Source organism: Rattus norvegicus, chromosome 2 (genome assembly GCF_021556685.1).
Source record: "Rattus norvegicus strain SHRSP/BbbUtx chromosome 2, alternate assembly SHRSP_T2T, whole genome shotgun sequence".
Classification (NCBI taxonomy): Eukaryota; Metazoa; Chordata; class Mammalia; order Rodentia; family Muridae; genus Rattus; species Rattus norvegicus.
In genome coordinates this window covers 233,678,456-233,750,544 of record NC_141535.1, presented here as the reverse complement: position 1 = coordinate 233,750,544, position 72,089 = coordinate 233,678,456, and the positions used below count along the sequence as shown (strand labels likewise).

Genomic DNA, 72,089 nt, shown 5'->3' with positions numbered 1-72,089 from the left:
TCTTGCAGGGGAAAAGTTGGTCCTACCTGTGGTTCCAAGGCTCAAGTTTGCTCGTGGGGTACTGCCCAAGTCCTCTCCGCTGTGGGAGCAACCGGGAAAATCTGCGCCGCTCCTTCCGGGAGCCTCCGTGCACCAGGGTTTCAGATGACGTTTGGTGTTTTCCTCTGGCGCCTGGATGTGCACAGAGTGCAGTCTCTTCTGGTTTCCCAGGCGTGTCCGCCTGTCTGAAGGTTCAGCTCTCCCTCCCACGGGATTTGTGTGCAGAGAACTGTTTATCCGGTCTGTTTCCTTCAGGTTCCGGCAGTGTCTCAGGCGCAGGGGTCCTGCCGCTCCCGGGCCCTCCCCTACGGGAACCCAGAGGCCTTATACAGTTGCCTCTTGGGCCAGGGATGTGGGCAGGGGTGGGCAGTGTTGGTGGTCTCCTCCGCTCTGCAGCCTCAGGAGTGCCCACCTGATCAGGCGGTGAGGTCTCTCTCCCACGGGGTTTGGGAGCAGGGAGCTGCTGCGGTCCGGGATCCGCCGGTGTGGGACTTCCGGTAAACACAGGAAGTGCCCGGCCTTAGAGGAATTTTGCCTCTGTGTGTCCTGAGTTCACCAGGCAGGTTTCTTGCAGGGGAAAAGTTGGTCCTACCTGCAGTTCCAAGGCTCAAGTTTGCTCGTGGGGTACTGCCTAAGTCCTCTCCGCTGTGGCAGCAACCAGGAAGATCTGCGCCGCTCTTTCCAGGAGCCTCCGTGCACCAGGGTTCCAGATGGCGTTTGGTGTTTTCCTCTGGCGCCTGGATGTGCACAGAGTGCAGTCTCTTCTGGTTTCCCAGGCGTGTCCGCCTCTCTGAAGGTTCAGCTCTCCCTCCCACGGGATTTGGGTGCAGAGAACTGTTTATCTGGTCTGTTTCCTTCAGGTTCCGGCAGTGTCTCAGGCGCAGGGGTCCTGCCGCTCCCGGGCCCTCCCCTACGGGAACCCAGAGGCCTTATACAGTTGCCTCTTGGGCCAGGGATGTGGGCAGGGGTGGGCAGTGTTGGTGGTCTCCTCCGCTCTGCAGCCTCAGGAGTGCCCACCTGATCAGGCGGTGAGGTCTCTCTCCCACAGGGTTTGGGAGCAGAGAGCTGCTGCGGTCCGGGATCCGCCGGTGTGAACTGCAGTTTTAAATTAGAGAATTGTCAAAGAATGTCAGACACCAACAACTCTTGCACAAAAAAAATTGAAAAGCAACTAAGGTTTAATTAAATAAGTAGAAATTACTCATGAAAATTATTTAACTGAGGCACAGATGCAAATGGTCCACCCATAAATTTCCACCATCATTATTGCCTATATATGAGCTGAACCAATACAACAAGAAACAAGACAAAGTAGACAGGAAAAAATCCCACGAGACCTCTACCTTACGAAAAGAACTACAGGTGGCTATGGAGCACTGAGATCAAGAGAAATAGTATTCTCCAAGGAATGACACACCAGTTGGTTATCTAGTACCAAATGGTCAGTGTTGTGAGCTATGCCCTTTAAACCCTCCATTATTGATATAATATTATAGTTAGAGTTAAGTATGACTGAGTTCATTAAGAGGTCAGGATGATGAAAAATCCTCAGGCAGCTGCAGAAGGCTAATACAAATCTGGTGGTCAGATGCCTAATGATATGACAAACTTGTGACCTTTCTGAAAAATACATCTGGTGGTAGGTTGCCTAATGATATGACAAACTTGTGACTTTTCTGAGATCCTGTTGACATCAGCTGATTGCCTAACCACAAGAACAATGTGTCCGTGGCCTGTGTAAATGTTTCCCACTTCACCCCTCCCTCTGTTACCCCTGTTATGGTATAAATTCAGCTTTGGGAAAAAATAAAATTTGTTGCCTTGATCAGACTCTTTTCTTGGCATCCTTTTTTGTCTCTTGTCCTCCATTCTTTCCTAGGTGGTCCCCAACCTCCTCTGACTGCTCTGCAGGCCAGAGCAATCTGGCACCCAGACATGTGGCTTTAGGGGTTGCAAAGGAAAGAACACTGCTCACTAGGGAAGGATAGGTCTATACATTTATCACAGAAGCACCAGAGAGTGACTTTGGCACAATAGGACACCATGGTACCAGCTGTGAGACACTCCGGGAGATTATACAGCAGGCGCAGATCTTAAGGTAAATTTAAGTGATGGAACAAGCATTCTTTAACCAGGCACCTTTTGCGACAGGACACTCACTATTTTCTGACTAAGACACATTGCCTTAGTAACAGATCCAACCTATCACCACTTAATAACCAGCCTATATCTATAAAGACCTGTGTAAGCTACTGCCTTACACACAACTTGAGAAATAGCAGAAAAGAGAAGTGGTTACAGGTCTCAAGGAGAGTACTCCCTGCAACTTGCAGATATCCTGTTTTAAAATATATTGCATATAAAGGTTCTTCAGCCAATAAAAAGGAAAAAAAATTTTGGTTTCCAAATTTTACTTTTCTGAGCCAACATGAATGAAATAGAAGTACCTCAGAGGACCATATTAAATAAACATACATCAAAGCAAGCCAAGGAGAGAAAGGAGTTTGTGTATATATTTTTATATTTGCCACTACAAATAAGAAAAAAAAATTCCTTAACTACTGAGGGCTTGAAATGCCTTCAAAGAAGTATGAACTGAGGAATATCAACTGGCTGAGAAGTACCTACAGAAATGCTCAACATCTTTAGTCATCAGGGAAATGCAAATCAAAACAACCCTGAGATTCCACCTCATACCAGTCAGAATGACTAAGATAAAAAACCCAGGTGACAGCAGATGTTGGTGAGAATGTGGAGGAAGAGGAACTTTCTCCATTGTTGATGGGATTGCAAGTTGGTACAACCACTCCGGAAATCAGTCTGGAAGTTCCTCAGAAAATTGGACGTTGGACTATCTGAGGACCCAGCTATACCTCTCCTGGGCTTATATCCAAATGATGTTCCAACATACAACAAAGACACATGCTCTACTATGTTCATAGCAGCCTTATTTATAATACCTAGAAGCTGGAAAGAATGCAGATGCCCTTCAGCAGAGGAATGGATACAGAATATGTAGTACAACTACACAATGCAGGACTACTCTGCTATCAAATAAATGACTTCATGAAATTCATAGGTAAATGGATTGAACTAGAAAATATCATCTCAACTGAGGTAACCCAATCACAGAAAAACACACATGGTATACACTCACTGATAAGTGGATATTTGCTCAAAAGTTTGTATTACCCAAAATACAATCCACAGACCACATAAAGCTCAAAAAGAAGAATGACCAAAATGCAGATGCATCACTCCTTCTTAAAGGTGAGAACAAAAACATTCATAGGAGGGGATATGGAGGCAAAGTTTGGAGCAGAGACTGAAGGAACTGACATTCAGGGTATGGCCCTGATGAAGCTGAGAAGTGCATGCTGATAGGAACCACATATAGATGTCTCCTGAAAGACACAGCCAGAGCGTGTCAAATACAGAGGCAAATGCTAGCAGCAAACCACTGAATTGAGAACGGGACCCACATTGGGGGAATTAGAGAAAGGATTGAAAGAGGTGAATGGGTTTGCAACCACATAAGAAGAACAATGCCAACCAACCAGAGCTTCCAGGGACTAAACCACTACCCAAAAACTATACATGGACTGACCCATGGCTCCAACTGCATATGTAGCAGAGGATGGTGTTGTTGGGCACCAATGGAAGGGGAAGCCCATTGTCTTGCCCAGGTTGGACCCCCAGTGTAAGGGAATGTCACAGGGCTGTGGGAAAAGAGGTGGATGGGGAGGGGAACATCCTTATAGAAGAAGGGGTGGGGTAAGAGATAGGTGGCTTATGGACAGGAAACTGAGAAAGGGAATAACATTTGAAACGTCAATAATGAAATATCAACAAGAGAGAGATGTCTTAACTCCTGAAACAGAGAGCAGATATTCATTTTTAGCTGAACTGTGTACACTGTCCATTCTATTCATGTGTTCATGCAGAAATGGATATTTTTTGAAAATTTACATGTTTACAGAGAAAAAATATCAGACACTAGTGAAATTCAAGCAACCCTGTCAAGATTCCCCCTTGACGATGCTAAGAAGACTTTAAGTCATATTAATTCCAGTGTCCCGATTGACTCTACCTCAGATGGTTCCATCAGGTCTTCAATAAAGCTCTGCACTTTCCCATCACACAGAGACTGAACAATAAACATTATAGCTAGCTTTCTTAAGACTTGAGACTGGCCAATATCCCAATTTTCTTAGGACCCCCAAAAGTGATACCATCCCCAAACATCAGGAACAATTTTCAGAGAACAGTGTCACAATCCTACAAAACTGTGTGGCTAGTTTTTAATCATTTTGACAAGTGATGGATGTATAATGTCATTTAGAGGTGTTGGTTACAAATTACTGATGGTCTTAGTCAGGTTGAAAACAAAATATAAAACATCACATTCAGGGATCTTCCTTTTCTCTTTTTCTTTTCTCTATCCTTCTTTTGTCTTCTATCTAGTTTTGGAAAGGAGGAGGGGATGAAAAGGAAAAGGGTGATACAGGAATGATAAAAGCATAGATTATTTATTCTACTTTTAGAGTAAAGAGCACTGACAAGCCAAATATTTTATATTTGTTATGGACTTTGTATATTGATATAGATTTATGATAACAACATACTATTTATATCTGTTTCAACTTTTATTTAAGGTAGTTTGGCCATACAAGTCATTTTACATTGCAATGTGAAGTTCTAGTCCTTGTGAAAGCGTCTATTACAAAGTGTTTTGAATAATTACAAAATGCAGGTTAGTAGGTATTCGATCAGACTTGTGTTCATGTTGGGCAATCGGTTAGTTAATTACAAAATTGAGCATTATTTTTCTTCCTATACATTGCTTCAAAGTTAAACAGATAGTAAATGGCTAGAAACAAACAAATACTGTTTGCTTCTTGTTATACTCTCTAGATAGATATTTAGATAGATAGATGGTTTTCAAAAGCCTCAGAAATGTACAGAATATGGAATTTAAAGATTTTATTAATTGATTTTGATAATTAATAAATTGTATTAATTATTGTTCATTAATAAAGGCTTTTCATAAAAAATCCTGGCAGCATCCCTTATTCTACTTCAAAGAAGATGACGAGCACCGAGGAACCTCCTTATGGAGTTTGCTTCAAACGTGGCAAGGTCCCTTTGGGGAAAAAACTGCCCTTATCTCAGCTGTGGAATAAACTGTCCAAGGTGTAGACAAAAGTGGACACAGAGGAGTTGGCTCCCAAGCTTTCCCTAGACAAGGCAGGCAGCCCTTCAATATTCTCACTTCATGGAAAAGTCTGTCAAATATTCTGGGGCAGAAGGCCAAACATGATGCCCCAATGCGGCAGAGGAAACTTCGGTGACTGTGCAGGTAGCCAGAAACCTCTGTTGTTTCTGTAGTTTTGTAGGCTGCTTGCTCTGAACTTCCTATATGCTCATGTAATAGTTATACTTCTCAGGTCTCTGATGGGATTAGAGATTAGATTGCTATAAGCTCACAAATTAAGTTGCTTTTTATTTTAAGAAGGTATTTTAAGATATAAGAAGATATTTACAGGTTGACAAATGCAAGTTATGATAGAAAGTTAATTAGGTACAGAAGTCTATATTCACCAAGATCAGACAGATAGTAGAGTAATTTATCCAAGCCTGCCAAATGTATATAGACTGGACACTGTGAATATGTGTCTTACCTATTGTGATAAATATTAAAAATATCCTCAAACTATCGTCGAGCCATATGGAATTAGCGGGGTATCTTCATCTCAGTGCTGGCTGGTTCTAGGGCACCACACCACACCACCTCTTGTTATTCTCTGGTCTCAGCAGTGGCTGCCCTCTTCCTCTCTGCAGCAGAACTCTGCTCACATTCCAGCATCTGCCCCCATAGATTATAATATCAACTCCCAGCAACCCATCAAAGTCAAGACTCAAGAAGTTTGTAATTGATCAATCAGGTTTATTGCAGTAATTTTTCTCAGTAAACTTACACTCCATAGAATGTGCACACAATAAACTCACAACCAATTGATAGTTGTATAAACTGCCCACCTAGATAAGATAAACTGACCTATAATAATCCATCACTTAAGAAATATTCATAACTACTTGTGGCCATTTAAGGCCACACAGATCCAAGTAGTCCTCTGCCTCCATCTCGATTCTTCTCCTCTTTCTCCTCTCTCTTCCCTTACCAAAACTCTGTCCTCACCCCACTTTCTCACTGCCCATTCACAGGTCCTGCCACATCCTGTGCCAGCCCTCATCTGCATAAAGACAACAATCTACATTACCTGATAGTTTTCATAATTGTTCTTATTGTATATAGTTTATTGATGTTAGAGTCCTTTATTGGACTAAAATGGGGAGATATATGAATAATCTCCTGTATACTGTGTGGAAGCAATACCTGTCAAAAAATATCTGATAGTCAATAAGCTGAGACATAAATAGTTAGATGGTGGGACATTCAGCAGAGGTGGGGATGATGGTTTGGGGAAGCTTTTTGGCCAGGCTTTTGGCGAGAGAAGTACATACACCAAGTAAGGCCTGGTGGCAATTAGATCAGGTGGAGGCCTCAGCCAGTGAATGAATTCTTATAGAGAATAGCTAATGAGTTTAGAGCAATAGATTCTTCACCCAGCAGTTGTGCTATCTGGCAGGTTTTAAAACATTAAGGTGTTTTCCATCCATATTTACTCAGCTAGGGTGCGCATTAGCTGAGCTAGTCTCCAGGTGGTTGGCCAGCAGAGAGCTTTCTCAGCTCTCGGCATTCCTGGGAAAAGCATCAGCTGGTAATTGGCAGAGGTAGCCCTGAGAGGTTGAGGAAACACAGTTCCCAGTTAAGGAACCAGCTGGTCATTGGTGGAACTATGTTGGGAGTGGGACCAGGTGGAGCATGTTCTCCCAGCCGAATTGAGAGTGCAGCCCAAGAAGGAGCAAGCGTGGTTTTTAAAACTGCATGCAACAGAGGAACTCTGGTAAAGAGTAAGGCACAGGAAGCTTTGCCATGGCTTTCCCATGGACTTGGATTCAGAGAAGTCAGACATATGGAACTGAGGAGAGATAACTAGTCATGTAGCCACCATGAGTTAAATGTGTTATGAGAACAAGCCTACCTTATGACCTAGGCAGTTTTTAATATGTAATAAACCTATGATTCATTGTTTGCAAACTGGGACATGGGTGCAAAAGCCTGAAGTTACAGAGTTCTTTCCTCCTACTGTGTTGCCTTGTCTAGTCTTTGTCGGAGAGAGTGTGTCTAGTCTTACTGTAACTCGATATGCCATGGATAGTTGACATCCATGGAGAACATTCCGTTTTCTGAAGAGAAGGCAATGCAGGAGAAGCAGGGAGGAGGTACTGAGAGGAGAGGAGGGAGGAGGAACTGCTGTTGGGATATTAAACTAATTACTTAATTATAAAAATGAAAAGTGAAATTCCACTGATTATTTCATAAGGAGTATGTGAGGGGGAACTAACATAAACTACTGAATATTGAGGAAAATCTTTCCATAGATACACTACCCTAACTCTATATGAAATGCTAAACCATACCCTATGATTAAGTGTGAACACTGATCACTTGATTTAATAACGAATATGAGGTTTGAAAGGTGCTGAGTCCTAGGACACTTGATACAGCAGTTATGAAGGAAGTGTATTTACTAGTAAGAGAAAAGTAAGGGTAGACTGAGAATGAAGAGAACGCAGGGTATAAGGTCAGGAGTCAAGTGAGAGCACACTACTAACACATCCTATGAATAGCAAGGGTCTCAACATGAACCTGGGAGACATGGAGAAGACTTGCCATTTTAAATCCAGGAAACCTATGTGTTTGGTATGGATGCATCTCCTGTCAATTAAAAAAGCTTATGGCCTATGGCTTAGGGAGGAAATGGAGGTGGACTTCGCAGAGGGAAGGACTGTGGAGAAAGGCCAGGCTGGAGATCAGCCTTGGAAAATGTCACAAGTCGAACTCATGATACTGAGCACAGGTAACCAGGCATGTGGCAGAATGTAGGCTAGAACAAATTGGATATTTTAATTGATATCTAGTCACAGAAGAATCTAGGTATGTACCAAGGTATCTCTAAATATATTTTGAGTCTGGGTCTTATTTCTGGGAGCATTCTGCTGGGGTAGGACCAGGACCTAATATCACAGAAACCAACCAACCAACCAACCAAACACACAAACGGAAAAAAAAAAAAACAACAGTGGAGTGATTCAAACATGTACAAAGAACGAGACTGTAAATTCTTGGGTAAAATCTACTCCCAAAAGATGTATGTCTGAAGCAATATGGAAGACACAGGGCAGAGAAAAATCAATGACTGAATCAGAGTTTCTATTGCTGCAAAAAAAAAAAAAAAAAAAACACCAGGATAGAAAGCAAGTGAGGAGTAAATTATTTTTACATGTTTCAACTCTCAGGCCATACTCCATTAATGAGGAAGTCAGGGCAGGAACCTGAAGGCAGAAACTGATGCAGAAGCCATGGAGGAGTGCTGCTTACTGGCTTACACCACATTTTCCTCAGTGTCCTTTTTGTCGGTGAGCTGAGTACGTTCAGTTCATGGAAAAAACTAGAACTCCATCAAGGAACCCAGAAGCAGAGTTATCTTTCATGGCTTGAATCTCTTTATTTCATTTCCTTTTTCAAGTCATCACACTGCTCCTCATGTCCTTCGTGAACTAGATTTTCTAGTGCCTACCAAAAGGAGAGAGTCCATTTCTCAGAATATCCATTCCTGCCATTTCATAATAAGAGCTTCTGCAGCTAAACATATGAAAAATAGAATTTGACAAGTTTGTCCAAACCTCAAACTTTTCACCTGAAGAGTGACAGTAGCTATGGCTGATATTTGTTTATAATTTTTTCCCTGGGAGACTTTGGGCTATGAGAGCCCTGGGAACTATGAGCAAAAGTACAACATATTAGAAATGGTGACCCTTACTTTATTAATTACTATCTTGTGAGATTTCCTTGTTCACTACTTTGTTTTATTACTTTGGCTCTGATCTAAGAACTGATCATGGTTTTGCTTTGCTTTGTTTTTTGTTCTTTTAAGAACCAAGAATTATATAAAAACAGACTGGAGAAAAATAAACCTGCTTCAGCCTCAGGACTGGCTGGTGTCATGTTATCTTTGTCTGTTTTTTTTTTTTTTAAATCCTTACTTCCTCCTTTGAGACCGTGTTGATTGAGTAAGCTGGCTTGGTCATTCTGTGCTCTATGCTGAGATAAAATCATCCTCTATAACAACATCATGTTGATCTCCAGAAATGTCACCCACTAGCCACTCCAGGTAACACTCCCATCTAAATTTGTTTGCAGTCCTACAAATCTATACGAGGCAGGTAGACTTAGAGATAGGTTAGTATTTTGGGACCTTATTCTTCTCTTTGTAATGATGCCTTCGCCAGCCTGATTCCTTTACTTGGGTGTAACATGCACACATACTCTTCTTCAAACAATGCACCTATCACCTCAGACCCTCCCATTGTGTTTCTGCTCTGACTACACATCCATGCCTCTCAGAGTGATAGTATAAGTGTCTGCACCCCTAAATCACTCATATTCAACTGTATCACCTATGTATGCACACAATAGAATAGAAAGGTCAATCTAGACTTAAGTTGCTTTTACTGAATGCACAGTGCTGCCTGGCAAACTTTGTCCTTCAACTGAAACCTTATGAAGAATACCCATTCTGGCATTTTATGCCAATGCACAATTGAGCATGCTCATGATTAAAATCAGATGAGCTATGTTCGAGAAAGGGCATGTGCATTAGAGAAATTACATGCATGACTTCTATCATTCAGAGTAGAGACCACTCAAACTATGGCCTTAGTAACTGCCCCTGTCTACTTTCAGATCATTTCAATGACCCAGGTTGGGACTTGGGCCATTTGAATAAGGTCGCTGAGGACCTCGCTCATCTGTATGATTGCTTCACTTTGAATGAACTTGCCCGGCTTCTTTGGCAAGTCTGTGTGAGCTTTTCTGTTCATCGCATACTCAACTGCACAATGGAGATACTGGTAAGAAGTAATTCACCCTAATTCTGAGTTTTAAGCTGATATTCCAATTTGGAAAATAATACTACTCTCAATTTAGGAAATGAGCTCTCAATATGCTAGCATCATCATCACCACCACCACCACCATCACCATCTCCACTGCTGCCTCTATATCTTTAAGTTTGATGCTTAGTTCATATTTAATAAGCACACTCTATTTGTCCATGCCATCTAAAATCATAAGATTCCTGACAAGAATAATTTTTCCTCTATTAATATGTATACTCAGATCAAAATGAACAGATTATTCAATAAATTATGTTCTCTTTCATTAGGATTTATGTTATAAAACTTACTTCCAGAGGAAACAATTAGAAGTTATTTAATATTGTGCAGTATTTTGTGTATCTAAAGACTAGAATGGCCATGATTTATTCACTCTGCTTTCTTTCCATAAAAACCTTTTTGCTTTTAGAAACCAAGAGCAGCTCTTGCTATGCCCTAGCTGCACGACCACACCTGCCCTCATCCCTCGCCTTCATTGCCTTCTGGGCACTCACTCATAGTCTTGCTCAACATTTTTGCTGGCCTCTAAGTACAGACTGTGGGCCCCAGGAACAGAGAAAGTTCCACATGAGATGCTCCACCTCAGGACTCTGAGAGCTTGTCCAGTTCAGCTTGGCAGTGACTGAGAGACCCTGATTCATTCTGTTCCATGAAAGCTTCCTTCCTTTCCTCTATGGTGACCTGCAGGGTGAGTAAGGGAAGACAAATCATGTGCACTGTTAGAAGAAAGGTGCCACTGGGTTTGTTCTAGACAGAGCAAGGACAGAATGGAGGGACAAGATGAATGGGGAACTTGTTCTCTGTGGTCACCATGAGTTCCTTCTGTAAACATTTGTAATTTCCTTGGCCTCAACTCAATAGCTATATGAGTGAGGCAAGTAAGCATGAAATCTGTGTTCTTCTTCATCTTTTAGGAGAGAGGTGTTTCCACAAATCAATAATAAGTGCAAAGTTCAATGAGGAGGGGGACAGATTCCTTGGGAGAATATGTTTTGGTGCAGGTCAAAATATTTGCACAGAAAATCCTCCTGTTGGTTCTGAGTAGGTTTGTTATGAACAGAGAAAGTAGTGAGTGCTTCGTGGATTCCTTCAAGGAGAATGAAGACTGTGAAGTTAAATGATGAAGATTCTTTTTTTTTTTTCATCTTTATTTACTTGGGTATTTCTTATTTACATTTCTTTTTTTTTTATACATTGCATAGAACTTTAGCTTTATTTTTTCAGTATTTGCTTGTTTATATTTTTGCTAAAGAACTTTTTTTTTATTTTATTTTTTTTTTATTATCTTGAGTATTTCTTATATACATTTCAAGTGTTATTCCCTTTCCCGGTTTCCGGACAGACATCACCCTCCCCCCTCCCCTTCCTTGTGGGTGTTCCCCTCCCAAACCTCCCCCCATTGCCACCCTCCCCGCATAGTCTAGTTCACTGGGGGTTCAGTCTTAGCAGGACCCAGGGCTTCCCCTTCCACTGGTGCTCTTACTAGGATATTCATTGCTACCTATGGGGACAGAGTCCAGGGTCAGTCCATGTATAGTCTTTAGGTAGTGGCTTAGTCCCTGGAAGCTCTGGTTGCTTGACATTGTTGTACTTTTGGGGTCTCGAGCACCTTCAAGCTCTTCCAGTTCTTTCTCTGATTCCTTCAACGGGGGACCTATTCTCAGTTCAGTGGTTTGCTGCTGGCATTCGCCTCTGTATTTGCTGTATTCTGGCTGTGTCTCTCAGGAGCGATCTACATCCGGCTCCTGTCGGTCTGCACTTCTTTGCTTCATCCATCTTGTCTAATTGGGTGGCTGTATATGTATGGGCCACCTGTGGGGCAGGCTCTGAATGGGTGTTCCTTCAGTCTCTGTTTTAATCTTTGCCTCTCCCTTCCCTGCCAAGGGTATTCTTTTTCCTCATTTAAAGAAGGAGTGAAGCATTCACATTTTGATCATCCGTCTTGAGTTTCCTTTGTTCTAGGGATCTAGGGTAATTCAAGCATTTGGGCTAATAGCCACTTATCAATGAGTGCATACCATGTATGTCTTTCTGTGAGTGGGTTAGCTCACTCAGGATGATATTTTCCAGTTCCAACCATTTGCCTACGAATTTCGTAAACTCGTTGTTTTTGATAGCTGAGTAATATTCCATTGTGTAGATGTACCACATTTTCTGTATCCATTCCTCTGTTGAAGGGCATCTGGGTTCTTTCCAGTTTCTGGCTATTATAAATACGGCTGCGATGAACATAGTGGAGCACGTGTCTCTTTTATATGTTGAGGCATCTTTTGGGTATATGCCCAAGAGAGGTATGGCTGGATCCTCAGGCAGTTCAATGTCCAATTTTCTGAGGAACCTCCAGACTGATTTCCAGAATGGTTTTACCAGTCTGCAATCCCACCAACAATGGAGGAGTGTTCCTCTTTCTCCACATCCTCGCCAGCATCTGCTGTCACCTGAGTTTTTGATCTTAGCCATTCTCACTGGTGTGAGGTGAAATCTCAGGGTTGTTTTGATTTGCATTTCCCTTATGACTAAAGATGTTGAACATTTCTTTAGGTGTTTCTCAGCCATTCGGCATTCCTCAGCTGTGAATTCTTTGTTCAGCTCTGAACCCCATTTTTTAATAGGGTTATTTGTTTCCCTGCGGTCTAACTTCTTGAGTTCTTTGTATATTTTGGATATAAGGCCTCTATCTGTTGTAGGATTGGTAAAGATCTTTTCCCAATCTGTTGGTTGCCGTTTTGTCCTAACCACAGTGTCCTTTGCCTTACAGAAGCTTTGCAGTTTTATGAGATCGCATTTGTCGATTCTTGATCTTAGAGCATAAGCCATTGGTGTTTTGTTCAGGAAATTTTTTCCAGTGCCCATGTGTTCCAGATGCTTCCCTAGTTTTTCTTCTATTAGTTTGAGTGTGTCTGGTTTGATGTGGAGGTCCTTGATCCACTTGGACTTAAGCTTTGTACAGGGTGATAAGCATGGATCGATCTGCATTCTTCTACATGTTGCCCTCCAGTTGAACCAGCACCATTTGCTGAAAAGGCTATCTTTTTTCCATTGGATGGTTTTGGCTCCTTTGTCAAAAATCAAGTGACCATAGGTGTGTGGGTTCATTTCTGGGTCTTCAATTCTATTCCATTGGTCTATCTGTCTGTCTCTGTACCAATACCAGGCAGTTTTTATCACTATTGCTCTGTAATACTGCTTGAGTTCAGGGATAGTGATTCCCCCTGAAGTCCTCTTATTGTTGAGGATAGCTTTAGCTATCCTGGGTTTTTTGTTATTCCAGATGAATTTGCAAATTGTTCTGTCTAACTCTTTGAAGAATTGGATTGGTATTTTGATGGGGATTGCATTGAATCTGTAGATTGCTTTTGGTAAAATGGCCATTTTTACTATATTAATCCTGCCAATCCATCAGCATGGGAGATCTTTCCATCTTCTGAGGTCTTCTTCAATTTCTTTCCTCAGTGTCTTGAAGTTCTTATTGTACAGATCTTTTACTTGCTTGGTTAAAGTCACACCGAGGTACTTTATATTATTTGGGTCTATTATGAAGGGTGTCGTTTCCCTAATTTCTTTCTCGGCTTGTTTCTCTTTTGTATAGAGGAAGGCAACTGATTTATTTGAGTTAATTTTATACCCAGCCACTTTGCTGAAGTTGTTTATCAGCTTTAGTAGTTCTCTGGTGGAACTTTTGGGATCACTTAAATATACTATCATGTCGTCTGCAAATAGTGATATTTTGACCTCTTCTTTTCCGATCTGTATCCCCTTGATCTCCTTTTGTTGTCTGATTGCTCTGGCTAGAACTTCAAGAACTATATTGAATAAGTAGGGAGAGAGTGGGCAGCCTTGTCTAGTCCCTGATTTTAGTGGGATTGCTTCAAGTTTCTCTCCATTTAGTTTAATGTTAGCAACTGGTTTGCTGTATATGGCTTTTATTATGTTTAGGTATGGGCCTTGAATACCTATTCTTTCCAGGACTTTTATCATGAAGTGGTGTTGAATTTTGTCAAATGCTTTCTCAGCATCTAATGAAATGATCATGTGGTTCTGTTCTTTCAGTTTGTTTATATGATGGATCACGTTGATGGTTTTCCTTATATTAAACCATCCCTGCATGCCTGGGATGAAGCCTACTTGATCATGTTGGATGATTGTTTTGATGTGCTCTTGAATTCGGTTTGCCAGAATTTTATTGAGTATTTTTGCGTCGATATTCATAAGGGAAATTGGTCTGAAGTTCTCTTTCTTTGTTGGGTCTTTGTGTGGTTTAGGTATAAGAGTAATTGTGGCTTCATAGAAGGAATTCGGTAGGGCTCCATCTGTTTCAATTTTGTGGAATAGTTTGGATAATATTGGTATAAGGTCTTCTATGAAGGTTTGATAGAATTCTGCACTAAACCCGTCTGGACCTGGGCTCTTTTTGGTTGGGAGACCTTTAATGACTGCTTCTATTTCCTTAGGAGTTATGGGGTTGTTTAACTGGTTTATCTGTTCCTGATTTAACTTCGATACCTGGTATCTGTCTAGGAAATTGTCCATTTCCTGAAGATTTTCAAGTTTTGTTGAATATAGGTTTTTATAGTAAGATCTGATGATTTTTTGAATTTCCACTGAATCTGTAGTTATGTCTCCCTTTTCATTTCTGATTTTGTTAATTTGGACGCACTCTCTGTGTCCTCTCGTTAGTCTGGCTAAGGGTTTATCTATCTTGTTGATTTTCTCAAAGAACCAACTTTTGGTTCTGTTGATTCTTTCTATGGTCCTTTTTGTTTCTACTTGGTTGATTTCAGCTCTGAGTTTGATTATTTCCTGCCTTCTACTCCTCCTGGGTGTATTTGCTTCTTTTTGTTCTAGAGCTTTTAGGTGTGCTGTCAAGCTGCTGACATATGCTCTTTCCTGTTTCTTTCTGCAGGCACTCAGCGCTATGAGTTTTCCTCTTAGCACAGCTTTCATTGTGTCCCATAAGTTTGGGTATGTTGTACCTTCATTTTCATTAAATTCTAAAAAGTTTTTAATTTCTTTCTTTATTTCTTCCTTGACCAGGTTATCATTGAGTAGAGCATTGTTCAGTTTCCACGTATATGTGGGCATTCTTCCCTTATTGTTATTGAAGACCAGTTTTAGGCCGTGGTGGTCCGATAGCACGCATGGGATTATTTCTATCTTTCTGTACCTGTTGAGGCCCGTTTTTTGACCAATTATATGGTCAATTTTGGAGAAAGTACCATGAGGAGCTGAGAAGAAGGTATATCCTTTTGCTTTAGGATAGAATGTTCTATAAATATCCGTTAAGTCCATTTGGCTCATGACTTCTCTTAGTCTGTCTACATCTCTGTTTAATTTCTGTTTCCATGATCTGTCCATTGATGAGAGTGGGGTGTTGAAATCTCCCACTATTATTGTGTGAGGTGCAATGTGTGTTTTGAGCTTTAGTAAGGTTTCTTTTACATATGTAGGTGCCCTTGTATTTGGGGCATAGATATTTAGGATTGAGAGTTCATCTTGGTGGATTTTTCCTTTGATGAATATGAAGTGTCCTTCCTTATCTTTTTTGATGACTTTTAGTTGAAAATTGATTTTATTTGATATTAGAATGGCTACTCCAGCTTGCTTCTTCTGACCATTTGCTTGGAAAATTGTTTTCCAGCCTTTCACTCTGAGGTAATGTCTGTCTTTGTCTCTGAGGTGTGTTTCCTGTAGGCAGCAGAATGCAGGGTCCTCGTTGCGTATCCAGTTTGTTAATCTATGTCTTTTTATTGGGGAGTTGAGGCCATTGATATTGAGAGATATTAAGGAATAGTGATTATTGCTTCCCGTTATATTCATATTTGGAAGTGAGGTTATGTTTGTGTGCTTTCATTCTCTTTGTTTTGTTGCCAAGATGATTAGTTTCTTGCTTCTAGGGTATAGCTTGCCTCCTTATGTTGGGCTTTACCCTTTATTATCCTTTGTAGTGCTGGATTTGTAGAAAGATATTGTGTAAATTTGGTTTTGTCATGGAATATCTTGGTTTCTCCATCAATGTTAATTGAGAGTTTTGCAGGATACAGTAACCTGGGCTGGCATTTGTGTTCTCTTAGGGTCTGTATGACATCTGTCCAGGATCTTCTGGCCTTCATAGTTTCTGGCGAAAAGTCTGGTGTGATTCTGATAGGTCTGCCTTTATATGTTACTTGACCTTTTTCCCTTACTGCTTTTAATATTCTTTCTTTATTTTGTGCGTTTGGTGTTTTGACAATTATGTGACGGGAGGTGTTTCTTTTCTGGTCCAATCTATTTGGAGTTCTGTAGGCTTCTTGTATGCCTATGGGTATCTCTTTTTTTAGGTTAGGGAAGTTTTCTTCTATGATTTTGTTGAAGATATTTACTGGTCCTTTGAGCTGGGAGTCTTCACTCTCTTCTATACCTATTATCCTTAGGTTTGATCTTCTCATTGAGTCCTGGATTTCCTGTATGTTTTGGACCAGTAGCTTTTTCCGCTTTACATTATCTTTGACAGTTGAGTCAATGATTTCTATGGAATCTTCTGCTCCCGAGATTCTCTCTTCCATCTCTTGAATTCTGTTGGTGAAGCTTGTATCTACAGCTCCTTGTCTTTTCTTTTGATTTTCTATGTCCAGGGTTGTTTCCATGTGTTCTTTCTTGATTGCTTCTATTTCCATTTTTAATTCCTTCAACTGTTTGATTGTGTTTTCCTGGAATTCTTTCAGGGATTTTTGCGATTCCTCTCTGTAGGCTTCTACTTGTTCTCTAAGGGAGTTCTTTATGTCTTTCTTGAAGTCCTCCAGCATCATGATCAAATATGATTTTGAAACTAGGTCTTGCTTTTCTGGTGTGTTTGGATATTCCGTGTTTGCTTTGGTGGGAGAATTGGGCTCCGATGATGCCATGTAGTCTTGGTTTCTGTTGCTTGGGTTCCTGTGCTTGCCTCTCGCCATCAGATTATCTCTAGTGTTACTTTGTTCTGCTATTTCTGACAGTGGCTAGACTGTCCTATAACCTGTGTGTCAGGAGTGCTGTAGACCTGTTTTCCTGTTTTCTTTCAGCCAGTTATGGGGACAGAGTGTTCTGCTTTCGGGCGTGTAGTTTTTCCTCTCTACAGGTCTTCAGCTGTTCCTGTGGGCCTGTGTCTTGAGTTCACCAGGCAGGTTTCTTGCAGGGGAAAAGTTGGTCCTACCTGTGGTTCCAAGGCTCAAGTTTGCTCGTGGGGTACTGCCCAAGTCCTCTCCGCTGTGGGAGCAACCGGGAAAATCTGCGCCGCTCCTTCCGGGAGCCTCCGTGCACCAGGGTTTCAGATGACGTTTGGTGTTTTCCTCTGGCGCCTGGATGTGCACAGAGTGCAGTCTCTTCTGGTTTCCCAGGCGTGTCCGCCTGTCTGAAGGTTCAGCTCTCCCTCCCACGGGATTTGTGTGCAGAGAACTGTTTATCCGGTCTGTTTCCTTCAGGTTCCGGCAGTGTCTCAGGCGCAGGGGTCCTGCCGCTCCCGGGCCCTCCCCTACGGGAACCCAGAGGCCTTATACAGTTGCCTCTTGGGCCAGGGATGTGGGCAGGGGTGGGCAGTGTTGGTGGTCTCCTCCGCTCTGCAGCCTCAGGAGTGCCCACCTGATCAGGCGGTGAGGTCTCTCTCCCACGGGGTTTGGGAGCAGGGAGCTGCTGCGGTCCGGGATCCGCCGGTGTGGGACTTCCGGTAAACACAGGAAGTGCCCGGCCTTAGAGGAATTTTGCCTCTGTGTGTCCTGAGTTCACCAGGCAGGTTTCTTGCAGGGGAAAAGTTGGTCCTACCTGCAGTTCCAAGGCTCAAGTTTGCTCGTGGGGTACTGCCTAAGTCCTCTCCGCTGTGGCAGCAACCGGGAAGATCTGCGTCGCTCTTTCCAGGAGCCTCCGTGCACCAGGGTTTCAGATGGCGTTTGGTGTTTTCCTCTGGCGCCTGGATGTGCACAGAGTGCAGTCTCTTCTGGTTTCCCAGGCGTGTCCGCCTCTCTGAAGGTTCAGCTCTCCCTCCCACGGGATTTGGGTGCAGAGAACTGTTTATCCGGTCTGTTTCCTTCAGGTTCCGGCAGTGTCTCAGGCGCAGGGGTCCTGCCGCTCCCGGGCCCTCCCCTACGGGAACCCAGAGGCCTTATACAGTTGCCTCTTGGGCCAGGGATGTGGGCAGGGGTGGGCAGTGTTGGTGGTCTCCTCCGCTCTGCAGCCTCAGGAGTGCCCACCTGATCAGGCGGTGAGGTCTCTCTCCCACGGGGTTTGGGAGCAGAGAGCTGCTGCGGTCCGGGATCCGCCGGTCAATGATGAAGATTCTTAAGTGGAGACTTGTGTACTACAAAAGGATTGTTTTTTTCAGTATGAATTAATAATTCTTGTCACTTGTAAGATGTTGATAAAAAGGTTGCTAGACAAAGTTACATTGGCAAGATCTTTGATCATTAGAATTAAGAGGAAGCCAGAGTTTTTCTCCCTTGGTGTCTTTGTACTAAGACATCTCATAATACAGTGTTTCTCAACCTTCATAATGCTGTGACCCTTTAATACAGTTTCACAAGCTGTGCTGATCTCCAAACATAAAGGTGTGTTTTACTGCTACTTCAAACTGTAATTTTGATATTATTATGAATAATAATGTTAAAATCTGATAAGCAGGATATCTGTTATGGGGCCCCTGTGAAAAAGGGGGACATTAGTGTCCTCAAAGTAGTCATAACCAATAGATTGAGTACCACTGTGACTAAATGATAGACAATCATTTTCTTTCAAGGTCTGGTTGACCCTTAAGATGTGGAGCTCATTTAATTACACTCATCATTTAAAATCCATTTCCAAGAATTGATTATAGAAAAGAGTAACCCGTTGCAATAAAAAATAAAAAATGGTTTATTTTATCCCATGCTAGTGCCTGCACCATATGGCCACATGGCGTCTGCAGGATATTTTCATCTCAGTCAGCAAAGTGTCTCACCTGCTAAGCTCTATCCCATCTCAAACTGCCGATGCCTACTCTCTGAGCCCAGCAGCAATCTCTCTAACCATCTAGTTCTCAAGGTGGGTCACTGCTGTGCCAGTTTCATACAGAGACTGCCTATCTTATATCTCTCTTACTGCAGATTCAATTAAGTCACCACATGAAATAATACTCCACACAATAACCTCTGATCCAATTGGTAAAATATAATTAGTCAATCTAGACAGCACAAAATCCTGTACACACCCATCACTTAAAAATAGTCATAACAGCTCTAGCTGGGGCCCAAACCTCGCTCATCCCGGCCCACAGCTCCCTGTTCCCAAACCCCATGGGAGAGAGAGCTCACCGCCCAGACAGGTGGGCACTGCCAGCACTGCCCAACCCTGCCCACATCCCTGGCTCAAGAGGAAACTATAGAGGGCTTCCGGGAACAGGAAGATAGGGGAACTCAACGCTGCAGATCTGAAGGGAACTGGTCAAACAGCTCCCTGCACCCAAATCCCATGGGAGGGAGAGCTAGACCTTCAGAGGGGCAGACACACCTGGGAAGCCAAAGGAGACTACTCTCTGCCCACATTTCTGACTCTAGAGAAAAACACCTAGCACCATCTGGGCCCCCTCTGCACAGGGGCCTGAGAGAAGGCACAGCAGGCCCTTCTGGTTGCTGCCCTCACAGAGAGCTGAAACCTGGCTCTGAGAAGCAACTCCATGCCTAAGACCAGAGGTAAGATCAACTTTTCTGTTCCAAGTGACCTGCTTGGTGGATTCAGGACACAAGCCCACAGGAACACCTGAAGACCAATAGGCAGGAACGGCTACACTCCTGAAAGCAGAACACTCTGTTCCCATAACTGGCTGAAAGAGAACAGGAAAACAGGTCTACAGCACTCATGACATACAGGCCTATAGGAAGTTCTAATGACTGTCAGAAATAGTAGAAAAAGGTAACACCTGCAACAATGTAATGGCAAGAGGCAAGCACAGGAACTCAAGCAACAGAAACCAAGAATACATGGCATCATCGGAGCCCAAATCTCCCACCAAAGCAAACACTGAATATCCAAACACACCAGAAAAGCAGGACATAGATTTAAAATCACATTTGATCATGATGATGAGGACTTCAAGAAAGACGTAAAGAACTCCCTTAGAGAGATGCAGGAAAGCACAAATAAACAGGCAGAAGCCTATAGAGAGGAAATGCAAAAATCCCTGAAAGAATTACAGGAAAACACAATCAAACAGGTGAAAGAATTAAAAATGGAAATAGAAGCAATAAAGAAAGCACAAAGTGAGACAACCCTGAATATAGAAAACCAAAGGAAGAGACAAGGAGCCATAGATACAAGTATCACCAACAGAATGCAAGAGATAGAAGAGAGAATCTCAGGAACAGAAGATTCCATAGAAATCATCGACACAACTGTGAGAGATAATGTAAAACAGAAAAAGCTACTGACCCAAAACATACAGGAAATCCAGGACACACTGAGAAGATCAATCTAAGGATAATAGGTATAGAAGAGAGTGAAGACTCCCAGCTCAAAGGACCAGTAAATATCTTCAACAAAATCATAGAAGAAAACTTCCCTAACCTAAAGAAAGAGATGCCCATAAACATACAAGAAGCCTACAGAACTCCAAATAGATTGGACCAGAAAAGATACTCTTCCCGTCACATAATAGTCAAAACACCAAATGAACAAAACAAAGAAAGAATATTAAAACCAGGGAGGGAAAAAGGTCAAGAAACATATAAAGGCAGACCTATATCAGAATTACACCAGACTTCTCGCTAGAGACTATGAAAGCCAGAAGATCCTGGACAGATGTCATACAGACCCTAACAGAACACAAATGCCAGCCCAGGTTACTGTATCCAGCAAAACTCTCAATTAACATAGATGAGAAACCAAGATATTCCATGACAAAACCAAGTTTACACAATATCTTTCTACAAATCCAGCCTTACAAAGGATAATAAATGGTAAAGCCCAACCAAAGGAGGCAAGCTACACCCTAGAAAGAGCAAGAAACTAATCGTTTTGCTACAAAACAAAGAGAAGACAAGCACAAACATAATCTCACATCCAAACCTGAATATAAAAGGAAGCAAAAATCACTATTCCTTAATATCTCTCAACATCAATGGACTCAATTCCCCAATAAAATGACACAGATTAACAAACTGGATATGCAATGAGGAACCAACATTTTGCTGCCTTCAGGAAACATACCTCAGAGACAAAGACAGACACTACCTCAGAGTAAAAGGCTGGAAAACAACTTTCCAAGCAAATGGCCTGAAAAGCAAGCTGGAGTGACCATTCTAATATCGAATAAAATCGTTTTTCAATCAAAAGTCATCAGAAAATATAAAGAGGGACACTTCATATTCATCAAAGGGAAAAATCCACCAAGATGAACTCTCAATCCTAAATATCTATGCTCCAAATAGAAGGGCAACTACATATATAAAAGAAATCTTACTAAAGCTCAAAGCACACATTGCACCTCACACAATAATAGTAGGAGACTTTAACACCCCACTCTTATCAATGGACAGATCATGGAAACAGAAATTAAACAGAGATATAGACAGACTAAGAGAAGTCATGAACCAAATAGATTTAACAGATATTTATAGAACATTCTAACCTAAAACAAAAAGATATACCTTTTTTTCATCACCTCATGGTACTTTCTCCAAAATTGACCATTAATCATAAAACATGCCTCGACAGATACAGGAAGATAGAAATAATCCCATGCATCTTATCAGGCCACCACGGGCTAAAGCTGGTCTTCAATAACAATAAGGAGAGAATGCCTACATATACATGGAAGTTGAACAATGCTCTACTCAATGATAACCTGGTCAAGGAAGAAATAAAGAAAGAAATTAAAGAATTCTTAGAATTTAATGAAAATGAAGGTACAGCATAACCAAACTTATGGGACACAATGAAAGTTATGCTAAGAGGAAAGCTCATAGGTCTGAGTGCCTGCAGAAAGAAACAGGAGAGAGCATATATCAGCAGCTTGACAGCACATGTGAAAGCTCTAGAACAAGAAGAAGCAAACAAGAAGAAGGCAGGAAACAATCAAACTCAGAGCTGAAATCAACCAAGTAGAAACAAAAAGAAATATACAAAGAATCAACAGACCCAAAAGCTGGTTCTTTGAGAAAATCAACAAAGTAGATATACCCTTAGCCAGAATAACCAGAGGACACAGAGAGTGTGTTCAAATGAACAAAATCAGAAACGAAAAGGGAGATATAACTACAGAATCAGAGGAAATTCAAAAAAATCAACAGATCCTACTACAAAAGCATATATTCAACAAAACCTGAAAATCTGGAGGAAATGGACAATTTCCTAGACAGATAGCAGGTCCCGAAGTTAAATCAGGAATAAATAAACCATTTAAACAACCCCATTACTCCTATAGAAATAGAAGTGGTCATTAAAAGACTCCCAACCAAAAAGGGCCCAGGTCGAGATGGGTTCAGTGCAGAATTCTATCAGACCTTCATAGAAGACCTCATGTCAATACTATCCAAAGTATTCCACGAAATTGAAACAGATGGAGCACTACTGAATTCCTTTATGAAGCCACAATTACTCTTATACCTAAACCACAAGACCCAACAAGGAAAGAGAACATCAGACCAATTTCCCTTATGAATATCCATGCAAAGATACTCAATAAATTTCTTGTAAACTGAATCCAAGAGCACATCAAAACAATCATCCATCATAATCAAGTAGGCTTCATTCCAGGGATGCAGGGATGGTCTAATATGTGGAAAACCATCAACATAATCCCCTATATAAACAAACTGAAAGGTAAAAACCACATGATCATTTCACTGGACGCTGAGAAAGCATTTGACAAAATTCACCAGCCCTTCATGATAAATGTCCTGGAAAGAACAGGAATTCAAAGCCCATACCTAAAAATAGTATAAGCCATATACAGTAAACCAGTACCTAATATTAAACTAAATGGAGAGAAACTTGAAGCAATCCGACTAAAATCAGGGACTAGACAAGGCTGCCCACTTTCTCCCTACTTATTCAATATAGTTCTCAAAGTCCTAGCCAGAACAATCAAACAACAAAAGGAGATCAAATGGATACAGTTTGGAAAGGAAGAAGTCAAAATATCACTATTTGCAGACTATATGATTGTATACTTAAGTGATCCTGAAAGTTCCACCAGAGAACTACTAAACCTGATAAATACCTTCAGCGAAGTGGCTGGGTGTAAAATTAACTCAAATAAATCAGTAGCATTCCTCTACACAAAAGAGAAACAAGCCGAGAAAGAAATAAGGGAAATGACACCCTTCGTAATAGTCCCAAATAATATAAAATACCTCGGTGTGACTTTAATCAGGAAGTGAAAGATCTGTATGATAAGAACTTCAAGCCTCTGAAGAAAGAAATTGAAGAAGATAGAAGATAGAAAGATCTCCCATGCTAATGGATTGGAAGAATTAATATAGTAAAAATGCCATTTTATGAAAAGGAATCTACAGATTTAATGCAATCCCTATCAAAATCCCAACCCAATTCTTCATAGAGTTAGAACAATTTGTAAATTCAACTGGAATAACAAAAATCTCAGGATAGCTAAACCTATCCTCAACAATAAAAAGACTTCCGGGGGAATCACTATCCCTGAACTCAAGCAATATTACAGAGCAATAGTCATAAAAACTGCATGGTATTGGTACAGAGATAAATAGATAGACCAGCGAAATAGAATTGAAGACCCAGAAATGAACCCACACATGTATGGTCACTTGATTTTTGACAAAGGAGCCAAAACCATTCAATTGAAGAAAGATAGAATTTTCAGGAAGTGGTGCTGGTTCAACTGGAGGTCAGCATGTAGAAGAATGTAGATTAATCCATGCTTATCACCCTGTACAAAGCTTAAGTCCAAGTGGATCAAGGACCTCCACATCAAACCAGATACACTCGAACTAATAGAAGGAAAAGTGGGGAAGAATCTTGAACACATGGGCACTGGAGAAAATTTCCTGAACAAAACACCAATGGCTTATGCTCTAAGATCAAGAATCAACAAATGGGATCTCATAAAACTTCAAAGCTTCTGTAAGGCAAAGCACACTGTTGTTAGGACAAAATGGCAACCAACAGATTGGGAATAGATCTTTACCAATCCGACAACTGATAGAGGGCTTATATCCAAAATGTGAAAAGAGCTCAAGAAGTTAGACCGCAGGGAGATAAATAACCCCATTAAAAATGTGGTTCAGAGCTAAAGAAAGAATTCACAGCTAAGGAATGCCGAATGGCTGAGAAACACCTAAAGAGATGTTCAACATCTTTAGTGATAAGGGAAATGCAAATCAAAACAACCCTTAGATTCTACCTCAAACCAGTCAGAATGGCTAAGATTAAAAACTCAGGTGACAGCAGATGCTGGCAAGGATATAGAGAAAGAGGATCACTCCTCCATTATTGTTGGAATTACAGACTGGTAAAACCATTCTGGAAATCAGTCTGGAGGTTCCTCAGAAAATTGGACATTGAACTACCTGAGGATCCAGCTATACCTCCCTTGGGCATATACCCAAAAGATGCCCCAACATATAACAAAGACACATGCTCCAATATGTTCATAGCAGCCTTATTTATAATATGTAGAAGCTGGAAAGAACCCAGATGCCCTTCAACAGAGGAATGGATACAGAAAATGTGGAACATCTACACAATGGAATATTACTCAGCTATCAAAAACAATGGCTTTATGTAGTTCATATGCAAACGGATGGAACTGGAGTATATCATCCTGAGTGAGGTAACCCATTCACAGTAAAACATACATGATATGCACTCATTGATAAGTGGATATTAGCCTAAATGCTCGAATTACCCTAGATGCACATAATACATAAAACTCGAGAAGGATTACCAAAATGTGAATGCTTCTCTTCTTCTTTAAAAGGGGAACAAGAATACCCTTGGCAGGGAATAGGGAGGCAAAAGTTTAGAACAGAGGCTGAAGGAACACCTATTCAGAGCCTGCCCCACATGTGGCCCATACATACAGCCACCAAACTAGATAAGATGGATGAAGCAAAGAAGTGCAGGCTGACAGGAACCAGATGTAGATCTCTCCTGAGAGACACAGTCAGAATATGGCAAATATATAGGCGTATGCCAGCAGCAAACCACTGAACTGAGAATGGGACGCCTGTTGAAGGAATCAGAGAAAGAACTGAAAGATCTTTAAGGTGCTTGAGACCCCATATGAACAACAATGTCAACCAACCAGAGCTTCCAGGGACTAAGCCACTACCCAAAGACTATACATGGACTGACCCTGGGCTCCGACCTCATAGGTAGGAATGAATAGCCTATAAGAGCACCAGTGGAAGGGGAAGCCCTTGGTCCTGCCAAGACTGAACCCCCAGTGAATGTGATTGTTGGGTGGAAGGCAGTAATGGGGGGAGGATGGGGAGGAGAATAGCCATATAGAAAGGGAGGGGAGGGATTATGGGGATGTTGGCCTGGAAACTGTGAAAGGGAATTAGAGTTGAAATGTAAATAAGAAATACCCAAGTTAATAAAGATGAAGAAAAAATAGTCATAACAACCTGTAACTATGCCCAGAGAAGAATCTTAACATCTCCTGCCATGTTCTCCCAGCTCCTTCTTCCTAGCTCCCACTCCTTCTTTCTTCCTTCTGAGACTTTTCTCATGCCCATCCTTCCTTCTCATCCAATGACAGGCCTCATTCTATCCTGTACCTACCTTCCTGCATTCTGTATCCTCATCCTACCTTCTATCCTTAAAGGAATCAATGAAGCACTCATTACTTTCTCTGTTCATAACAAACCTACTCAGAACCTACAGGTGGATTTTCTGTGGAAGACATCAACCTACAGAAGTCAAAGGGATTTGAAACAGGGAATGACAGAAGAGAGCCTTTATATTTGAATATTCAAGGAGGTCTTAGAGCCTTGAAGTGAAAATGAAGCCCATTTGACTCATTGTTTTAAGTTGGTGTACAATGAATAGAGATCACATGCATTATGATGCATTTCAGCAGCCTTGTTGAATAGATGTAAGTTTTCAGCTGCTGATGCAAGTCAAGTACCATATTTAACTCGTCAACCTCTTCCCTTTCCATAAACAAGTCTGTTAAGCCTAAGAACCCTGGTTCCATCCATGATCAGAAGGATAGAGCATGAGATCAAAATGTTAGTTGACAAACAGTAAAGTGCCCACAGTTTAGAGAAGTTCTAGTTGGGTTTCTGGGTAACTCTGTCTCACAACACAATGTGATAGAAAACTCTCTGTGCATTTTTGTGCATTTGTCCATGCCCTTTCCCTGAGTTTGAAGTCTACATAGTCTTCAAATAAAGGGTAAAAGATGGCCCCCGACTTTCCTCTACATCTTTTTGTAAGGAAAGATTTTGTGGTGTCAATACAGGATAAACTGGACCTGTTGTCATTATAAACACATGACTGAGAGTAAAAGCACAGAGGCTCAGGCTCTGGGAAACAGCCTGGATGTCAAGAAACCAGATGCTTTGCTTCTCAGAGGGGCAGCAATCCCTTTTGTATATTTTGTTTGTAGATCAGAATTTTGAAAGAGTTTTCCAAGTCCTGGTATGTTGAACACTGGGTGTGGAATGTTTTTTATGTTTAAGGTGCCATTTACAAAATGAACGCTGTTGCAAGTTCAACTGCATAGCACTAGGGAGCACACAGTTCCCTATCAGACAGACACACTTTCAAGTTACAAGAATAATAGATACAGGGCATGTGGATATTACTGAGCACAAGTGCTGGATTCCACACTCTGTGAGACATACAAGGGACCAGTCTTATCAGACCAAGAGTACATGGAACTTAACAAAAAATGTATTTTAATGGTTGTTATATGAAATGGATACAAATTTATAAACCGTGATCTTACAGGTTTCATATTCATAGCTGTTTCCTGATATATGTTTCCTCTTGTTTTTAGCAAAACTGCTAACACTCTATAAAATGTATATGGTTGGTACATGTGCACATAAGTATCTGTCACATACATGTTTATTTCCTTTAAGATAGAGTCTCTGACGCATCCTTTGACTTAGCATCTCAGGTGCTGTTACATGAAATGTGTGCCACCACACCAAATGCTACATGTTTTACTGATCTGAAGGTGTCTGTGTGGAGCTATTTTTGATCGTCATGACTAGCATAATTCTGGGTCAAAATTAGGATAATTTTGTGACATTTCAGAAGGACTGGCCTTGTATTTAAGATAGTGAGTAAATACACATTTATACATTGATATTATTTATAGCTGAATTTATTCATTTTATATCCTATGCTGTTATTTATTTTAACTCATTTTAATCTATCATTACATTTTCTCTATTTTCATGATAAATTAATTCAGTCCTTCTGGTTGCTGCCCTCATGGAGAGCTGAAACCCAGCTCTGAGGAGCGACTCCAGGCCCGACACCAGAGGTAAGACCAACTTTTTTGCTCCAAGTGACCTGCCTGGTGGACTCAGGACACACAAAGACCAGGTACTTCCGGTTTCTAGCTGGGGCCCGAACCTCGCTGATCCCCAACCACAGCTCCCTGCTCCCAAACTCCATGGGAGAGAGAGCTCATCACGCAGGCAGGTGGACACTCCTGAGACTGCAGGGCAGGAGAGACTGCCAGTACTGCCCACCCTTGCCCACATCCCTGGCCTAAGAGGAAACTGCCTCTGGGAATAGGAAGATAGGGGCACTCCAACACTGTGATCCAGACACTGCCTGGATCTGAAGGGCCCTGGTCAAACAGCTCCCTGCACCCAAATCCTGTGGGAGGGAGAACTAGACCTTCACAGGGGCAGACACCCCTGGAAAGCTGAAGGAAGCCCCTCTCTACCCACATCTCTGACTCTAGAGGAAAACGCCTAGCACTATCTGGGCCCCCTGTGCACAGGGTCCCGAGAGAAGGTGGGGCAGACCCTTTTGGTTGCTCCCCTCATGGAGAGCTGAAACCTGGCTCTGTAGAGTGACTTCAGGCCCAAGACCAGAGGTAAGACCAACATTTCTCCTCCAAGTGACCTGCCTGGTGGACTCAGGAGACACAACCACAGGAACACCTGAAGACCAGTAGACAGGAATGACTACACGCCTGAAAGCAGAACACTCTGTTCCCATAACTGGCTGAAAGAGATCAGGAAAACAGGTCTACAGCACTCCTGACACACAGGCCTATAGGATGGTCTAACCACTGTCAGAAATAGCAGAACAAGATAACACCAGAGATAATGTGACGGCAAGAGGCAAGTGCAGGAACCCAAGCAACAGAAACCAAGACTACATGGCATCATCGGAGCCCAATTCTCCCACCAAAGCAAACACTGAATATCCAAACACACCAGAAAAGCAAGTTCTAGATTTAAAATCACATTTGATCATGATGATGGGCGACTTTAAGAAAGACATGAAGAATTCCCTTAGAGAAACGCAGGAAAACACAAGTAAGCAGGCAGAAGCCTGTAGAGAGGAAATGCAAAAATCCCTGAGAGAATTCCAGGAAAACACAATCAAAAAGGTGAAGGAATTAAACATGAAAATTGAGGCAATAAAGAAAGCACAAAAGGAGACAAACCAGGATATAGAAATCCAAAGGAAGAGAGAAGGAACTGAGATACAAGCATCACCAACAGAATGCAAGAGATAGAAGAGAGAATCTCAAGAGCAGAAGATTCCATAGAAGTCATCGACACAACTGTCAAAGGTAATGTAAAACAGAAAAAGCTACTGGCCCAAAACATACCAAAAATCCAAGACACAATGAGAAGATCAAGCCTAAGGATAATAGGTATAGAAGAGAGTGAAGACTCCCAACTCAAAGGACTAGTAAATATCTTCAACAAAATCATAGAAGAAAACTTCCCTAACCTAAAGAAAGAGATGCCCATAAACATACAAGAAGCCTACAGAAATCCAAATAGATGGAACCAGAAAAGAAACTCCTCCCATCACATAATAGTCAAAACACCAAAAGTACAAAACAAAGAAAGAATATTAAAAGCAGTAAGGGGAAAAGGTCAAGTAACATATAAAGGCAGACCTATCAGAATCACACCAGACTTCTCACTAGAGACTATGAAAGCCAGAAGATCCTGGACAGAGGTCATATAGACCCTAAGAGAACACAAATGCCAGTCCAGGTTACTGTATCCAGCAAAACTCTCAATTAACATAGATGGAGAAACTAAGATATTCCATGACAAAACCGAATTTACACAATATCTTTCTACAAATCCAGCCCTACAAAGGATAATAAATGGTAAAGCCCAACCAAAGGAGGCAAGCTACACCATAGGAAAAGCAAGAAACTAATCATTTTGCAACAAAACAAAGAGAAGAATAGCACACAAACATAATCTCACATTCAAACACGAATATAACAGGAAGCAAAAATCACTATTCCTTAATATCTCTCAACATCAGTGGACTCAATTCCCCAATAAAAAGACACAGATTAACAAACTTGATACACAATGAGGACAAAACATTTTGGTGCCTACAGGAAACACACCTCAGAGACAAAGACAGACACTACCTCAGAGTAAATGGCTGGAAAAAAATTTCCAAGCAAATGGTCTGAAGAAGCAAGCTGGATTAGTCATTCTAATATTGAATAAAACCGATTTTCAACCAAAAGTCATCAAAAAAGACAATATTCATCAAAGGAATAATCCACCAAAATGAACTCTCAATCCTAAATATCTGTGCTCCAAATAGGGCACCGACATACATAAAAGAAACCTTACTAAACCTCAAAGCACACATTGCACCTCACACAATAATAGTAGGAGATTTCAACATCCCACTCTCATCAATGGACAGATCATGGAAGCAGAAATTAAACAGAGACATCGACAGACTAAGAGAAGTCATGAACCAAATGGATTTAACAGATATTTATGGAACATTCTATCTTAAAACAAAAGAATATACCTTCTTCTCACCACCTCATGGTACTTCCTCTAAAATTGACCATATAATTGGGCACAAAACAGGCCTCAACAGATACAGAAAGATAGAAATAATGCAGTGGGTCCTATCAGATCATCATGGGTTAAAGCTGATCTTTAATAACAATAAAGAAAAAATGCCCATATTCATGGAAGTTGAACAATGCTCTACTCAATTATAACCTGGTCAAGGAAGAAAAAAGGAAAGAAATTAAAGACTTCTTAGAATTTAATGAAAATGAAGGTACAACATAACCAAACTTATGGGACACAATGAAAGCTGTACTAAGAGGGAAACTCATAGCTCTGAGTGCCTGCAGAAAGAAACAGGAGAGAGCATATGTCAGCAGCTTGACAGCACACCTAAAAGCTCTAGAACAAAAGGAAGCAAATACACTCAGGAGGAGTAGAAGGCAGGAAATAATCAAACTCAGAGATGAAATCAACCAAGTAGAAACAAAAAGGACTATACAAAGAATAAACAGAACCAAAAGCTGGTTCTTTGAGAAAATCAACAAGATAGATAAACCCTTAGCCAGAATAACAAGAGGACACAGAGAGTGTGTCCAAATTAACAAAATCAGAAATGAAAAGTGAGAAATAACAACAGATCAGAGGAAATTCAAAAAATCATCAGATCCTACTACAAAAGCCTATATTCAACAAAACTTGAAAATCTGGAGGAAACGGACAATTTCCTAGACAGATACTAGGTACTGAACTTAAATCAGGAACAAATAAGTCATTTAAACAACCCTGTAACTCCTAAAGAAATAGAAGCAGTCATTAAAAGTCTCCCAACCAAAAAGAGCCCAGGTCCAGATGGGTTTAGTGCAGAATTCTATCAGACCTTCATAGAAGATCTCATACTAATAATATCCATACTATTCCACAAAATTGAAACAGATGGATCACTACCGAATTCCTTCTATGAAGCCTCGATTACTCTTATACCTAAACCACACAAAAACCCAACAAAGGAAGAGAACTTCAGACCAATTTCCCTTATGAATATCGATGCAAAGATACTCAATAAAATTCTGGCAAACCGAATCCAAGAGCACATCAAAACAATCATACATCATGATCAAGTAGGCTTCATCCCAGGGATACAGGAATGGTTTAATATGTGGAAAACAATCAACGTAATCCACTATATAAAAAAAACTGAAAGATAAAAACCACATGATCATTTCATTAGATGCTGAGAAAGCATTTGACAAAGTTCACCAGCCCTTCATGATAAATGTCCTGTATAGAACAGGAATTCAAGGCCCATACCTAGACATAGTAAAAGCCATATACAACAAACCATTAGCTGTTATTAAACTAAATGGAGAGAAACTTGAAACAATCCCACTAAAATCAGGGACTAGATAAGGCTGACACTCTCCCCTTACCTATTCAATATAGTCCTCGAAGTCCTAGCCAGAGCAATCAGACAGCAAAAGGAGATCAAAGGGACACAGATTAGAAAGGAAGAAGTCAAAATATCACTATTTGCAGATGATATGATTGTATATTTAAGTGATCCCAAAAGTTCCACCAAAGAACTACTAAACCTGATAAATACCTTCAGCAAAGTGGCTGGGTATAAAATTAACTCAAATAAATCAGTAGCATTCCTCTACACAAAAGAGAAACAAGCCGAGAAAGAAATTAGGGAAATGACACCCTTCATAATAGTCCCAAATAATATAAAATACCTTGGTGTGACTTTAATGAAGCAAGTGAAAGATCTGTACGATACAAACTTCAAGTCTCTGAAGAAAGAAATTGAAGAAGATCTCAGAAGACAGAAAGATGTCCCATGCTCATGGATTGGCACGAGTAATATAGTAAAAATGGCCATTTTACCAAAAGTGATCTACAGAGTCAATGCAATCCTCATCAAATTTCAAACCCAATTCTTCATAGAGTTAGACAGAACAAATTGAAAATTCATCTAGAATAACAAAACACCCAGGATAATTAAAACTATCCTCAACAATGAAAGGATTTCCGGGGGAATCACTATCCCTGAACTCAAGCAGTATTACAGAGGAATAGTGATACAAACTGTATGGTATTGGTACAGAGACAGACAGATCAGTGAAAGAGAATTGAAGACAGAAATGAACCCACACACCTACGGTCACTTGATTTTTAACAAAGGAGCCAAAACCATCCAATGGACAAAAAATAGCATTTTCAGCAAATGGTGCTGGTTCAACTGGAGGTCAGCATGTAGAAGAATGCAGATCGATCCATTCTTATCACCCTGTACAAAGCTTAAGTCCAAGTGGATCAAGGACCTCCACATCAAACCAGATACACTCAAACTAATAGAAGAAAAAATGGGGAAGAATCTCCAACAAATGGGCACTGGAGAAATTTTCCTGAACAAAACACCAATGGCTTATGCTCTAAAATCAAAAATTGACAAATGGGATGCCATAAAACTACAAAGCTTCTGTAAGGTAAAGGACACTGTTGTTAGGACAAAACTGCAACTGACAGATTGGGAAAAGATCTTTACCAATCCTACAACTGATAGAGGACTTATATCCAAAATATACAAAGAACTCAAGAAGTTAGACTGCAGGGAGACAAATAACACTATTAAAAATGGGGTTCAGAGCTGAAGAAAGAATTCACAGCTGAGGAATGCTGAATGGCTGAGAAGCACCTAAAGAAATGTTCAACATCCTTAGTCATCAGGGAAATGCAAATCAAAACAACACTGAGATTTCACCTCACACCAGTCAGAATGGCTAAGATCAAAAAGTCCAGCCACAGCAGATGCTGGCGAGGATGTGGAGAAAGAAGAACACTTCTCCATTTTTGGTTGGATTGCCGACAACCATTCTGGAAATTGGTCTGAAGGTTCTTCAGAAAATTTACATTGAAATACCTGAGGACCCAGCTATATCTCTCTTGGGCATATACCCAAAAGATGCCCCAACATATAACAAAATCACATGCTCCACTATGTTCATAGCAGCCTTGTTTATAATAGCCAGAAGTTTGAAAGAACCAAGATGCCCTTCAACAGAGGAATGGATACAGAAAACATGGTACATCTACACAATGGAATACTACTCAGCTATCAAAAATAATGACTTTATGAAATTCATAGGCAAATGGATGGAACTGGAAAATATCACTCATTACTAAATGGATATTAGCCCAAATGCTCGAATTACCCTAAATGCACCAAACACATGAAACTCAAGAAGGATGACCAAAATGCAAATGCTTCATTCCTTCTTTAAAAGGGGAACAAGAATACCCTTTTGAGGGAATAGGCAGGCAAAGTTTAGAACAGCAGCTGAAGGAACGCTCATTCAGAGCCTGCCCCACATGGGACCAATACACATACAGCCACCAAACTAGATAAGATGGATGAAGCAAAGAAGTGGAAGCTGACTAGAACCGGAAATACATCTCCCCTGAGAGACACAGTCAGAATATGGCAATTACATAGGCATATGCCAGCAGCAAACCACTGAACTGAGAATGGGACCCCCGTTGACAGATTCAGAGAAAAGACTGAAAGAGCTTGAAGGAGCTTGTGACCCTATATGAACAACAATTCCAACCAACCAGAGCTTCCAGGGACTAAGCCAGTACCCAAAGACTATACATAGTCTGACCCTGGGCTCCAACTGCATAGGTAGCAATGAATAGCATGGTAAGAGCACCAGTGGGAGGGGAAGCCCTTGGTCCTGCCAAGACTGAACCCCCAGTGAACATGATTGTTGGGGGGAGGGCAGTAATGGGGTGAGGATGTGGAGGGGAACACCCATATAGAAAGGCAGGGGGAGGGGTTAGGGGGATGTTGGCCTGGAAACCGGGAAAGGGAATAAGAATTGAAATGTAAATAAGAAATAACCAATTTAATAAAGATGGAGAAAAAAATAATTCAGTCTGGGATTCAAGGCTGGTACTGAGGTAAACTGTCTTTTGGTATAGATTTCTCTGAGGTTACTAATGCCATGGGCCAACAGACAGCAGCTTGACATGGATAAGAGGAGAATTAATTCTAACAAACCATTACAGACAGACATTATGATGAGGGCTCTGATGAGAATCCAAACCCAGGAGACCCAGGGTGGTGCTTCTCCTCTTGTAGGACTGACAGAATGAAGCTTATAATTTGTGTTCCCAGTACTACCCAGATCCCAGCCTGTTTCAGAGCCCTAGGTTTCAAAGGCATCGTGCACTGGGGAGTGTGCAGAATGCATGACTCTTGGATAGGAATGAAGTGGGGGGAGACGCATATCTACATGCAGTGTGCCCAGTATAGCAGGACCCCTTTCAGGTGCAGTAGTCTGGCAACCTGTGCTCTGGGAGACCTGGCAAAGTGAGAATTGAATTAAGATCGTTTTTGTTCTCCTGGAATCAAAAAAAAATGTACAGGTCCATGGCTATGGAAGGCTCTGTAACTTCATGTTGGGCTCTGTGGTTGTGGCAAGGCTGTCAAATTCAGAGAGACTAAGAATTAGGAAAGTTAGAGACTTATTATGATGGCAGTATTAAGGGCAAGCATACGCATATGTTAAATCCCTCACTGAATAGAGATTGGGAGGCCAGGGAAACCTGTAGGACAGAGTCCTACCTAGTGTGTAGTGATGATCTCTGCTCTAAAGGCACAGTTCTGTCTTTTCTGCTCCACTATGGCTATTTAGGGCTGTGATTGAGGGCCCAAAGAAATAGAATAAAATGTCTGGACAACAAAAGGAGATTCAAGAAAGACATCTAAGCCACAGATGGCCTGAGACTTCTAGAGGGAGGTGCAGTGAGGACTCTGCACCTCATTTTTTTAAAAAAACTGATATGTAGGCATATCAATACTGCATTAATAATGTGTATGATAGCAAATCCAGATAAAGTAAATGGGGGTTCTTATACTCTGTTATGTGGATCAGGGATTAGTGGGACCGGAGTCGGGGTGGAGGAGCCTGCCTAGAGCAAGACAGTGTAGAAGCATATGTATACCCTGGAAATACGTCCTAAGATCAGCAGGAGTAGAATCTCTATCCCATGCCCCATGCCTGCAGGTCTCCTAGCACATACATAGTTCACTGCCCCAACCTTTTTTCCACCAGAGGAAGTGGTTAAACTTTCTCTCTCCTTATATGATCATATCTATAAGCACCTGGAATTCCTCCTTATGCCAATGAGGCATCCACAACATCCTGGCCCAGGCCAGTGATATACACTTAGATACCTCCTACTCATCCCCCAAAAGATTTAAATATCCTTTGTTCCCCCTCCCCATTAAAGTGAACTGTCTCCCTAAAGCCTGTCTCCTGATAGTCTGTTCTCATTGAGCTGACTGAGATCTCTTTAAGTTCTGAATGTTCCTGCTTTGCTTCCTCTCCCAGAATCCACAGGTTGTGATTTCTACCTGAAAAGCAGAATCTGTAAAACACTGTTCGGGTTTAATTGAGCCTGGCTGTTTTATTATATGTCTTCCAGAAGGACAGAGACCATAGTACATAAGCATACACAGTTATAGCTAACCATAGGAAAGAATTTTGTTAGGGACTTTGACTTAGGTTCTAATAGGGGTGCAATGTCTGTGATCGATACACTGCAAGATCAGAGTCTTGAGATTGCTTGTGTCACACCAGGACACATCCCAGAGCCTTCTTGCTGCTGTTCAGGATCTTGAATCTCTGCTCTGCCTATTAAAGGTAACTGCCATCCTAGTCTGGTGTTTTATAGAACAGACCAGATCCTCAACATTATACTTCTGACAACTGCTGGTGTTTGTGGGGAGCTGTTGACCATTCATCCCTCCAGTGAACATTTCATTACAGGATTTCACTGTGAGGATTTGCACACTCAGTGTTTCCAAATACAATGATGCTATTTCCCTTTGTTTCCTTTACTCTTTTCCTCTTTCTAGTTTTTCTTTTTTTTTCTTAGCCCTGAATGTGTTACTAAAATTGGGCTTGACTCATTTCCTTCCTGTCTCACCACCATGACCAACTAGGACTACTGGTATATGCCATTTCACCTGGATTCTGTTGCACCTTTAGCTTTTATTAAAATGGTTTGCTGACTAGGTGTGGTAGCACAAAGAGGCAGGATGATCTCTATGAATTTAATGCCAGACTAGTTGATATAGGGATTCCCTAGCCATCTAGTGCTACACATTGAAACCTGTCTAAAATTTTAAAATTGTTTGTTACAAATTCTTGTATGAACCTTTATTTCTCTATGTACAGACTTCTCCTTAGTTTATCTATGATCATTGGTTACTGCAATGATATATGCACAGCATTAGTAGACACTCAATATAGTTTTATATTTGTACATATTGTTTGTATTTCCCCCAGTGAATCACACCAAAGCTTATTGTAGTTCTGATGCTGAAGTCCTGTTCTCCAAATGGCTTTTGATCTGTTAGTACAGAAAGACATGGGCCAATTGCTAGGCAGAAGGTGAAGGCAGGACTTTCAAGTCCCTGGAGAAAAGTGAAGATGCAAGGAAGGAGAGAGGGGCGTTTGCCATGCCTTGGAGAGAGGAGAACCAAGCAACCATGTAAGTCTTGGGAGGAGTGGTGGGCTGTGGCCACTCCTAAAGACGGGTGGTCAGAGATGTTTAGCAAGGACAAATTTCAACTGATGGACTAAAGGAGGGAGAATCAGAGCTAAGAGTATTGATAAGGCCATGTTTTCCAGGTGGGAGACAGTAGCTCCCAGCAATTGGACTAAAAAGGCAAGTTGAAAAGGAACAAATGGTTGTGTCTCTTTTATTTGCAGATTCAATGGAAGCTGGGAGCAGGCTAGAAGCTTAGCCACATCAGCAATTATGGCATGTGTATCCTCAGTACTGTAATATCAAAGTTTGAAATCACTTCCTATGGATCTATTGATATGTCCCAGGGCACCCTACTCTTACACTTAATTGTACAAGACCACATGCTCTTAGGCTTTGACATCTTTATTATTTTGAATTGTATTTAGTTTTAAATTTGAGATGGCCCAAAGTATGTCAGAAAAATTCCTTCCTGAATGGAGAGAGCAGGGGTGCAAGCTGCTCTGGTTAGACTTTTCACATCAAGGAACAATTAAAACCCTCTTTCTTGATTTTCCAAATTTATTCCCGATGTTGTTGACTCTGAGCCCGGATTTTTTTATTGAAATTTTCTTCTTGTTCCTGTAAAGAAACAAATTGGAAATTAAAACCTGCACTTAGTCATAGCACCTGGAAAGAATGTCTGTCCACCCAGAAGAAACTGACAGTAATGGATATTTAGGGATTAGGAACCCATACAAGCTGCTGGTTGGAATATAAATTAAACTGCTATATTAATCACAGAAGTAAATATACATTCTATTCCAAAAACTGAAAAAAGAGAATTTCCATAGGATCTACCCATGTCATTTCTAGGTATACATCCAAAGAATCAAAGTTACCATTCTTCAGAGAAACCTTTATTCTCCTGTTAATATGACACTCTTCACAACAGTCCAATTATACGATCATAGAAATAGAATTTTATTCCATTTTAAATGAGAATAAATTGTGGTGTTTGTAAGTAGGTTAGGAGAGTGACATAGGCCAGGTTAAAAATAAATAGGATTTCTCTCTTGTGGAATTCTTGGGGAGGAAGAAAAGGACAAAAACTTAATGGGGAAATACTAGGGTAAAAGAGGAGTAGAAGAAGGGTCGTTAAAGACTAACAAAAAGGCCTGTAAATTTGGTAACATGCAAATATGGTAATGTCATAATAAATCCCTTAATCTGTACTGTTAAAATCCAGTAAATAACTAAAGTAAATAAATATTTTTGCAAGAATGAACAAACAAGTATGTTTTTAAGTCCTATATAACTTTTACTGAGACTGCTCAATTATCATTTCATAAACGAGTGAAAGATTATTCAATTGTTAATTTCTAACATCTGTGCGATATGACATTGAATGTCCCGCTGGTACCATTGGGTTTTTCATGAACTGATTGAAAACAAGCAGTAAACATTAATTTCTAAGTATTTAAGTGTGCTGGTTTTAACACTCTTGAACCTATGACATTGTCAAGTAGGACACAATGAGAAGATCAAACCTAAGGATAATAGGTATAGAAGAGAGCAAAGACACACAACTTAAAGGGCCAGTAAATATATTCAACAAAATTAAAAGAAAACTTACCTAACCTAAAGAAAGAGATGTCCATAAACATACAAGAAGCCCACTTGATCTCCTTAAGGGAACAACTTTAAGAATGACTTTTATCACAAATAAATATTGATATTTTTAAGTATATTTAATTTTAAAAAGTCTTCTATTCATTTATTGCAATGATCAGGTGATTTCTGTCTATAAGTAAGCAAACCCCAAATGGAGAGAAAGAAAACAATAAACAATCAACCAGAAAATCAATGAACAAAGTAGTTAAAATAAATAATCGAAGACCTTGGTGGACGTGAGTGCAGAACCAGCCCCTGAGCCCAGGCTCCGCTCCTGAGCCCTAGGCTCCGTCCCTGGGTGGGGCACCTGAGCACCCGCTCGCACAAGTATGTTTTTAAAAGTTAAAATTATCTTTTAGTGTTGCGACTGTGTTGTAGGATGTGTGTACACACTCAAGAGTATGAATGACTATGTGTGTGCATGAGAGAGAGAGAGGAAAAAGGAGAAGGCAAGGGAGAGAAGAAGGATAACTTACAGAGGAAGTGAGCGATATATATGTGTACATATATATATGTATATATATCAAACGAACACACACACATATGTGTGTGTGAGTGTGTGTGTGTGTGTGTGTGTGAGAGAGAGAGAGAGAGAGAGAGAGAGAGAGAGAGAGAGAGAGAGAGAGAGAGAGGTGTTTTGGGGTGAGTTTCCATGGAATCTCCTTGTCTATGCTTCTGTCTCCTGGTAGAAGTGTTGGAAACATAGGAATTCATGCTATTGTATCATGTTTAGACATGGGATTCAAACTCATGTCTGTACATTTGAAGAGGAACCAGTTTTATCTTCGGAGCCATCTCTTCAGCCCACATTGTTATTTCCATGTGACTCCTCATAGCTTCAGTAGTCTTGGTACTCTACCATCTGAAATGTATTGTTTACATTTGTTATCATAGCATTGTTCTGTTAGCCTATATTTAGCCTCTTACTTCATATTCAGAATTTTGCCTTTAAAAATGTATTTTCCAAAAGTTTTTAGCCAAGTGATTTGAATATCACATATATGTAAATAGGATAATAAATATTCATTTAAAAGAGTGGTTCGTTATTTGAAGACTGAGAAAAGACACACAATTAGGGAACTTTATACAGACCTGTATGATTTTCATGTTACCACAAAGAGTAAAGTACTGAGGTGTTCTGGGAGTAGTTGTGCATGTTGTGACTCAGACTAAAGGTCAGGAGAACATCTAGCATCTAAAATAAGTGCTAAGGTAAGTGGTCATGGGTAGGTGAAACTACTTTTTAGGATACTTACATGCATAGAGAGCTATAGAGACCACAAAACCAAAACCATTGTGGAATGTACTAGCTAGGAGACATATGCCAGGTGGCCACCCAGGAAGTGGATCTCAGTGCACTTTCTATCTTTTGTCAACGGCAATTTCATCAATAGGAAAGAAGACACCAGAACAGGTACAGTGGAGTAAATCTGTAATGTTGGATTTGGGGTACTGGAACGGGATGATCTTAGGTGTAAATCTGGCCTGAGCTACAGAGAGAGACTCTTCTTCATACAGTGAGATTAAACACATGTGAGGAATCTGGAGCCCTTAAAGGAGCAGTATTTAATGTAGTTGTGGTTTGAATAAGGTTGACTTGTGAAACTGGCACTATTGGGAACTTTGGATTTTTTGGTGTATGTACAGTATTGTTCGAAAAAGGGTGTTAGTGTGTAGGCAGCTTTTGAGGTTCTATACTCAGGCTCTGCCCTGTGTGGAAGAGACCCTCCTCCTAGCTGCCTGTGACACAGTCTTCTCCTAACTGCCTTCAGAACAAGATGTAAAACTCTCAGCTCCTTCTCAGTGCCATGCCTGCCTGGAGTCTGCCATGCTTCCAACCTTGATGGTAATGAATGAAACCTCTGAACTTGTAAGCCAGTTCCAATGAAATGTTCTTTATGAGGGTTGTCTTGGTCATGGTGTCTCGTCCTTGGAATGCAAACCCTTAACAAAGCAATGGTTAAGTACTTTGGTGGAGACCTTAGCTATTTGCATCTATATTTTGAGAGATACAATGAATGAGGAATCAGGAAGCATAACCTTTTTGTAATGAGCCTTTGCCACAGTTACAAAGGTAAAGGTGTCTACACAGAAAAGTCCTTGACAAGATTATGTATACTATGTATTAATCAATGTCTTTTATTCTTGACCATTGAATGAGAAACCGAAGATGTCACAATTAATTACCTGAAGCTTACTATCGAAGATCTTCCCTTGTTCTGCCATTAGACTTGCTGTATCCTTGTCTCTCTGCTCAGTCAATTGTATCAAATGATCCTCAAGAGTTTTTTGTTTCTGGCCTAAAGTCTTCAGATTCAACTCATTCAATTCCGTCAACATTTTTATTGTGTTCTCTGCAGACTCAGCTCGTTCAGATTCCACTGAGAATAAAAATGCAGAAAAATATGAAGGGTCACTGTGTACCTTTTCACTCCCTCCCTCCAATGATTATTTATGTTGTTTCTTTATGGAGGAAATTCCAAGGGTCAATATTTCTTCTCAAGTGCCCATAGTTCCTTGGCACATTAACTAATTCCAAATATGGCTTTTAATAGTGAAGACACATATTTCTTCTTGTTGTTATATTCTGAAAGCATGATCTAATGAGCTAGGACAAAGGAAAGGCTTAATTTATAGGCACCTGTTAGGTCTACACATTCACTTTTCAAAGAGTCAAGCCTTTTTATTACCAGCCACCATACAGCTTCTATACACTGAATCTAAGCTAAGTCAGATAACACCATTCAAGGGGCAATTTGACAAAACCCATTGTTTGACACAAATAATGTAAAACAAAGTTTAAAATTAAAAAGGCAACATCCTTTAATGTTAGCTGACACACTACTCACAGAACCCCTAGTAGTGATACTTAGTCGGTCTTTTGTTCACCTTGCATCTAATTTTTTCTATGTTCATGTCATTCATAACAAATTTGACAATGTGGTTAAATTCTTATATCAGAACATGGGTCAAAATGTATTGTGTGGAAATCCATCCCCCCATGAGAGAGCTGGACCCTAAGAAGGGCGGGCACTACTAAGAACTCAGAGGAAATGTCTACTTTTTGCCCATGTTCCTGAGCCAAAAAGAAATCGCCTAGTACCATCTGTGCCCCCTGTGTAGAGGGACCTAAGAGCAGTCAGTGACAGGACCCTTCGAGTTTCTGCCTGCACCAAGAGCTGAAAGCCGTGTGCCAGGAGTGCCTACATACCCAAGACCAGAGCTCTCTCTTCTCAGATCCAGATGAAAGAAAACAGGAGTGCTGACACAGAGGCCTAGAAGGATCAAGCCACTGTCAGAGACAGCAAGACAAGCTAACATGAGAGACAACCTGATGGTAAGAGGCAAGCCCAGAAACCTAAGCAACAGAAACCAAGACTACTTGGCATCATCAGAGCCCAGTTCTCCCATCAAAGCAAATAATGAATATCCAAACACACCAGAAAAAGCAAGATTTAGATTTAAAATCACATTTCTTGATGATGATGATGATGGAGGACTTTAAGAAGGACATAAATAACTCACTTAAAGAAATACACGACAACACAAGTAAACAAGTAGAAGCCCTTAAAGATAAAAAACAAAAATCTCTTAAAGAATTACAGGAAAGCACAACCAAACCAGTGAAGGAATTGAACAAAAGCATCCAGGATATAAAAATGGAATTAGAAACAATAAAGAAAGCACAAAGCGAGACAACCCTGGATATAGAAAACCTAGGGAAGAGATCAGGAGGTATAGATGCAAGCATCACCAACAGAATACAAGAGGTAGAAGAGAAAATCTTAGGGGCAGAAGATACCATAGAAAACATTGACTCAACCATCAAAGATAATGTAAAATTCAAAAAGCTCTTAGAGCATACATTAGAATCTTGACAGCACAACTAGAAACAAATACATGCAATAGGAGTAGAAAGCAGGAAATAATCAAACTAAGTGCTAAAATCAACCAAATAGAAACAAAAAGGACTATAGAAAGAATCAACACAACAGCACACAGGTGCTGGTTCTATGAAAACATCAACAAGATAGCTAAACCCTTAGCCAGACTAACCAGAGGGCACAGAGAGTGTAACCAAATTAACAAAATCAGAAATGAAAAGGGAGACAGCAACAGAATCTGAGGAAATTAAAAAAAAATCATCAGATCCTACTACAAAAGCCTATATTCCACAAAACTGGAAAATTTGGAGGAAATGGAAAATTTTCTAGACAAATACCAGTTACCAATGTTAAATCAGGAACGGATAAACCATATAAACAACCCCATAACTCCTAAAGAAATAGAAGCAATTATTAAAAGTCTTCCAACCAAGAGCATATGTCAGCAGCTTGACAGCACACCTAAAAGCTCTAGAACAAAAAGAAGCAAATACACCCAGGAGGAGTAGAAGGCAGAAAATAATCAAACTCAGAGCTGAAATCAACCAAGTAGAAACAAAAAGGACCATAGAAAGTATCAACAGAACCAAAAGTTGGTTCTTTGAGAAAATCAACAAGATAGATAAACCCTTAGCCAGAATAACAAGAGGACACAGAGAGTGTGTCCAAATTAACAAAATCAGAAATGAAAAGGGAGACATAATTACAGATTCAGAGGAAATTCAAAAAATCATCAGATCTTACTATAAAAGCCTATATTCAACAAAACTTGAAAATCTGCAGGAAATGGACAATTTCCTAGACAGATACCAGGTACCGAAGTTAAATCAGGAACAGATAAACCAGTTAAACAACCCCATAACTCCTAAGGAAATAGAAGCAGTCATTAAAGGTCTCCCAACCAAAAAGAGCCCAGGTCCAGACGGGTTTAGTGCAGAATTCTATCAGACCTTCATAGAAGACCTCATACCAATATTATCCAAACTATTCCACAAAATTGAAACAGGTGGATCACTACCGAATTCCTTCTATGAAGCCACAATTACTCTTATACCTAAACCACACAAAGACCCAACAAAGAAAGAGAACTTCAGACCAATTTCCCTTATGAAAATCGACGCAAAAATACTCAATAAAATTCTGGCAAACCGAATCCAAGAGCACATCAAAACAATCATCCACCATGATCAAGTAGGCTTCATCCCAGGCATGCAGGGATGGTTTAATATACAGAAAACCATAAACATGATCCATTATATAAACAAACTGAAAGAACAAAACCACATGATCATTTCATTAGATGCTGAGAAAGCATTTGACAAAATTCAACACCCCTTCATGATAAAACTCCTGGAAAGAATAGGAATTCAAGGCCCATACCTAAACATAGGAAAAGCCATATACACCAAACCAGTTGCTAACATTACACTAAATGGAGAGAAACTTGAAGCAATCCCACTAAAATCAGGGACTAGACAAAGCTGCCCACTCTCTCCCTACTTATTCAATATAGTTCTTGAAGTTCTAGCCAGAGCAATCAGACAACAAAAGGAGGTCAAAGGGATACAGATCGGAAAAGAAGAAGTCAAAAATATCACTATTTGCAGATGATATGATAGTATATTTAAGTGATCCCAAAAGTTCCACCAGAGAACTACTAAAGCTGATAAACAACTTCAGCAAAGTGGCTGGGTATAAAATTAACTCAAATAAATCAGTAGCCTTCCTCTACACAAAAGAGAAACAAGCCGAGAAAGAAATTAGGGAAACGACACACTTCATAATAGACCCAAATAATATAAAGTACCTTGGTGTGACTTTAACCAAGCAAGTAAAAGATCTGTACAATAAGAACTTCAAGACACTGAAGAAAGAAATTGAAGAAGACCTCAGAAGATGGAAAGATCTTCCATGCTCATGGATTGGCAGGATTAATATAGTAAAAATGCCATTTTACCAAAAGCGATCTACAGATTCAATGCAATCCCCATCAAAATACCAATCCAATTCTTCAAAGAGTTAGACAGAACAATTTGCAAATTCATCTGGAATAACAAAAAACCCAGGATAGCTAAAAGTATCCTCAACAATAAAAGGACTTCAGGGGGAATCACTATCCCTGAACTCAAGCAGTATTACAGAGCAATAGTGATAAAAACTGCATGGTATTGGTACAGAGACAGACAGATAGACCAATGGAACAGAATTGAAGACCCAGAAATGAACCCACACACCTATGGGTACTTGATTTTTGACAAAGGAGCCAAAACCATCCAATGGAAAAAAGATAGCATTTTCAGCAAATGGTGCTGGTTCAACTGGAGGTCAACATGTAGAAGAATGCAGATCGATCCATGCTTATCACCCTGTACAAAGCTTAAGTCCAAGTGGATCAAGGACCTCCACATCAATCCAGACACACTCAAACTAATAGAAGAAAAACTAGGGAAGCATCTGGAACACATGTGCACTGGAAAAAATTTCCTGAACAAAACACTAATGGCTTATGCTCTAAGATCAAGAATCGACAAATGGGATCTCATAAAACTGCAAAGCTTCTGTAAGGCAAAGGACACTGTGGTTAGGACAAAACGGCAACCAACAGATTGGGAAAAGATCTTTACCAATCCTACAACAGATAGAGGCCTTATATCCAAAATATACAAAGAACTCAAGAAGTTAGACCGCACGGAGACAAATAACCCTATTAAAAAATGGGGTTCAGGGGCTGGAGAGATGGCTCAGTGGTTAAGAGCACCGACTGCTCTTCCAGAGGTCCTGAGTTCAAATCCCAGCAACCACATGGTGGCTCACAACCATCTGTAATGGGATTTGATGCCCTCTTCTGGTGTGTCTGAAGAGAACAACAGTGTAGTTATATACAATAAATAAATCTTTAAAAAAAATTAAAAAATGGGGTTCAGAGCTAAACAAAGAATTCATAGCTGAGGAATGCCAAATGGCTGAGAAACACCTAAAGAAATGTTCAACATCTTTAGTCATAAGGGAAATAAATGCAAATCAAAACAACCCTGAGATTTCACCTCACACCAGTGAGAATGGCTAAGATCAAAAACTCAGGTGACAGCAGATGCTGGAGAGGATGTGAAGAAAGAGGAAAACTCCTCCATTGTTGGTGGGGTTGCAGACTGATACAACCATTCTGGAAATCAGTCTGGAGGTTCCTCAGAAAATTGGACATTGAACTGCCTGAGGATCCAGCTATACCTCTCTTGGGCATATACCCAAAAGATGCCCCAACACATAAAAAAGACACGTGCTCCACTATGTTCATCGCAGCCTTATTTATAATAGCCAGAAGCTGGAAAGAACCCAGATGCCCTTCAACAGAGGAATGGATACAGAAAATGTGGTACATCTACACAATGGAATATTACTCAGCTATCAAAAACAATGACTTTATGAAATTCGTAAGCAAATGGTTGGAACTGGAAAATATCATCCTGAGTGAGCTAACCCAATCACAAAAAGACACACATGGTATGCACTCATTGATAAGTGCCTATTAGCCCAAATGCTTGAATTACCCTAGATGCCTAGAACAAATGAAACTCAAGACGGATGATCAAAATGTAAATGCTTCACTCCTTTAAAAGGGGAACAAGAATACCCTTGGCAGGGAATAGAGAGGCAAAGATTAAAACAGAGACTGAAGGAACACCTTCAGAGCCTGCCCCACATGTGGCCCATACATATACAGCCACCCAATTAGACAAGATGGATGAAGCAAAGAAGTGCAGGCTGACAGGAGCCAGATGTAGATTGCTCCTGAGAGACACAGCCAGAATACAGCAAATACAGAGGCGAATGCCAGCAGCAAACCACTGAACTGAGAATAGGACCCCCGTTAAAGGAATCAGAGAAAGAACTGGAAGAGCTTGAAGGGGTTCGAGACCCCATATGTACAACAATACCAAGCAACCAGAGCTTCCAGGGACTAAGCCACTACCTAAAGACTATACATGGACTGACCTTGGACTCTGACCTCATAGGTAGCAATGAATATCCTAGTAAGAGCACTGGTGGAAGGGGAAGCCAAGGGTCCTGCTAAGACTGAACCCCCAGTGAACTAGACTGTTGGGGGGAAGGTGGCAATGGGGGGAGGGTGGGGAGGGGAACACCCATAAGGAAGGGGAGGGGGGAGGGGGATGTTTGCCCAGAAACCGGGAAAGGGAATAACACTCGTAATGTATATAAGAAATACTCAAGTTAATAAAAAAAAAGTAAAAAAATGTAAATAAGAAATACTTACGTTAATAAAAACATTAATAAAAAAAGAATTTAAAAAAAAGTCTTCCAACCAAAAAATACCCAGGACCAGATGGGTTTAGTATAGAATTCTATCAGAACTTCATAGAAGGCTTCACACCAAAACTATCCAAAGTATTCCACAAAATAGAAACAGAGCACTACCAAATTCCTTCTATGAAGCCACAGTTACACTTATACCTAAACCACACAAAGACCAAACCAAGAATGACAACTTCAGACCAATTTCCCATATTAATATCGATGCAAAAATACTCAATAACATTCTTGCAAAATGAATCCAAGAACACATCAAAATGATCATTGTCATGATCAAGTAGGCTTCAATCCCAGGGATGCAGAGATGTTTCAATATATAGAAGTCCATCAACGTAATCCACTATATAAACAATCTCAAAGAAAAAAAAACCCACATGATCATTTCATTAGATGCTAAGAAAGAAATTGACAAAATTCAACAGCCCTTCATATTAAAAGTCCTGGAAAGATCAGAAATTTGGGCATAAACATAGTAAAAGCAATATACAGCAAACCAGTAGCTAACATTAAACTAGATGGAGAGAAACTTGAAGCAATTCCACTAAAATCAGGGACTAGACAAGGTGGCCCAGTCCCTCTCTACTTATTCAATATAGTACTTGAAGTCCTAGTCACAGCAACCAGACAACAAAAGGAGGTCAAAGGGATACAGATTAGAAAGGAAGAAGTCAAAATATATACCAGAGCATGTCAAATACAGAGGCAAATTCTAGAAGCAAATTGCTGAACTGAGAAGGGGACCTCCATTGGAGGAATTAGAGAAAGGATTGAAAGAGCTGAAGGGGCTTGCGGCACCATAAGAATAACAGTGCCACTCAACCAGAGCTTCCAGGGACTAAACCACTACCCAAAGACTATACATGGACTGAACCATGGCTCCAGCTACACATGTACCAGAGGATGGCCTTGTTGGCCACCAATAGAAGGAGAAGCCCTTAGTCCTGCAAAGGTTGGACGCCCCAGTGTAGGGTAATGTCCAGGGGGACGTGAAGTGACGGGAACATGCTTATAGAAAAAGAGGAGGGGGATGGGATAGAGGGCTTATGTCCAGGAATTCAGGAAAGGGAATAACATTTGAAATGTAAATAAAAATATCCAATAAAAGAAAACTAAAAAAATAATGTATGTGTGAAAGAGGAAAGAAATGTGTACCTAAATAAGACTATATAATAGCTCCTTATTTTAAATATGTATTATTATAAAATTTATATTTACTCTAGAGCAAATGTAAGGGATTTACATATAGTATGCATTTAACCATCCTTAAAACCAACAGCAGTAAAAACAGGAGAGAAGCTACAGCATTCATAATGAAAATCAATAAATTGCCTTAGTAACAGCTCTTGTCCTTTATACACTATCTTTCATTCTTGCAATGTCTATGGACCAGTGTATGTGCAAGAATGATAAGTTCATGTTCATTGCTATTGATTGCTCTTTAGGAGTTGATGGTTATACTTGAGTCCTGGTGACAGTGTGGGGGTATATTGATTGTACAAGTTTAAAGTCTAATACATTTCAAGATTATTTGTCTGTTTTCAGCCACTATATCCTGAATCTCTTTCTCATGCTTTCTTCTCTCTTCAGCGAGTTCATTCCTGAGCTGTAGTTCTCTCTCCTAAGGAAGAAGACAATGGATAAAAAGGCATATCATAAAATGGTCTCACAGAAATTCTTTCAGAATTATCTAGCAATATTCTCTTCATTTCTCAAATTAATATCCTATTCAGACTTGAAATGCTTGTTTAAGCTAGGCTCCTGTCTTTTCTTACAGCATGTTACTTTCTCTTGAGGCTCCTGTGTTTGGAATTTTTCCCAAGCACTTCTGAACAGTTTTTGTAAGAGCTCTTGGAGTCCCTGAATTATTGCTAATGTAGAGTTCAGCTTTGGGATGTTCGATGTAACAGATAAAACAATTGTATGTAATTATCACACTTCTTTTCTCCCCATTCTCTAGTGTGGGTATTAATTTCAGAATGATGGTCACTTGGGTGGATTTCTCCATGCTGTTCAGATGCAGGTATAATTAGATAATGAAATTCTGATGGGAGTATTATTCAGAAGAAAATAAAATTGAGGAAATCAAGACTACAGTTGCCCAGATTGCACTTTTGGGCCAACATACAGAATCTTTAGATTTAGAGCAAGCCCAGAAAGCAGTTAGGGTAAAAAAGTGAGGAGCTCCTTTGCCCTATGTAGCTCAACAAAGACAAAATTGCTATTGATTCCACAAGCAGGCCATACATACTAGGTATTCCTTGTCTCATCTGCAACCAGAATTTTTCCTTTTAGAAAAGGTAACCAATTCCGTATCATTTGATATGTTAAAATATGCAATGCATTGAAGGCTTTTTGCACAAGGCTTAGTGACTATCAGCTACTCTATAGTGAGTGAGAGAATAATGCAAGCTCCCTGGAGACAGTCAGTCAGTAAGAAGCCTTTAATAATTTTGTACGTTTGCTGTGATACAGACACAAAAATTACAAAATTGTACTAGAGTTCCTGACTGCAAAACTTCACCTAGACCAACTGGACTAACCTCTAATCGGTGTCTTTTATCACTGCTAGTGGGTTGGGATGGCACAATGGAATACCTGAAGGATAAGAGTCATTGTCTTCTCTTGCTCTGCTACTAACTGTGCTCTGTCCCTCTCCATCTTTTCTATCATATGTAGTGTATGTTCCTGGTGATTCCTATCTTTTTCCAACATCTGCTCATACTTCCTTTGCATTTCTTCTTTAGTCTTGGAAGATTCAGCTTTCATATGATCCACTGTAGAGGAAAAGAAAAAAATTATAAGATTGCCATGTGGTCTCCTTCTGTTAACATCTGTTTGGTAGTTTGCCTCTGGATACATGAAGTTTTGTGATACTAGCATTTCCTTTGGAAAGAGCATGAAGATTCTGATGTATCTTGCCAACACATGATTTGGATTTTCTTCTTCCTAATAGGCTTAAATTTGAGGATATCCACTAATTACTAACAAGCTTTAAAGAGATAGTTGGATTGTGTGTGTGTGTGTGTGTGTGTGTGTGTGTGTGTGTGTGCATGCATTTGTATGGCTTTCACTAAATTCCGTCTCTATGTGTCAACATTTTTCTAACACTTGTTACTTGAACATCAGTCACTCACTTACACTCTTGTGATCTGTTGTTGTTGACTAAAAAAAACATAACAATATCTAAAGAATTGGTTTACTCTTTAGTGCACATGAAAAGGGATTGAGAGTGCTGAGTTGAAGAGAATGCAGTATTAAGTATTCACAGATGGAGAAAAAACTCTCAGAACATTCCTGATATCTCTCTTTCTCCTCACATTCACATTAATTAGATAATTTATGACATCTCTAGCCAAAAGTATAGACCTTTCAAATATAGAAATCAGTAAAGGTTATACTAATTTATAAATACAGTTAAAAATGAAATGAAGAACTTAAGATGGGAAAATGTTTTTTTCCAGGTAATTCCATTCTGCCAGCTTGTAGGTCAACAATGGTATAAATGCCACTACTGTGTCACAGTGATGGTATAAATGCCATGACTCTTGGCTCAGAGATGTTATAAATGCCACGATTTCAAATATGAATCAAAGGGAGTTGGCATATGCTCCAAGTTCATCATTAGCTTGTTCCCTGATTAGATAGTATCCTAATGTAAACTCCTGCCCTACGTGTTCAATTCTATTATTATTGCATGTATATGTTGTATGCAAAGATTCAAGGCACACATGTACCACTGTGCTTGTGTGGAGATTAGAAGAGAACTCTGTGGCATCCATTTTCTCTTTCTACCTTACATAGGTTCTGATGATCGAACTAAGGGCTAAAAGCTTTATAAGTTGTTACTTTTACCTTGTAAATCCTCTTACCAGCCCTGCTCTAGGTATTTTTATATTTTATTTATCATGCAGAAGATAATACTTGTTTCTTTGTATCTCTTCTCCACATTCTTCATCTCTTCTTGAAGCTTTCTGCTTTCTTCTCGGAACCCCTCCTGAAGTAGCTGCTTCTGCTCCTAATAGGGAAAGGGAATATTGAATGTTAAATTAAAGGAACAAAAATATAAAATTTACCAAAGAATTTCCTAATTAGTGCTTTTGAAATAATTCAATAATTCATAAGACATTTCAGTATTTATTGTTAAATTTTGTTCTTCAGTCTCAGTATCCACCCCTCTCTTGAGTTATCAGCCTTCATTACAAGTCCTAGTACCTTTTTATTTGGTCAAAGGTAGTATATTGCTATAATCTCCATAAAGGATTTGATATTGAATTATATCCTGGGATTTGTGGATCCACAGAGAGTTTGCTCATTATACCTAAATCTAGGCAACTTCTCTATCAATTGGCAATTATATAGTATAGTTGTTTAGTTTTCTTCACACACACTTGCCCTTCTGTCCCAGGTATTTAGACTATAACTCTATGAACTGTAGGTAAACATATTTTAAATTGTCCATCACAGGATATATAGGTTTTATCATAATTGACTAAAAAGTAAGGGTCCTGAGCACCACAGACATCCATGAGGGTCTCAAAATTATAGTTCTACAATCACTGACAGGCAACTATATACAAGAATAATAGAAATTTAAGTCTATGACTCTCAGAATAAATGATAATGTGTCTTTAGGGAATTTTGTATTAGCTTCCATTTGTCATATGTAGAGTCAGAGACAGCAGGTGAGAACCTGAAGGACTGATGCAGCCTTCAGTACATTTCAGAACTCACATTTTGACTCAAATCATACGTGGAAAGGAGACTGTGAACAGGAAGGTATTGCAAGCCTGAATGTGTGTCAGTTCATCATGGGTCTTTCTACTCTATGTGCTTCCAGAGCTGTACAATGTGTGTCAAAAACAGGCTGTGTCCAATTCTCCCTCTCAATCCTTGGACCCTGTCTATCTTGAGCTTTACAAGTCTTGTGAACTCTGCCAGAGTCTCATAGGTGCCTCAGTCATGTTCTGCCTGAAAAATGCTGCTTTCTAGGAGTTATCCACGACTTTTGACTCTTATAATCCATCTGTCCTTTCTTCTGTGTAGAGCTCTGTGCTATGAGGGTTTTGAGGGTTTTATATAGAAGACCAGTTAGGGCTGAGCTTTCCAAAGTCTCTCATTCTCTGAAAGACTCTCAGTGACATTTTTAACTTGTGGGTACCTATGTTAATTACCAACCACTGTAAGCAAAAGTTTCTCTGATGTGGGCTGGAAAAGGAATTGATCTAGGAGTCTAGCAGTGTGTCATTAGGAGTCATTTTATTCATAGGTTCCCTTAGCAAAATTCTAGTCCCATGACCCTAGTCCCATGACCTAACTAGTCTTAGTTCTTGGCCACTTTAGCAGGGTCAGGAGTGGGCTTTGAGACTAATCAAAAAGTGGTAGGTTATTGCCATAGCATGTGTATTTTACAAGTAACTCATTGCTGTAGGTCACAGGGCTAGTAGCTGGGTGATATTATGATTGCCTTTCTCCTTTGTACTCTGCAGAGGACTTTCCAGTACCATGAATGTTATTCCATAGGAGTGAAGCTTCTGGTTAGGCACCAGCTTTGGCAAAAGCCTGTGATGATTAGGGGTTTCCATGGGGCCTCTTGTGCCAGTGAACATGTGACCTCTTTTGAAATGTGGAAAGTTAAATATTTAGATTGCCCAAACAGGTTTTGTTGTAATTTTGGTTTATTTGAATTTTTGGTTTTGGTTTTGGTTTTGGTTTTGGTTTCTGAGACAGGATTTTCTGTGTAGCTCTGGCTGGCTTTGAATTCAGAGATCCACCTGCCTCTGTCTCCCAAGTAATGGTATGAAAGGTATACACCACTACTGCCCAGGTAGTTCCAATAGTTTTAAATGGAAATTTGAAATGGATCTTAAAGAACAATATATAGCTTGTAAAATACATGGATAAGGCCTGCCTGAGGGTAGCTGTTGTTTGTAGTGATTCAGGAATTTTTGATTCACAGGACATTTTTGTGCAAGTAAGTAGCTTTGGATCAGTATATAGTGGTTGGTGAGTTTGAAGGAGCTGCTACAGAATATGTGCTGAAGAATTCCTTATATTATGTGATTGTCTAACCTCTGTGGAGTGGTTTTAGTTAAAGATTCTGGAAGACAAAAATAACAGATTACCTGAAGTTTCAGAGATAATATCCGCTCTTGCTCTGCTTTTAATTGGATTCTGTCATTCTCCATTTTCTCAGTCAACTGTTTCATGTGCTCCTGATAACTTCTTTCTTTCTGTTCGATCAGCTTCTCATTTTTCTTCTGTGTTTCCTCTAACAGCTTTGCAGCAGCCTGTGCAGATTCAGCTTTCTTCCGTTCCACTGAGAACAAGGAGAAAGGATTTTTACTAAGGTCTGGAATGTGAAGGTACTGAATGCTGGTGCTCTCTATGGACTCACAGGTTGAAGCTGCAGGTAAAGTCTGATGATGTAGCTAGGTGTGATTCTGGGGAGGCAATTTAGGTGGGAAGGCAATGATGGAGCCCCATGTGAACTTATTTCTGTTTTAGAAGAAGATGAGAATACCAGTGTTCAATCTTTCCACCATATGAGGATGCAATGAGAAGATAGTCAAGATACAAATAAGTTGGTTCAACTGGAGGTCATCATGTAGAAGAATGCAAATTGACCCATATTTATCTCCATGTACAAAGCTCAAATCCAAGTGGAACAAGGACCTCCACATGAAACAAGATGCACTCAAACTAATAGAAGAAAAAGTGGGGCCTCGAACAAATGGACACTGGGGAAATTTTTGTGAACAAAACACCAATGACTTATGCTCTGAGATCCAGAATCAACAAACGGGACCTCATAAAACTGCAAAGCTTATGTAAGGCAAAAGACACTGTCATTAGGACCAAATGGCAAACAACAGATTGGGAAAAGTCTTTACCAATCCTATATCTGAAAGAGAGTTAATAGCCAATATACACAAAGAACTAAAGAAATTAAACTCCAGAGAGCCAAATAACCCTATTAAAAATGTGGTACAGAGCTAAACAAAGAATTCTCAGCTGAGGAATATTGAATGGCTGAGAAGTAACTGAAGAAATTCTCAACATCCTTAGTCATCAGGGAAATGCAAATCTAAACAATCCTAAGGTACCACCTCACACCAGTCAGAATGGCTAAGATCAAAAACTCAGTTGACAACAGATGCTGTTGAGGATATGGACAAAGAGGAACACTCCTCCATTGTTTGGGGATTGCAAAATGGTAAAATCACTCTGGAAATCAGTCTGGAGGTTCCTCAGAAAATAGGACATTGCACTACCTGAGAACTGAGCAATACATTTCCTGGGCATATACCCAAATGATGCTCCAACATACACCAAAGACACATACCTTGTTTATAATAGCCAGAATCTGAGAAGTGAGATATGCTTCAACAGAGGAATAGATACAGAAAATGTGGTACATCTACACAATGGGGTACTACTCAGGTATCAAAAACAATGATGTCATAAAATGTATAGGCGAATGGATTGAACTAGAAAATATCATAGTGAGGTAACCCAATCACAGAGAAACACACGTGGTATGCACTAACTGATAAATTGATATTAGCACTCAAGCTGGAATTACCCAAGATACAATCCATTGACCACATGAAGCTCAAGAAGGAAGACGAAAGTGCAGATTCTTCAGTCCTTCTAAAAAGGGGAAACAAAAATATTCATAGAAGGGGATATGGAAGTAAAGTTTGGAGCAAAGACTGAAGGAATGGCCATTCAGTGCCTGCCCCACATGTGACCCATATATATACAGCAACCAAAACTAGGTAAGATGACTGAAGCTAAGAAGTGCATAGTGACAGGAACCACATATAGATGTCATATGAGAGACACAGCCAGACCATGTCCAATACAGAGGCAAATCCTAGAAGCAAACCACTGAATTGAGAATAGGACCCTCATTGGAGAAATTAGAGAAAGGCTTAAAAGAACTGAAGGGACTTGCAACACATTGAAGCAACAGTGCCAACCAACCAGAGCTTCCAGGGACTAAACGACTACCCAAAGACTATACATGGACTGACCCATGGTTCCAGATGCATATGTAGCAAAGGATGGCCTTGTTGGGCTTCAATAGAAGGAGAAGCCCTTGGTCCTGCCAAGGCTGAGCCCTGCAGTGTAGGGGAATTTTGGGGGGTGTGGAAGGGTGGTTTATGGTGAGGAGAACAGGCTTATAGAAGAAGGGCATGGGATAGAGGCCTTATTTCCAGGAAACTGTGAAAGGAAATAACATTTGAATTGTAAATAAAGATATCCAATAAAAGAAAAAAATATATTTAAAAAAAACATACCAAGAAAGAACACTCTTGACTATACTAGACTCTGGATTCTTATTCTCTAGAACTGTGATGAATACTTGTGTTTTACCTGTGTCACCTGTCTTTGGTCTTCTGTCACAGCAGTCATTTCTGGAGAAGACAGCATTTCCTCCTTTTTCCTTCTAGTTTCTTGTTATTATTATTTAAATTTTAATGTTGTTTTATCTCATTTTGTGTGTAGGGCTGTTTTGCATGTATGTATTCTGTGCACCACGTGTATATCTGGTGCCTGTCTAGGCCAGAAGTGAGCACTCATGGTATTGGGTCTACAGCTAGTTGCAAAATACTAGGCAGTTATTGGGAATTAAATCAGGGTCACCTAGAAGGCAATAAGACTTTTAAACACAGAGACATCTCTATAATCCCTCATTGTTATCACTATCTTATAAAAACCAATCCCAGGCCAATTTACTCTTATGGCAGTTGTTACTGTAACAGCAGTGACTGTGTGAACTTTGGTCAGAAAAACCTCATCTTTATCATTCATGTTTCAGTTTAAGTTACTATTTTAACACAGAAAAAATAGTTCTATTATTACAACATTTAGTAAGCATTTTGTCTTTTAGTTCACTTCTTACCTTCAATCTCCTTTTCCTTTTCTGTCAGACTCTGATCTGTCTGTAAAATTGCAGTAGTAATAGCCTCCTTGGATTGTAAATATTTCTGCAGAACCTCATCAGCCTTAGAGTTCAGAGAACATAGAGTTAGTTGTAGGAAATCTAACTGTGTGTGTTCCCACCTCCTCAAGCCTTCCCTCTCTCATCCAAGTTTCCTTATCACAGGAATGGGCAAGTCATCCAAGCCTACCAAATATAGGTCCCTACTGATTGACAATGGTAAATAGTGATTCTGTGAATTCAGTCTAAGGCATTGAGTTGAGTACTTTTGTGGGCTTACATTGGCAAATCACGGTGAGCCATAGAGTCTTCAAGGAAACAGCAGTTCAAAGAGGTAAAGGTATAAAAATGGAAGAACCAGAATTCAGAGTTTAAAGATTGCCATCAATCTCATGACGAAGTGACATTTTCTGTATGTTTGGACAGAGAGGCTTGCTAGCAATGGTCTCGAGCATGCCAATAAACATCTTGGGTACCTGTAAGCCCTTCTTTGGTTGTCCTTGGTACTTTTCCTTCAGCCTCTGTGTTTCCTGAACAAAGAGGTAATAACCTCCTGGCTTAGAAAAAGTGCCTTGCTTCACACTTTCTTCAAGAGGTCTGAAGATATCTTGAAGCAAAGCCCAGCAACGGTTAGATGACACTTCCATATTGCGTTTACAGAAGTCGTTCCACCTTTCTTCTAGCTGAGACTGAGTATGAAATGGATGTGCAAGGAATAACCAGAGAAGGATGTTAGCAAGCTACAGAATATCTCCAAGGTCCTCCCCAAAATCTTGATCATAGGTAAGGAATGCTCCAGCACTTTGAGTTAGGACCTTTGTATAAAATTCCTTTTCTAAAAATGATGCTCAGAAGTTTACACCAAACCTAAAGTACAAACTGTGCTTTTAACTAGACTGACATCTGCTATTAGTGGAATGAAGAAACAAACCGAGTAAAGAGAACTAAGAACACAAGTTCATTTCTCTTCGTCAAACACGATAAATTAATCTTTTAACAATATTATAAAATTTGATTAAAGTATTAATTGTATGCACTTAAATTAAATATGAGTATTACAAAATTATGTCAAGCTTTGGTTGACAATTTGAAATTGGGTTTTATTATTGTTGTGAATCTAAAGAATCCATTTCACCATTTTAAATGCTGCAGAGGATAGTTTCCTTCAAAATCAGCACTCATTTTGTAGCCTGATGTGACCTTTGTCTTATATAACAGTGATCCACACAAACTTCAGAGGAAATTACCCCTAATTTCATTTGAAATGAATGGTCTTCATCTTTAAAGGAGGCCCTGAGGAAGATTTCTATGGCCTCTCTCTCACAGGTCCTGTGCAGGTCCAGCAGCTCCTGGAGGGTCTCTGTGGGCAGCTGTACCCTCTGGCTCATCTGTTGGTCATAGTGGGTGATGGCCTTTTCCACTGCTGCTGAGTTCTCTATCTGGGCCAAAGTCAGGACCGCGTTCTCCATGCAGGGGAGATCTCCGCTGCTGATGGCACTCAGATAGGTCAGCACCAGGGTTTCTAGTCCTACAAACGGAGAGCATATGATGAAAGCTGCTGGAATAGAGCCCTCTCCTCTAATACAAGGATAAGGCAGGCCTGTGTCTATTGAACATGGAGCTGTCGGTGCTACAACATGTACAGAATAAGACATCCCTACTGCATGTGAAGTCCTCTATATTGATCCACTGGAACTGCTTTAATTAAATATCTATGGAAAAGTAATATTTTCCTTATCAACATTATTCCTTCTTGTCTCATTCCGGCTCAGTATTGCTTTATCCAGCTTTTTGAGGTGAACTAATAGATTAATGGCTCTATTTTCATTATAGTAACCATGTAAGAAATAAGGCTGTATAGTCTAAAACTTTCACTTAGAAGTGTGAATTAATTTTATTTAGATTTTCTGTAAATTTAATGACAATACATGTGTTGGTTGGATGCTGAACTAACTTTGTGTAACATTGTAAGAACTTAGTTTGGTTTACCTTACTTAAGATAAGTTTCCAGTAAGCGTGCACATATCAATTTGACTAATTAAAAAGTAGTAGAACAGTTTAACCTGTCTAGAATTTAACACAAATAGTCATAGCCCACACACTTCTGAAAGCTGAAACTCTCCCTTTCTCTTGACATGAATTGAAGAGGAGGATAGGGACTCACGTGGGCCATTGACAATGATGCCTCCTGGAAGGGTTTTGGCTTTGCACTCCTTAAAGACATATAAACAGAATTCTGCTACTTGCTGCAAAAACTCAGAATCGATCTCATTTTCTTGCAGTGTCTCCAGCTGAGAAAGCCTTTTCCACTCAGTGGGTGGGTAGAAGACAAAACATTTCTTCTTTGGGAAAAACTTACGAATACAGAGTCGGGGTAGGTTGTATTTTTCAACTTCCTTGCTGGAACCTGGAGAAATAATTTTTCCAGTGGGAGGGGGATAGCTAGTACAAGGGTTAGTGATACCGGGAAAGGGAATAACACTCGAAATGTATATAAGAAATACTCAAGTTAATAAAAATAAAAAACTTCAGGGGGAAAAAAGTGAACAAGTTGATCAACAAACAGAAAAAAAAAAGAATATCTTCAAATAATGTTCCCTCTTATCACAGTCTTTGGATATATGCAGTTTCACCAAACCCAAGTAAGGAGGTGAACACGATCTGACAACAGTACTCAGAAAAGAAACTTGCAATTTGGCGTAGTTAACATTGGCTCCTTTTCAGGAATGTGCTAAATAAGAAGTTTTTCTTAGAAATATCCAAAAGCATAGAAATGAAAATTAAATATAAGCACCCAAAAAATATTTTATTTCGGTCATCTTTATCCCACAACTATCAATTTTCGTACCTTCCTTGAGCTTCAGAGAAATCTCCAGGTACTCATCTGCTGTGACCTGGAGTCCATCCACTTCCATTTTCAAGGTCATATCCCTCAGAGTCCACACAAAGTCGGGGAAGAAGCTGACAAACTCAGCTGAGTCTTCTACCCCATCATCCTGGTCAGGTGAGGATCTTGCTCGGATCCGATCTGTGAGCTCTGTCACATAGCTGAGTAGCTAAGGAGAAGTGGTGAACGAACAGGCTCCCCAGTCATTCCCTTCATCCCTACTCATGATTTTGCCATGTTCTGACTCACGTGTCACTCCATTAGTGAGTACGTGGGATCTAACCTTGCACTGGGACTATTCTGTCTCCTATGTGCCAATATTGCCTCTGAAGCATCCCTGGAATGAGATGTTCTTCATCACAGAAAGGATACTGCAGCTGGTCCATGGCCTGCTGGTTGATGGCTCCCATGCTGTTGTACACAAAGGTGCTGCTTAGAAGAATAGCCAGGGAAAAGATCCAGCAGTCATTCTGGTTGTCACCCTGGAAGTCAGAACACACATGAATCAGGATTGTGGTTTATTGTGTATCAGCTTAATGTGAGCACTGACAACAGGATGCTCATTTAAACAGAATTTCCTATGGTGCCTATTAAAATGAATGTTGTTGTAAAAACCTACACAAAATTTCAAAGAAAAGTATTTGGATTCCAGTTGAATTTTCAATATTTTTACTAAGATTTTTGGTTTATACTTATTATTTAAAGGCATTATTTTGACCATTGGCAGAAGTTGCAAACCAGACAGTGGATGCTTGCAGATATTCTAAAACTTAGTATAGATTTAAGTATTTCTCTCTTTGATAATGAGAATATTTACTTTCATGTCATTCATTAATACCTGTGGCTATATTTTAAATCTCTTCTAATTCTTTCCTCTTGTCCTACAAATGGAAAACAAGGCTGGGCCTCCCAACTCAGATCTGTAACTAACGTTCTATGTAGCATAAGATCAGAGACAATGAGTGTATCTTTGGTACCTTCATAAGTTTGGGTACCAGATTTAGGTTATAGATTATCATTCATAGCTGGGATACTGGAGACTGAGCATCTTGGTCTTGTTTGAGTCTGTCTATTTATTAGTGATGGCTAAAACTAGATACATGATGTGTACTTGAAGCTACCAAGGTATATTATAGTGGAGCTTGATCTTTCATTTAAAACTTGCAGAGTATTTGGATATGAGGAGCTGAATTCCAAATTGAATTCTCAATCCTTACTTTCTCCACATCACCCAGGCCCTCAGTGTCAAGCAGAACAAGCATGTGGTTTGCCTTGTTGGGGTGAGGCACACACCACATCCAGATTCCTTTTGTATGAGCCTGCACAGTGGATCCCAGAGAGAATCCTGTGACACACAGAAGAGAGCACACAGTGGATGGAGAGTTAGAAACATTTCAGGGAATTCATGTAAAAATGAGATCAATTCAAATTGGCAGACTTAACTGAAGCCACGCTAGTATTGACCTCACAACCAGAGAAATAGAGAGAAATATGAGTTTTACTCATAACATCAAATACTTTAAAATATTCAAAGTGTTTCTATTATTATATAGAATTTGCCAAACTAGAACATCTTATAGGAAATACCATATATGAAAATTCATACCAATATTATATTACATAGTAAAAGCGGAAATAATTTTCCTTTAAGATCATAAAGAAGAAAGTGTGCCAAGTTTGGACACTGGTGTTCAATATAATAATTGAAATATTATTCAAAATAATTAGGAAATGATCTAACAAAAGTCAGAAATAGTTTGTACCCAAATTGGACAGGAAGAATAAAATTATCTTTGTCACAGATCATATGATCTCATATGATTAGAAACTTCAATATTCCAAGACTAATTTTAAAGAACAATTCATACAGCACAGCTATAGCACATAAAATTATTTTGTGATTTCTATAATTAGTTTTTTTCTACACACCAATAAGGAATAACAAATAATAATGAACCGAAAATTAAGAAGTTACCATTTATAATTCCACCTAAATAGTAAACTACTTTATTATTTAGGGAAGTATACAAACTGTTTTTATAAAACATTATAGACGACACTACAATTACATGCTCAGTGATTAAGGTTTGGAAGAAACAACATCCTTAAAATATCAATGTCCCATGGAATGATGAATGTCCATTCTTTTTGTGATGGCAACCTTGCTGGGTTATTCAAGCCATGCTTAAACTAGGAGGTTCAAATGATCTTCTGACCTTAGTATCCTGAATGCTGGGATTCTGCTCTGAACCACAGCATTTCCTCTCCTCCAAGTTTGTTTTAAGGGTCAAATCCATGTGAGCAGTTTATTGAACGGTGATAAAGAATGGGAAATATATTATTCCTATGAGATGAATACTTTGATTGTCTTAGGAAAATATAATATATATATATACCTTATATATATGATAATTTTACAATAATGTGAAATTGTTCAATGCTCTAGAACTATAGTTGCAATGGTCAGAAGAGTTGATCCTTGCTATATTTACTTGCAACAATAAAAATCTTTGATTTGAAACATTTTAAAAACTTTAAAAATCAGGGGGAGCTTTCTGTTACCCATGAGCTTATTCATTAAGAAAATTATCCTCATACATTTGTGTTTGTGTGTCATAGCATGTGTGTGGTTGTTAGACAATGTCTGTAGAGGACAATTGTCTCTCTCTACTTTCTAGTTATTGGATCCAGGTTGCCTGGCTTATCTATGCAGGAAGGCCGTTTACCTGCTTAGCCTTTTTCTTCACCTCTCCTTAGCATTTTAATGAATGGGTTAGAATTTATTATGGAATAGTATATAAATTAATTATTCTTATTAATACTTTCTCCTTTCTAGGATAGGAATGATTTTTCAGTCAAATGGGACAGAAGACAGAGTAAAGACCATCATGAAGTTGACTTATTCCCTGAAATAGAGTCAACATAAACTCTAAACTCTTTAGGATGTTGGATTTCAGTATTCATCTGCTTCTCTAACTTTTCTCCTCCCAACCAGGACTTACAATGTGGCTGAACAGAGCAGACTCAGTGAACCTTTATTGTTGGTACTCACCAGTTTTCTTTCCAGCCAGCTTGTTCATCAGGTAGGATTTGCCTGTACGGTAGAGGCCCACTATTGCCACCACCACCACAGGCTGTGTAATGGCTGACAGGATCTCCAGGGCCTTCTGATTGGCTCTCAATTGTCCTTTCACATTCTCAATGAGGCACACGGGCCCAGGCATGTGGATCTGTAGGGTCATGTCCATTATGGTTTCTTGCCTTTGAGGAAAATGGTGGAAAATATTAGAATTCCCTTTTTTTCTCAGAAGGTATAGTCACGCAATGCTCCAGCATGAACAGAAATTTTACTGTATTGTTCACATGGTAAGGGTGAAATTTAATAATTATAGGAGGTCTTGAAAATATTATCCAAGAAGCATAATAAAATGATAGTACTAATGAATTTTCAAAATTGATCTATTATCAACTCATACTTTCCCTTTATGTTATCATGCGAGAGATTCCTTTTAGATTCTAATTTTAAAAGGTGTGCTAGATGTTGAATAGAAAAGATAATTTATGGATAATGATTTTATTAACTTATTTTTTTATTTTTGAGATTATAACTGTATTACCGCATCTCACTCTTCCCTTTCCTCCCTTGAAATCCTTCCATATACCCCATGCACTGTCCTTCAAACTCATGGCCTTTTTTTCCCCACTAGTCATTATTATATCTATATTGTGTATATACATATATATACATATATATTCTTAGATATAACCGGTTCAGTCTATATAATGATAATGTATCATGTTTTCAGAGTTAATGTTTATTTTTAAAATTTTATTTATAAAATTATCTTTTTAAAAATTAGACTTCCTTGGTATTGGTTTGATAGCTTAGCCAGGAAAAGTGCTACTTGTCAAATATGACAACCTGAGAAATGTCCCCCATGTTGTCGGCAGGAGAACACCAACTCTCATAAATTCTTCTCTGGTGACACATATGCTCCATGTCACGTGTGCACATCATATACAAACACACATAAAGAAATAGATAAATGAAAACATTAAAAACTCCTTTAAAAGAGAATTTCTTTAATTTTAGCATTGGGTGAATTTATTTTTGTTCACACTACATGTAAGAAGTTGAATATGGATTTATTAATTCATCATTTCTTTCAATGTGTAAAGACTCTCGGGAGAAATGCTCTGTTTTCATGTTTTCATTTAGATAGTAATCTGCACAGTTGTTGAGTATTTGCCCCTCCCTCTAGCTCTCGAGAATGTTTTGGTGGAAGGAGCATGCACAGAGGCCCTTATGCTGCTGCCTCAGGAATGATATCAACACGTTTGATGGAAACTGGCCATTCTGGACTAGAAACTCTTCCAAAATATGGAAGGTGTGAAGCAGGGCCCCAGAAAGAAGAGCATGTGAACCACTCCACAACAATGCTGTACGAACTTGGCGCACTGAGGAAACTTCAGGGACTCCGGAGAGGTGGAATGTTACAGGCTCAGAACCAAAGTCTCTTTGCTACCTCAGACTTGCCATCACGTTTATCAGCCACTCCTGTGTTTGACCTAACACCCTTTAATTGGGGAAGATAATTTTGGAACACACAAGCAGAACCCTGACTTCCACCCACCCAAAGAGTAAGCAGTTGTCAGAGAGCATCCAGGACGATGGCTAAGCTTTCCTTACTGTGTTGCCTGATACCTCCAGCCTACCTGAAATCACCTACCTCATGTTTCCAGCAGTATTTTTAAAAGTGTCTTCATCTATGAATTTATTTGCTGGGGTGTAAAACTTTATGAAACTGTTACTGTTAGCAGTTTGTCTAGGCTCTACCCCACAGTTACCTGGCAACAGTCAGGTGTGCCTGCCTCACACAAAAAGGGGCTGCTCACTCCTCCTTGGTCTCTCTTGCCTTCTTGCTCTCCTTCTGGTCTCTGCCTCCTGCTCCCACTCTTTCCCCATTCCCCAACTCTCTCTCTCCACATGCTCATGGCCAGCCTCTACTCTTTCTCTCTCTCTCTCTCTCTCTCTCTCTCTCTCTCTCTCTCTCTCTCTCTCAACTCTATTCTATACTATCCCATGGTGGGGCTGGTCCTTCAGAGGGAAGGGACAGGCCCACAGAGTCAGTCCCTTCCCTTACACCTTACCACACCACCAAACATATTCCTTCTCTTTTTTTATGAAACACAACAAATAGGATTATCATCATCTTCATTATTTGTCTGTGCTGAGTACTAAGTGCATTATAATCTGATTTCAGTAGTCTTTACTTACAACTTAGAAACCTGATATTCAACTATTTTAAATATTTAAGATAAATAATATTCAGATTCAGGATTTAAACCTAAACCTAAAACTGTCACATCCAATAGGGCCTCCTATGAATTCCTTTTCAGTGAAACAATTGTTTTTCTTTAACCTGTTGATGTACAATGCTTAAAAACGTAGATTTCTATGTGTCCGGTTTTAACTCTGGGTCTCTGAAGATATCTTCACACATTTATATATACAAGTACCCATCAGTTACCATGTTGGAACCTGGTATTTGGGTTGACCTGTATCTGCATCCATTTTAATTATCAAGATTCACTGCTAACAACTTGTTTTCCCTTTAATTTATCATGGGAGAATTTTCTTTTGCAATCTAACTCGTTTTTTACCAGATATTGAATGGGACTATTCAATATCACTAATATTTAGTTCAAAAATCAATTAGCCCTTATCTGTTAGAAGTAAGAGCTGTGCTCTTTTAGTCAAGAAGACGTTATGTGCCAGAGCAGTGTTCTGAAGCTTAATCAACTACACAGGACAGTGGCATAAATACAAAAGAGAAACAAGCCGAGAAAGAAATTAGGGAAACGACACCCTTCATAATAGACCCAAATAATATAAAGTACCTCGGTGTGACTTTAACCAAGCAAGTAAAAGATCTGTACAATAAGAACTTCAAGACACTGAAGAAAGAAATTGAAGAAGACCTCAGAAGATGGAAAGATCTTCCATGCTCATGGATTGGCAGAATTAATATAGTAAAAATGGCCATTTTACCAAAAGCAATCTACAGATTCAATGCAATCCCCATCAAAATACCAATCCAATTCTTCAAAGAGTTAGACAGAACAATTTGCAAATTCATCTGGAATAACAAAAAACCCAGGATAGCTAAAAGTATCCTCAACAATAAAAGGACTTCAGGGGGAATCACTATCCCTGAACTCAAGCAGTATTACAGAGCAATAGTGATAAAAACTGCATGGTATTGGTACAGAGACAGACAGATAGACCAATGGAACAGAATTGAAGACCCAGAAATGAACCCACACACCTATGGGCACTTGATTTTTGACAAAGGAGCCAAAACCATCCAATGGACAAAAAATAGCATTTTCAGCAAATGGTGCTGGTTCAACTGGAGGTCAACATGTAGAAGAATGCAGATTGATACATGCTTATCACCCTGTACAAAGCTTAAGTCCAAGTGGATCAAGGACCTCCACATCAAACCAGATACACTCAAACTAATAGAAGAAAAACTAGAGAAGCATCTGGAACACATGGGCACTGGAAAAAATTTCATGAACAAAACACCAATGGCTTATGCTCTAAGATCAAGAATCGACAAATGCGATCTCATAAAACTGCAAAGCTTTTGTAAGGCAAAGGACACTGTGGTTAGGACAAAACGGCAACCAACAGATTGGGAATAGATCTTTACCAATCCTATAACAGATAGAGGCCTTATATCCAAAATATACAAAGAACTCAAGAAGTTAGACCGCAGGGAAACAAATAACCCTATTAAAAAATGGGGTTCAGAGCTAAACAAAGAATTCACAGCTGAGGAATGCCGAATGGCTGAGAAACACCTAAAGAAATGTTCAACATCTTTAGTCATAAGGGAAATGCAAATCAAAACAACCCTGAGATTTCACCTCACACCAGTGAGAATGGCTAAGATCAAAAACTCAGGTGATAGCAGATGCTGGCGAGGATGAGGAGAAAGAGGAACACTCCTCCATTGTTGGTGGGATTGCAGACTGGTACAACCATTCTGGAAATCAGTCTGGAGGTTCCTCAGAAAATTGGACATTGAACTGCCTGAGGATCCAGCTATACCTCTCTTGGGTATATACCCAAAAGATGCTCCAACATATAAAAAAGACACGTGCTCCACTATGTTCATCGCAGCCTTATTTATAATAGCCAGAAGCTGGAAAGAACCCAGATGCCCTTCAACAGAGGAATGGATACAGAAATGTGGTACATCTACACAATGGAATATTACTCAGCTATCAAAAACAATGACTTTATGAAATTCGTAAGCAAATGGTTGGAACTGGAAAATATCATCCTGAGTGAGGTAACCCAATCACAGAAAAACACACATGGTATGCACTCATTGATAAGTGGCTATTAGCCCAAATGCTTGAATTACTCTAGATGCCTAGAACAAATGAAACTCATGACAGATGATCAAAATGTGAATGCTTCACTCCTTCTTTAAAAGGGGAACAAGAATACCCTTGGCAGGGAATAGAGAAGCAAAGATTAAAACAGACACAGAAGGAACACCCATTCAGAGCCTGCCCCACATGTGGCCCATACATATACAGCCATCCAATTAGACAAGATGGATGAAGCAAAGAAGGGCAGTCCGACAGGAGCCGGATGTAGATCGCTCCTGAGAGAAATAGCCAGAATACAGCAAATACAGAGGCGAATGCCAGCAGCAAACCACTGAACTGAGAATAGGACCCCCGTTGAAGGAATCAGAGAAAGAACTGGAAGAGCTTTAAGGGGCTCGAGACCCCATATGAACAACCATGCCAAGCAACCAGAGCTTCCAGGGACTAAGCCACTACCTAAAGACTATACATGGACTGACCCTGGACTCTGACCTCATAGGTATCAGTGAATATCCTAGTAAGAGCACCAGTGGAAGGGGAAGCCCTGGGTCCTGCTAAGACTGAACCCCCAGTGAACTAGATTGTTGGGGGGAGAGGGACAATGGGGGGAGGATGGGGAGGGGAACACCCACAAAGAAGGGGAGGGGGAGGGATTAGGGGGATGTTTGCCCGGAAACCGGCAAAGGGAATAACACTGGAAATGTATATAAGAAATACTCAAGTTAATTAAAAAAAAAAGAAGTACTTTACAGCGAAGAAGGAGGAGAAAGAGAAGGAGGAGTAGGACAAAGAAGAATACAAGGAGGAGGAGAAGCAGAAAACCAGAAAATATCCAGTGCTACCAGGAGAGGAAAAAAGAACTAACAATGATTCAGCCAACTGGAACAATAATCACAAAATCATAAACAATAGCGAAATCATATGAGGCATAGCTGTGAATACAAATATCCTTAACTCACCAATTAAAAGACAGACTACTGGACTAGATTTGGAAACATGAACAAACTACCTGTTGTCTTCAGGGATCACACATATCTGAAAAGACACCCATAACCTGAGACCCAATGGTTAGAAATCAAACTAAGTAAATGTTATGGGCAAACAAGTTGATGTAGCAATTCTCATACCTGTAAAGTATACTTTGAACCAAACACAATCAGAAGAGATAGAATTAGCTACTACATATCATTGGAAGGAACACTTCATCAAAAGGACATAAGAATTATAAATATTCCACAAATTTTGTTCACTTGATTTCAGGACATAAACACTAGATGATTGCAAGTGTCCAAAAACAATAACAAGAGGAGAACTCAATATAGTTAAGTAAGGACTCCAAATAAAAACTCACAAAGCAAACCTCAGAAGGAAATTACTGAACAGATCAATTGGACTTGAAAAGCCATGACAGAAAATTCCGCCAGAGAGGAAATACAATCTTAACTTGGCTTCTAACCAGATCTTCCCCTTCAGTAGGGCAGAGTACTAATTCCTAGCACCCACTCAATCCTTACCCCTTGCTTCCTCCTATGGGATTCAGACCCGGGTTTGATTGACTAAAGGGTTTCAGGACTAAGAATTGTGTCTTAGTTTGCTTTCCCTGCCACGTGCTCATCTCTCAGACAACTGTTCCCACACTCTGGATTCCCTTCCCCTCCATTTCTGCTGTTAGCTTCCCTTCCTATTTTAACAATTGTCTCCTCTCCTGTCGGTTCCTATCTTCTGTTTTCACCACTCCTTCTCTTCCTCTTCTTTCCACTTTTACCTACCTCTCCTCTACTCAGTGGATAACCAAAAGAAAAAGAAGTCAAGCTATAGAGGAGGAAGTAAGGTATTTCCTGTGAAAGTCTTCCTCTCTAGTACTCTTGATCTGCTTCCTGGTTTCTTACTAATTGCACCACAGTTGCTTTAAGCAATATTCCATATTTGAAGTGGTGCCTTCACATCCTCTCTGGGTTTAAATTAATTTAGTGTGTAGCTAAAGAAGCTTGTGTTGAAGAAATATATATATATATATATATATATATATATATATATGTAATTACATTCCAACTGCAGTTCTCTCTCCCTATACTCTTTCCAATGTCTCTCCCCTACTTCCTATCTCCTCAAAATCCTGCCCTTCTGCTTCTTTTCAGAAAAGAATGGGCCTTTTATTGGTCTCAGCTGAACATAGTGCAACAAGGCACAACTAGGCACAGACCCTCATATCAAGGCTGGATATGACAACGCAAGAGGAGGAAAAGTATTCCAAAAGCAGGCAAAAGTGTCAGAGATTCCCCCATTCCCACTGTTAGGAGTCTCTCAATACCCAAGCTGCACAAATATAACATATATGGAGAGGACCTAGGCCAATGCCCCTGACAGTGGATTCATTCTCTGTGAGCTCCTGTGAGTCTTGCTTAGTTGATTCTTTAGGCCCTTTTCTCGTGGTGTCCTCAACCCTTCTGGCCTCTTCAGTCCTTCCTCAAACTTCCTGATGGTTTTCTTCCTGAACTCCACCAAATGATTGGCTGCATCTGTTCACATCAGTAATTGGATGATGTTACTCTAATGATGATTGAGCTAGGCTAAAAAATATGACTAGAGCAGAATATCATTAGGAGTCATTTCATTGACTTTCATTTTAAATAAATAAATAAATGAATGAATAAATAAATTGAATTATGTGCCAGTTGTATTTTGTTCTTTATTGGGTCTCTGTACTATCCAACCTCTGACTCCTGGCCATCCAGGCAGTGTCAGGCATACATTCCCTCTTGTGATATGGATGTCAAATTGGACCGGTCATTGGTTGACCATTCCTACAAGTTCTGATCACCGTTACCTCAAGTACATCTTGTAAGCAAGACAAATTGCAGGTTAAAGGTTTTGGGGGCTGTATTTTTGAGTTATTCACATGTTTTGGGTATTATTGGTATTGTCCTAGTCAGTTTACACCATGTTGTATTCTTAGTCAAGATGGTAGTGAACATGGCAAATACTCTTTCTTAACCTTCGTGAAAAGAGGAAAGTCCAGGCACATGGTTGCTTCCACTCTGATGAGGTAATCAGCCAAGATGTAGGCAAGTCCCAGGGTTGTTATTATTAAAACATCTACTTCCCCAACCAGAGTAGAATAGAAGCTACATATAGACTATGCTGAAGTAGATCCATTTTTTAACAAGAATCAAATCCAAGTTACATTTATGGTATGCATAGCTTTTTTGACTATCACCCTTTTGTTATAAGTTTTAGTTAACTTTCTATTACAGACTTTATAGACATTTTAAAATCATACCCAGAGAACTTACAGATCTGGGGGTAAAGAGTTTATACATAAGACTATGATATTTATTGAGAGCAGAGAGAAAAATCATAAATATAAAAGATTTTCACAAGTGAAAATTAGAAAAAGTTTAGAAATTAGAGACTTCTATAACTATAAAGCAGAGAAAGTTTAGATGTAAGAAATTTTGGGATCTTTTGTATGTTTAGTGGCATAAGTTCTAATCATAGGACAATATGAAAATCAAGTGTGCCATTTATTGGCCATTGATTGATTGTACTGAGGCCAAGTCCTTCACAGTTAAGACAGCAAGGATTTAATAAAATCTCTGAGTCCAAGGAGGAAAACAGAAAGGGCTTCAGGCAAAATTATGCTGACCTGAAGTTTCTAATAGCTGGAGAGAGGAGTCTTATCACAGATATGTCCATGTATTGAACACTTGGGTTATATGTTAGCAGAGCCAGAGAGACCAAGAAATGGCTTGAATCTCAGTAGAGAAACATTGTAGATGGAGGGCAGAAGTGGCTGAAGACTCTAGCATGAGGGGTAGAATATGGTAGGGGGCAGAAGGCAGCAGAACAAATGATAAATACATACCTTACATGTCGTATTAGCAGCTTGGTTTGATTAAGAGGTTGGGCCCATTGAAAAGGGTTAATTTATGTCCCAGGGAGTGGGATTGACATCACATTTACAAAGTGAGAACATGACTACTACAAGAAATTATTTAGAGGAAGGTTTTGTTGAGATATGATGGGCATCTGGAAGATTACAGAGCAGAGAGAGAAAGCAGTAGACCAAACTAGATCATGAGAGAGATTTGGGGGTGGAGAGAACAAGTAAGGAAGAAGAAGAAGATGAAGAAGCGGAAGAAGAAGAAAAAGGAGGAGGAGGAGGAGGAGGAGAGAGAGAGAGAGAGAGAGAGAGAGAGAGAGAGAGAGAGAGAGAGAGAGAATGCAAAAGGAAAAGATAGAGTAACAAGGAGATCATGGGAGAAGAAGAAGAGACAAGGGGCAAGGAGGACCAAGAGAGACAGAGCCAAGAGAGAGGAAGCCAAGAGTGTACATGGCTAAAATGGCAGTGTTAAATTGGAATAAGAAGCTCAGGGAAGGAAAGCCTATGAGTTGGAGAAGGTTAAAGTAGGGGGCAGGATGAGAAGAGGAGTTAAGCACAGAGGGAGCCTGGAGTCAGCAGATACTTTGGAATTGTGCCAAAGTTGGACATTTGTCAGTTTATTTTGGACCTGACACCTTCATCCTCTCTCCTGAGTTTCAGTTTCTTTTTCCTCACTAAAGGGGCTGTTTTCCCAGCATCTGGCTTTACTATTTTTAAACTTGTTATTGAAAGAACATATCCATGTTCCTTTCAGTTTCTCCTTCTGACTGAACTGAGTGAATTCCTTCCATGACAATGAAATCCATGTCCCTTAAAACACTGCAAGCTCTAAGAAAAAATATTCGGAAGACATTTCCATATTTCAGCTTTAGCCATACCAGACACAAGCTAAGCCTTTGGGGATACGACTAGGTAATACTGAGATATATATGAACTCCCACCTCAGCATTATCTCTATCAGATTGTGTCATGTTTTTGCAAGGAATGAACTGAGGCTTGTGACTCCCTAAATGGACCTCTTCTTCCTCACTCTTGAAATACAGGTCTCTTTGGAGTGGGAGAGAGTTGCTTTGATGATAAAGTACATCTCTTTATTTATTATTGATTTGGAATTTTAAAATAAATGAATATTTATTTATTCATTTCCAGATGGGTTTCCATGTTTCATATGAAAAGAAAATCCCATTAGAAAAGGTTGATTTGTCTAATTCTATGAAAACATGAGGTCACAACAAAGTTCTCACAGCAAACTTTCACACCTGGAAGCACAAATATCCAACTACGACATAGTGAGAGAAATGGCAAACAAAGAATCAGAAGTGCAAACAGGATATTGTTGTCCCTCATTAGTTTACTAGGTGCTGTGTTTCTTACCTATATGTTTATGGGTTCTCTTCTGAGTGTAGTACCCTGCACGAGTAAGAAGGTGAGAAGTTCTTACCTGCTTTTCTTTTCCACTAAGAAGGAGGACTTCCACTACTGAGACGGAGGACTTCCACCACTGCTTGTCTCTGTCTGTTCTTCCTTTAGCTCTAAAGTCCTTCAGAGATCTGAATGACAGAAGAAAACATGTGAAGGACTGCTCTCTCCATGGAACTAAAAATACCTACAGCTAATGAATATTCATAAAAAGACTGCTGGAAATATTGCCAGGAATCTCAGTGTCTGAACATGATATCTTGACCTAAACAGTTTCAGTTTTGGAAGAGACTTCAGAAAGGGAAGATTTATAGTAGTCTGAGAAGTCTAGATCTGATATTCTGAAGTTTAATTGTGAAAATAGGTACATAGAAGTTGTCTGGGTGGTTTCATTAGACATGCAACAAGTGTGTAAAAGCCCATATAATACACACAGCATCTTATCCAACCCTTGTCAAGTAAGTAGCTACTACATTCTTGGGAGAAGTTCCTGGTAGAATAGAGTTGTTCTAGCTCAATGCATAACAAACATTTTCTTGTGTTGTATAGAAAGTGAGGCACAGAAAGAAATAACATTTTATTTATGTCAGGAAAACAAATCTGGATGCTCAGTTTTCTGGCAATTCTCCTCTTCTCTTCTCTTCTCTTCTCTTCTCTTCTCTTCTCTTCTCTTCCCTTCTCTTCTCTTCTCTTCTCTTCTTTTCTCTATCTCTCTCTCTGCTTCTGTCTTATTTATCCTTCAACTCTTCCTTTCCTTAATTCCCTTTTGCTTCAAATTGAAAACTGAGAGCCAAACCCGAAATCTGCCCACAGAGAGCTGGTCTCTCATGAGCACTCTCACTCCTAAGTGCACAGGTGGGACCCAAACTTCCTCTCCACTGACAGTCCAAAGAGAGACCAGCCAGGAGCTCACAGGGCACAGGAACAGCAGAGAAGCCTGGACTGGGACACTTCTGGTCTCAATCTGCACCCAGAGCTAAGGCTGTCCCATAGACCCCCCAGACCCAAAACCTGCCCACAGACAGCTAGACTCCCAGGAGCACTGCCAC

At 39.9% G+C, this 72,089-nt stretch overlaps 1 protein-coding gene across 1 annotated transcript; it reads right to left on the bottom strand.

The window, feature by feature from the left end:
• Positions 1-36,370: 36,370 nt before the first annotated feature.
• On the bottom strand, positions 36,371-71,201 carry Gbp1 (guanylate binding protein 1). Its single transcript, NM_001433102.1, is given in 15 exon segments — positions 36,371-37,249; positions 40,469-40,662; positions 48,010-48,112; positions 49,090-49,268; positions 50,416-50,509; positions 52,617-52,810; positions 55,403-55,505; positions 55,918-56,130; positions 56,689-56,969; positions 57,606-57,848; positions 58,290-58,489; positions 58,701-58,810; positions 59,546-59,673; positions 61,381-61,589; positions 71,063-71,201. Coding segments are annotated over 14 exon segments (2,343 nt in total). The 5' UTR covers positions 61,577-61,589; positions 71,063-71,201; the 3' UTR covers positions 36,371-37,144.
• Between the last annotated feature and the right edge of the window lie 888 nt (positions 71,202-72,089).